The following is a 70,911-nucleotide window of genomic DNA, read 5'->3' on the forward strand; positions in this document are numbered from 1 at the left end:
CGGGATTCTCCTCGAGGCTTGGCAGGGCAATTGGGACGCCTCTCTAGCTGAGGCGGGAGACCAAGGGTCCCTTTCCACGCGCCACAGGAAGCCTGGGACTCCTATCAAGTTTCACGAGGAGTCAGGCATCATCTCCTTTGGAGGCACTGATCTCCACGTACCTCTGGAGTTTTCAAAGAATGTGAGGCCTACTGTCGCGATGAGGTGGGGAACTAGGTCTTTCTCTGTGGTCTCCACAAGGGATTCAGACATCCTTTCGTCTTGGGAGATGCAAGACGAGCCTGCATTCAAGTCACTGCAGGCATATCCGGCCTTATTTCGAGTCAGGGCATCGCGGTGTCCATTCCACTTGAGGCCACAAACTCAGGGTCCCTCTCACATACCTAGAGCTGAGAGAAGCCTCCGCCTGAAGTTCTTGTGGTAAGGTGGTGTTCCTCTGGAGTCGAAGCCAGGTACTAACCTCTCATCTCGAGATGATTCTTGGTCCACGGAGCTCTTTCATGTTGCTGCAGTGACCTCAGGATCCCTCTAGCCTTGAAACAGTGTTCTTGGGGTTTCTCTGGAGTGCCATCAAGGAAATCAAGGCTCCTTTCATGTGTGATGTGCAACACGGAATTGCTCTGCACGCAGTGCAGGGGAATCGGGCCTCATCTCGAGGCGAGGGGGAAGTCTCTTGGTTTTTCTCGAGTTGCGACGGAAACCTGGGGTATATTCTCGAGTTACGACGGGGATAGCCCTTCCACACACGTGTTTGTTCAGCGACGACAGGACTCCTGCCTAGTTGCGAGGGACAACTCGGGATTCTCCTTGAGGCTTGGCAGGGCAATTGGGACGCCTCTCCAGCTGAGGCGGGAGACCAAGGGTCCCTTTCCACGTGCCACAGGAATCCTGGGACTCCTATCATGTTTCACGAGGAGTCAGGCATCGTCTCCTTTGGAGGCACTGATCTCCACGTACCTGTGGAATTTTCAAAGGATGTGATGCCTCCGGTCGCGATGAGGTGGGGAACTATGTCTTTCTCTCTGGTCTCCACAGGGGATTCAGACATCCTTTCGTCTTGGGAGATGCAAGACGAGCCTGCATTCAAGTCACTGCATTGATATCCGGCCTTATTTCGAGTCAGGGCATCGCGGCGTCCATTCCACTTGAGGCCGCAAACTCAGGGTACCTCTCACATACTTAGAGCTGAGAGAAGCCTCCTCTTGAGGTGCTTTTGGTAAGGTGGTATTCCTCTGGAGTCGAAGCCAGGGACTAACCTCTCATTTCGAGTTGATTCTTGGTCCACAGAGCTCTTTCGTGTTGCTCCAGTGACCTCAGGATCCCTCTAGACTTGAAACAGTGTTCTTGGGGTTTCTCTGGAGTGCCATCAAGGAAATCAAGACTCCTTTCATGTGTGATGTGCAACACGGAATTGCTCTGCAAGCAGTGCAGGGGAATCGGGCCTCATCTCCCGGTGAGGGGAAAGTCTCATGGTTTTTCTCGAGTTGCGGCGGGAACCTGGGGTATATTCTCGAGTTACGACGGGGATGGCCCTTCCACACACGTGTTTGTTGAGCGACGTCAGGACTCCTGCCTAGTTGCGAGGGACAACTCGGGATTCTCCTCGAGGCTTGGCAGGGCAATTGGGACGCCTCTCCAGTTGAGGCGGGAGACCAAGGGTCCCTTTCCACGTGCCACAGGAATCCTGGGACTCCTATCAAATTTCACGAGTAGTCAGGCATCGTCTCCTTTGGAAGCATTGATCTCCGCATACCTATGGAGTTTTCAAAGGATGTGAGGCCTCCGGTCGCGATAAGGTGGGCAACTAGGTCTTTCTCTGTGGTCTCCACAGGGGATTCAGACATCCTTTCGTCTTGGGAGATGCAAGACGAGCCTGCATTCAAGTCACTGCAGGGATATTCAGCCTTATTTCCAGTCAGGGCATCGCGGTATCCATTCGACTTGAGGCCGCATACTCAGGGTCCCTCTCCCATACCTAGAGCTGAGAGAAGCCTCCTCTTGAGGTGCTTGTGGTAAGGTGGTATTCCTCTGGAGTCGAAGCCAGGGACTAACCTCTCATCTCGAGTTGATTTTTGGTCCACGGAGCTCTTTCGTGTTGCTACAGTGACCTCAGGATCCCTCTAGCCTTGAAACAGTGTCCTTGGGGTTTCTCTGGAGTGCCATCCAGGAAATCAAGGCTCCTTTCATGTGTGATGTGCACCAAGGAATTGCTCTGCACGCAGTGCTGGGGAATCGGGCCTCATCCGGCGGCGAGGGGGAAGTCTCATGGTTTTTCGCGAGTTGCGGCAGGAACCTGGGGTATATTCTCGAGTTACGACGGGGATGGCCCTTCCACACACGTGTTTGTTCAGCGACGTCAGGACTCCTGCCTAGTTGCGAGGGACAACTCGGGATTCTCCTCGAGGCTTGGCAGGGAAATTGGGATGCCTCTCCAGCTGAGGAGGGAGACCAAGGGTCCCTTTCCACGTGCCACAGGATTCCTGGGACTCCTATCAAGTTTCACGAGGAGTCAGGCATCGTCTCCTTCGAAGGCACTGATCTCGGCGTTCCTCTGGAATTTTCAAAGGATGTGAGGCCTCCGGTCGCGATGAGGTGAGGAACTAGGTCTTTCTCTGTGGTCTCCACAGGGGATTCAGACATCCCTTCGTCTTGGGAGATGCAAGACAAGCCTGCATTCAAGTCACTGCAGCGATATCCAGCCTTATTTCGAGTCAGGGCATCGCGGTGTCCAATCCACTTGAGGCCGCAAACTCAGGGTCCCTCTCACATACCTAGAGCTGAGAGAAGCCTCCTCTTGAGGTGCTTACGGTTATTTGGTATTCCTCTGGAGTCGAAGCAAGGGAATAACCTCTCATCTCGAGTTGATTTTTGGTCCACAGAGCTCTTTCATGTTGCTACAGTGACCTCAGGACCCTCTATCCTTGAAACAGTGTTCTTGGGGTTTCTCTGGAGTGCCATCAAGTAAATCAATCCTCCTTTCATGTGTGATTTGCAACACGGCATTGCTCTGCACGCAGTGCAGGGGAATCGGGCCTCATCTCGCGGCGAGGGGGAAGTCTCATGGATTTTTTCGAGTTGCGGCGGGAACCTGGGGTATATTCTCGAGTTACGACGGGGATGGCCCGTCCACACACGTGTTTGTTCAGCGACGTCAGGACTCCTGCCTAGTTGCGAGGGTCAACTCGGGATTCTCCTCGAGGCTTGGCAGGGCAATTGGGACTCCTCTCCAGCTGAGGCGGGAGACCAAGGGTCCCTTTCCACGTGCCACAGCGTTCCTGGGACTCCTATCAAGTTTCACGAGGAGTCAGGCATCGTCTCCTTTGGAGGCACTGATCGCCGCGTACCTCTGGAGTTTTCAAAGGATGTGAGGCCTCCGGTCACGATGAGGTGGGGAGCTAGGTCTTTGTGGTCTCCACAGGGGATTCAGACATCCTTTCTTCTTGGGAGATGCAAGACGAGCCTGCATTCAAGTCACTGCAGGGATACCCGGCCTTATTTCGAGTCAGGGCATCGCGGTGTGCATTCCACTTGAGGCCGCAAACTCAGGGTCCCTCTCACATACCTAGAGCTGAGAGAAGCCTCCTCTTGAGGTGCTTGTGGTAAGGTGGTATTCCTCTGGAGTCGAAGCCAGGGAATAACCTCTCATCTCGAGTTGATTCTTGGTCCACGGAGCTCTTTCGTGTTGCTACAGTGACCTCAGGATCCCTCTAGCCTTGAAACAGTGTTCTTGTGGTTTCTCTGAAGTGCCATCAAGGAAATCAAGGCTCCTTTCATGTGTGATGTGCAACACGGAATTCCTCTGCATGCAGTGCAGGGGAATCGGGCCTCGTCTCGCGGCGAGTGGGAAGTCTCATGGTTGTTCTCGAGTGGCGGCGGGAACCTGGGGTATATTTTCGAGTTAAGGCGGGGATGGCCCTTCCACACACGTGTTTGTTCAGCGACGTCAGGACTCCTGCCTAGTTGCGAGGGACAACTCGGGATTTTCCTCGAGGCTTGGCAGCGCAATTGGGACACCTCTCCAGATGAGGCGGGGGATCAAGGGTCCCTTTCCACGTGCCACAGGAATCCTGGGACTCCTATCATGTTTCACGAGGAGTCAGGCATCGTCTCCTTTGGAGGCACTGATCTCCGCGTACCTCTGGAGTTTTCTAAGAATGTCAGGCCTCCGGTCGTGATGAGGTGGGGATCTAGGTCTTTCTCTGTGGTCTCCACAGGGGATTCAGACATCCTTTCGTCTTGGGAGATGCAAGACGAGCCTTCATTCAAGTCACTGCAGGGATATCCGGCCTTATATCGAGTCAGGTCATCGCGATGTCCATTTCACTTGAGGCCGCAAACTCAGGGTCCCTCTCACATACCTAGAGCTGAGAGAAGCCTCCTCTTGAGGTGCTTGTGGTAAGGTGGTATTCCTCTGGAGTCGAAGCCAGGGACTAACCTCTCATCTCGAGTTGATTCTTGGTCCATGGAGCTCTTTCGTGTTGCTACAGTGACCTCAGGATCCCTCTAGTCTTCAAACAGTGTTCTTGGGGTTTCTCTGGAGTGCCATCAAGGAAATCAAGGCTCCTTTCATGTGTGATGTGCAACACGGAATTGCTCTGCACGCAGTGCAGGGGAATCGGGCTTCATCTCGCGGCGAGGGGGAAGTCTCATGGTTTTTCTCGAGTTGCGGCGGGAACCTGCGGTATATTCTCGAGTTACGACGGGGATGGCCCTTCCACACACTTGTTTGTTCAGCGACGTCAGGACATCTGCCTAGTTGCGATGGACAACTCGGGATTCTCCTCGAGGCTTGGCAGAGCAATTGGGACGCCTCGCCAGCTCAGGCGGGAGACCAAGTGTCCCTTTCCACGTGCCACAGGAATCCTGGGACTCCTATCAAGTTTCACGAGGAGTCAGGCATCGTCTCCTTTGGAGGCACTGATCTCCGCGTACCTCTGGAGTTTTCAAAGGATGTGAGGCGTCCAGCCGCGATGAGGTGGGGAACTAGGTCTTTCTCCGTGGTCTCCAAAGGGGATTCAGACGTCCTTTCGACTTGGGCGATGCAAGACGAGCCTGCATTCAAGTCACTGCAGGGATATCCGGCCTTATTTCGAGTCAGGGCATCGCGGTGTCCATTCCACTTGAGGCTGCTAACTCAGGGTCCCGCTCACATACCTAGAGCTGAGAGTAGCCTCCTCTTGAGGTGCTTTTGGGAAGGTGGTATTCCTCTGGAGTCGAAGCCAGGGACTAACCTCTCATCTCGAGTTGATTTTTTGTCCACGGAGCTCTTTCATGTTGCTACAGTGACCTCAGGATCCCTCTAGCCTTGAAACAGTGTTTTTGGCGTTTCTCTGGAGTGCCATCAAGGAAATCAAGGCTCCTTTCATGTGTGATGTGCAACACGGAATTGCTCTGCACGCAGTGCAGGGGAATCGGGCCTCATCTCGCTGCGAGGGGAAAGTCTCATGGTTTTTCTCGAGTTGCGGCGGGAACCTGGGGTATATTTTCGAGTTACGACGGGGATGGCCCTTCCACACACGTGTTTGTTCAGCGACGTGAGGACTCCTGCCTAGTTGCGAGGGACAACTCGGGATTCTCCTCGAGGCTTGGCAGGGCAATTGGGACGCCCCTCCAGCTGAGGCGGGAGACCAAGGGTCCCTTTCCACGTGCCACAGGAAGCCTGGGACTCCTATGAAGTTTCACGAGGAGTCAGGCATCATCTCCTTTGGAGGCACTGATCTCCACGGACCTCTGGAGTTTTCAAAGGATGTGAGGCCTCCAGTCGCGATGAAGTGTGGAACTAGGTCTTTCTCTGTGGTCTCCACAGGGGTTTCAGATATCCTTTCGTCTTGGGAGATGCAAGAGGAGCCTGCATTCAAGTCACTGGACGGATATCCGGCCTTATTTCGTTTCAGGGAAACGCGGTGTCCATTCCACTTGAGGCCACAAACTCAGGGTCCCTCTCACATACCTAGAGCTGAGAGAAGCCTCCTCTTGACGTGCTTGTGGTAAGGTGGTATTCCTCTGGAGTCGAAGCCAGGGCCTAACCTCTCATCTAGAGTTGATTTTTGGTCCACGGAGCTCTTTCATGTTGCTACAGTGACCTCAGGATCCCTCTAGCCTTGAAACAGTGTCCTTGGGGTTTCTCTGGTGTGCCATCAAGGAAATCAAGGCTCCTTTCATGTGTGATGTGCAACACGGAATTGCTCTGCACGCAGTGCAGGGGATTCGGGCCTCATCTCGTGGCGAGGGGGAAGTCTCATGGTTTTTCTCGAGTTGCGGCGGGAACCTGGGGTATATTCTCGAGTTACGACGGGGATAGCCCTTCCACACACGTGTTTGTTCAGCGACGTCAGGACTCCTGCCTAGTTGCGAGGGACAACTCGGGATTCTCCGCGAGGCTTGGCAGGGCAATTGGGACGCCTCTCCAGCTGAGGCGGGAGACCAAGGGTCCCTTTCCACGTGCCAGAGGAATCCTGGGACTCCTATCAAGTTTCACGAGGAGTCAGGCATCGTCTCATTTAGAGGCACTGATCTCCACGTACCTCTGGAGTCTTCAAAGGATGTGAGGCCTCCGGTCGCGATGAGGTGGGGATCTAGTTCTTTCTCTGTGGTCTCCACAGGGGATTCAGACATCGTTTCGTCTTGGGAGATGCAAGACGAGCCTGCATTCAAGTCACTGCAGGGATATCCGGCCTTATTTCGAGTCAGGGCATCGCGCTGTCCATTCCACGTGAGGCCGTAAACTGAGGGTCCCTCTCACATACCTACAGCTGAGAGAAGCTTCCCCTTGAGGTGCTTGTGGTAAGGTGGTATTCCTCTGGAGTCGAAGCCAGGAACTAACCTCTCATCTCGAGTTGATTTTTGGTCCACGGAGTTCTTTCGTGTTGCTACAGTGACCTCAGGATCCCTCTAGCCTTGCAACAGTGTTCTTGGGGTTTCTCTGGAGTGCCATCAAGTAAATCAATCCTCCTTTCATGTGTGATTTGCAACACGGCATTGCTCTGCACGCAGTGCAGGGGAATCGGGCCTCATCTCGCGGCGAGGGGGAAGTCTCATGGATTTTTTCGAGTTGAGGCGGGAACCTGGGGTATATTCTCGAGTTACGACGGGGATGGCCCGTCCACACACGTGTTTGTTCAGCGACGTCAGGACTCCTGCCTAGTTGCGAGGGTCAACTCGGGATTCTCCTCGAGGCTTGGCAGGGCAATTGGGACTCCTCTCCAGCTGAGGCGGGAGACCAAAGGTCCCTTTCCACGTGCCACAGCGTTCCTGGGACTCCTATCAAGTTTCACGAGGAGTCAGGCATCGTCTCCTTTGGAGGCACTGATCGCCGCGTACCTCTGGAGTTTTCAAAGGATGTGAGGCCTCCGGTCACGATGAGGTGGGGAGCTAGGTCTTTGTGGTCTCCACAGGGGATTCAGACATCCTTTCTTCTTGGGAGATGCAAGACGAGCCTGCATTCAAGTCACTGCAGGGATACCCGGCCTTATTTCGAGTCAGGGCATCGCGGTGTGCATTCCACTTGAGGCCGCAAACTCAGGGTCCCTCTCACATACCTAGAGCTGAGAGAAGCCTCCTCTTGAGGTGCTTGTGGTAAGGTGGTATTCCTCTGGAGTCGAAGCCAGGGAATAACCTCTCATCTCGAGTTGATTCTTGGTCCACGGAGCTCTTTCGTGTTGCTACAGTGACCTCAGGATCCCTCTAGCCTTGAAACAGTGTTCTTGTGGTTTCTCTGAAGTGCCATCAAGGAAATCAAGGCTCCTTTCATGTGTGATGTGCAACACGGAATTCCTCTGCATGGAGTGCAGGGGAATCGGGCCTCGTCTCGCGGCGAGTGGGAAGTCTCATGGTTGTTCTCGAGTGGCGGCGGGAACCTGGGGTATATTTTCGAGTTAAGGCGGGGATGGCCCTTCCACACACGTGTTTGTTCAGCGACGTCAGGACTCCTGCCTAGTTGCGAGGGACAACTCGGGATTTTCCTCGAGGCTTGGCAGCGCAATTGGGACACCTCTCCAGATGAGGCGGGGGATCAAGGGTCCCTTTCCACGTGCCACAGGAATCCTGGGACTCCTATCATGTTTCACGAGGAGTCAGGCATCGTCTCCTTTGGAGGCACTGATCTCCGCGTACCTCTGGAGTTTTCTAAGAATGTCAGGCCTCCGGTCGTGATGAGGTGGGGATCTAGGTCTTTCTCTGTGGTCTCCACAGGGGATTCAGACATCCTTTCGTCTTGGGAGATGCAAGACGAGCCTTCATTCAAGTCACTGCAGGGATATCCGGCCTTATATCGAGTCAGGTCATCGCGATGTCCATTTCACTTGAGGCCGCAAACTCAGGGTCCCTCTCACATACCTAGAGCTGAGAGAAGCCTCCTCTTGAGGTGCTTGTGGTAAGGTGGTATTCCTCTGGAGTCGAAGCCAGGGACTAACCTCTCATCTCGAGTTGATTCTTGGTCCATGGAGCTCTTTCGTGTTGCTACAGTGACCTCAGGATCCCTCTAGTCTTCAAACAGTGTTCTTGGGGTTTCTCTGGAGTGCCATCAAGGAAATCAAGGCTCCTTTCATGTGTGATGTGCAACACGGAATTGCTCTGCACGCAGTGCAGGGGAATCGGGCTTCATCTCGCGGCGAGGGGGAAGTCTCATGGTTTTTCTCGAGTTGCGGCGGGAACATGCGGTATATTCTCGAGTTACGATGGGGATGGCCCTTCCACACACGTGATTGTTCAGCGACGTCAGGACTCCTGCCTAGTTGCGAGGGACAACTCGGGATTCACCTCGAGGCTTGGCAGAGCAATTGGGACACCTCTCCAGATGAGGCGGGGGATCAAGGGTCACTTTCCACGTGCCACAGGAATCCTGGGACTCCTATCATGTTTCACGAGGAGTCAGGCATCGACTCCTTTGGAGGCACTGATCTCCACGTACCTCTGGAGTTTTCTAAGAATGTCAGGCCTCCGGTCGTGATGAGGTGGGGATCTAGGTCTTTCTCTGTGGTCTCCACAGGGGATTCAGACATCCTTTCGTCTTGGGAGATGCAAGACGAGCCTTCATTCAAGTCACTGCAGGGATATCCGGCCTTATATCGAGTCAGGTCATCGCGATGTCCATTTCACTTGAGGCCGCAAACTCAGGGTACCTCTCACATACCAAGAGCTGAGAGAAGCCTCCTCTTGAGGTGCTGTGGTAAGGTGGTATTCCTCTGGAGTCGAAGCCAGGGACTAACCTCTCATCTCGAGTTGATTCTTGGTCCATGGAGCTCTTTCGTGTTGCTACAGTGACCTCAGGATCCCTCTAGTCTTCAAACAGTGTTCTTGGGGTTTCTCTGGAGTGCCATCAAGGAAATCAAGGCTCCTTTCATGTGTGATGTGCAACACGGAATTGCTCTGCACGCAGTGCAGGGGAATCGGGCTTCATCTCGCGGCGAGGGGGAAGTCTCATGGTTTTTCTCGAGTTGCGGCGGGAACCTGGGGTATATTCTCGAGTTACGACGGGGATGGCCCTTCCACACACGTGTTTGTTCAGCGACGTCAGGACATCTGCCTAGTTGCGATGGACAACTCGGGATTCTCCTCGAGGCTTGGCAGAGCAATTGGGACGCCTCTCCAGCTCAGGCGGGAGACCAAGTGTCCCTTTCCACGTGCCACAGGAATCCTGGGACTCCTATCAAGTTTCACGAGGAGTCAGGCATCGTCTCCTTTGGAGGCACTGATCTCCGCGTACCTCTGGAGTTTTCAAAGGATGTGAGGCGTCCAGCCGCGATGAGGTGGGGAACTAGGTCTTTCTCCGTGGTCTCCAAAGGGGATTCAGACGTCCTTTCGACTTGGGCGATGCAAGACGAGCCTGCATTCAAGTCACTGCAGGGATATCCGGCCTTATTTTGAGTCAGGGCATCGCGGTGTCCATTCCACTTGAGGCTGCTAACTCAGGGTCCCGCTCACATACCTAGAGCTGAGAGTAGCCTCCTCTTGAGGTGCTTTTGGGAAGGTGGTATTCCTCTGGAGTCGAAGCCAGGGACTAACCTCTCATCTCGAGTTGATTTTTTGTCCACGGAGCTCTTTCATGTTGCTACAGTGACCTCAGGATCCCTCTAGCCTTGAAACAGTGTTTTTGGCGTTTCTCTGGAGTGCCATCAAGGAAATCAAGGCTCCTTTCATGTGTGATGTGCAACACGGAATTGCTCTGCACGCAGTGCAGGGGAATCGGGCCTCATCTCCCGGCGAGGGGAAAGTCTCATGGTTTTTCTCGAGTTGCGGCGGGAACCTGGGGTATATTTTCGAGTTACGACGGGGATGGCCCTTCCACACACGTGTTTGTTCAGCGACGTGAGGACTCCTGCCTAGTTGCGAGGGACAACTCGGGATTCTCCTCGAGGCTTGGCAGGGCAATTGGGACGCCCCTCCAGCTGAGGCGGGAGACCAAGGGTCCCTTTCCACGTGCCACAGGAAGCCTGGGACTCCTATGAAGTTTCACGAGGAGTCAGGCATCATCTCCTTTGGAGGCACTGATCTCCACGGACCTCTGGAGTTTTCAAAGGATGTGAGGCCTCCAGTCGCGATGAGGTGGGGAACTAGGTCTTTCTCTGTGGTCTCCACAGGGGTTTCAGATATCCTTTCGTCTTGGGAGATGCAAGAGGAGCCTGCATTCAAGTCACTGGACGGATATCCGGCCTTATTTCGTTTCAGGGAAACGCGGTGTCCATTCCACTTGAGGCCACAAACTCAGGGTCCCTCTCACATACCTAGAGCTGAGAGAAGCCTCCTCTTGACGTGCTTGTGGTAAGGTGGTATTCCTCTGGAGTCGAAGCCAGGGCCTAACCTCTCATCTAGAGTTGATTTTTGGTCCACGGAGCTCTTTCATGTTGCTACAGTGACCTCAGGATCCCTCTAGCCTTGAAACAGTGTCCTTGGGGTTTCTCTGGTGTGCCATCAAGGAAATCAAGGCTCCTTTCATGTGTGATGTGCAACACGGAATTGCTCTGCACGCAGTGCAGGGGATTCGGGCCTCATCTCGTGGCGAGGGGGAAGTCTCATGGTTTTTCTCGAGTTGCGGCGGGAACCTGGGGTATATTCTCGAGTTACGACGGGGATAGCCCTTCCACACACGTGTTTGTTCAGCGACGTCAGGACTCCTGCCTAGTTGCGAGGGACAACTCGGGATTCTCCGCGAGGCTTGGCAGGGCAATTGGGACGCCTCTCCAGCTGAGGCGGGAGACCAAGGGTCCCTTTCCACGTGCCAGAGGAATCCTGGGACTCTTATCAAGTTTCACGAGGAGTCAGGCATCGTCTCATTTAGAGGCACTGATCTCCACGTACCTCTGGAGTCTTCAAAGGATGTGAGGCCTCCGGTCGCGATGAGGTGGGGATCTAGTTCTTTCTCTGTGGTCTCCACAGGGGATTCAGACATCGTTTCGTCTTGGGAGATGCAAGACGAGCCTGCATTCAAGTCACTGCAGGGATATCCGGCCTTATTTCGAGTCAGGGCATCGCGCTGTCCATTCCACGTGAGGCCGTAAACTGAGGGTCCCTCTCACATACCTACAGCTGAGAGAAGCTTCCCCTTGAGGTGCTTGTGGTAAGGTGGTATTCCTCTGGAGTCGAAGCCAGGAACTAACCTCTCATCTCGAGTTGATTTTTGGTCCACGGAGTTCTTTCGTGTTGCTACAGTGACCTCAGGATCCCTCTAGCCTTGAAACAGTGTCCTTGGGGTTTCTCTGGAGTGCCATCAAGGAAATCAAGGCTCCTTTCATGTGTGATGTGCAACACGGAATTGCTCTGCACGCAGTGCAGGGGAATCGGGCCTCATCTCCCGGCGAGTGGAAAGTCTCATGTTTTTTCTCGAGTTGCGGCGGAAACCTGGGGTATATTTTCGAGTTACGACTGGGATGGCCCTTCCACACACGTGTTTGTTCAGCGACGTCAGGACTCCTGCCTAGTTGCGAGGGACAACTCGGGATTCTCCTCGAGGCTTGGCAGGGCAATTGGGACGCCTCTCCAGCTGAGGCGGGAGACCAAGGGTCCCTTTCCACGTGCCAGAGGAATCCTGGGACTCCTATCAAGTTTCACGAGGAGTCAGGCATCGTCTCCTTTAGAGGCACTGATCTCCACGTACCTCTGGAGTCTTCAAAGGATGTGAGGCCTCCGGTCACGATGAGGTGGGGATCTAGGTCTTTCTCTGTGGTCTCCACAGGGGATTCAGACATCCTTTCGTCTTGGGAGATGCAAGACGAGCCTGCATTCAAGTCACTGCAGGGATATCCGGCCTTATTTCGAGTCAGGGTATCGCGCTGTCCATTCCACGTGAGGCCGTAAACTGAGGGTCCCTCTCACATACCTACAGCTGAGAGAAGCCTCCCCTTGAGGTGCTTGTGGTAAGGTGGTATTCCTCTGGAGTCGAAGCCAGGGACTAACCTCTCATCTCGAGTTGATTTTTGGTCCACGGAGTTCTTTCGTGTTGCTACAGTGACCTCAGGATCCCTCTAGCCTTGAAACAGTGTCCTTGGGGTTTCTCTGGAGTGCCATCCAGGAAATCAAGGCTCCTTTCATGTGTGATGTGCAACAAGGAATTGCTCTGAACGCAATGCTGGGGAATCGGGCCTCATCTCGCGGCGAGGGGGAAGTCTCATGGTTTTTCGCGAGTTGCGGCGGGAACCTGGGGTATATTCTCGAGTTACGACGGGGATGGCCCTTCCACACACGTGTTTGTTCAGCGACGTCAGGACTCCTGCCTAGTTGCGAGGGACAACTCGGGATTCTCCTCGAGGCTTGGCAGGGCAATTGGGACGCCTCTCCAGCTGAGGCAGGAGACCAAGGGTCCCTTTCCACGTGCCAGAGGAATCCTGGGACTCCTATCAAGTTTCACGAGGAGTCAGGCATCGTCTCTTTGGAGGCACTGATCTCCACGTACCTCTGGAGTCTTCAAAGGATGTGAGGCCTCCGGTCGGGTTGAGGTGGGGTTCTAGGTCTTTCTCTGTGGTCTCCACAGGGGACTCAGACATCCTTTTCCCTTGGGAGACGCAAGACGAGCCTGCATTCAAGTCACTGCAGGGATATCCGGCCTTATTTCGAGTCAGAGCATCGCGGTGTCCATTCCACTTTAGGCCGCAAACTCAGGGTCCCTCTCACATACCTAGAGCTGAGAGAAGCCTCCTCTTGAGGTGCTTGTGGTAAGGTTGTATTACTCTGGAGTCGAAGCCAGGGACTAACCTCTCATTTCGAGTTGATTTTTCATCCACGGAGCTCTTTCGTGTTGCTACAGTGACCTCAGGATCCCTCTATCCTTGAAATAGTGACCTTGGGGTTTCTCTGGAGTGCCATCCACGAAATCAAGGCTCCTTTCATGTGTGATGTGCAACACGGAATTGCTCTGCACGCAGTGCAGGGGCATCGGGGCTCATCTCGCGGCGAGGGGGAAGTCTCATGGTTTCTCTCGAGTTGCGGCGGAAACCTGGGGTTTATTCTCGAGTTACGACGGGCATGGCCCTTCCACATATGTGTCTCTTCAGCAACTTCAGGACGCCTGGCTAGTTGCGATGGACAACTCGGGATTCTCCTCGAGGCTTGGCAGGGCAATTGGGACGCCTCTCCAGCTGAGGCAGGAGACCAAGGGTCCCTTTCCACGTGCCAGAGGAATCCTGGGACTCCTATCAAGTTTCACGAGGAGTCAGGCATCGTCTCTTTGGAGGCACTGATCTCCACGTACCTCTGGAGTCTTCAAAGGATGTGAGGCCTCCGGTCGCGATGAGGTGGGGATCTAGGTCTTTCTCTGTGGTCTCCAAAGGGGATTCAGACATCCTTTCGACTTGGGAGATGCAAGACGAGCCTGCATTCAAGTCACTTCAGGGATATCCGGCCTTATTTCGAGTCAGGGCATCGCGGTGTGCATTCCACGTGAGGCCGCAAAATGAGGGTCCCTCTCACATACCTAGAGCTGAGAGAAGCCTCCTCTTGAGGTGCTTGTGGTAAGGTGGTATTCCTCTGGAGTCGAAGCCAGGGACTAACCTCTCATTTCGAGTTGATTTTTGGTCCACGGAGCTCTTTCGTGTTGCTACAGTGACCTCAGGATTCCTCTAGCCTTGAAACAGTGTTCTTGGGGTTTCTCTGGAGTGCCATCAAGGAAATCAAGGCTCCTTTCATGTGTGATGTGCAACACTGAATTGCTCTGCACGCAGTGCAGGGGAATCGGGCCTCATCTCCCGGCGAGTGGAAAATCTCATGGTTTTTCTTGAGTTGCGGCGGAAACCTGGGGTATATTTTCGAGTTACGACGGGGATGGCCCTTCCACACACGTGTTTGTTCAGCGACGTCAGGACTCCTGCCTAGTTGCGAGGGACAACTCGGGATTCTCCTCGAGGCTTGGCAGGGCAATTGGGACGTCTCTCCAGCTGAGGCGGGAGACCAAGTGTTCCTTTCCACGTGCCACAGGAATCCTGGGACTCCTATCAAGTTTCACGAGGAGTCAAGCATCGCCTCCTTTGCAGGCACTGATCTCCGCATACCTCTGGAGTTTTCAAAGGATGTGAGGCGTCCAGCCGCGATGAGGTGGGGAACTAGGTCTTTCTCTGTGGTCTCCAAAGGGGATTCAGACGTCCTTTCGACTTGGGAGATGCAAGACGAGCCTGCATTCAAGTCACTGCAGGGATATCCGGCCTTGTTTCGAGTCAGGGCATCGCGGTATCCATTCCACTTGAGGCTGCCAACTCAGGGTCCCTCTCACATACCTAGAGCTGAGAGAAGCCTCCTCTTGAGGTGCTTTTGGGAAGGTGGTATTCCTCTGGAGTCGAAGCCAGGGACTAACCTCTCATATCGAGTTGATTTTTTGTCCACGGAGCTCTTTCATGTTGCTACAGTGACCTCAGGATCCCTCTAGCCTTGAAACAGTGTTTTTGGCGTTTCTCTGGAGTGCCATCAAGGAAATCAAGGCTCCTTTCATGTGTGATGTGCAACACGGAATTGCTCTGCACGCAGTGCAGGGGAATCGGGCCTCATCTCCCGGCGAGGGGAAAGTCTCATGGTTTTTCTCGAGTTTCGGCGGGAACCTGGGGTATATTTTCGAGTTACGACGGGGATGGCCCTTCCACACACGTGTTTGTTCAGCGACGTCAGGACTCCTGCCTAGTTGCGAGGGACAACTCGGGATTCTCCTCGAGGCTTGGCAGGGCAATTGGGACGCATCTCCAGCTGAGGCGGGAGACCAAGGGTCCCTTTCCACGTGCCACAGGAAGCCTGGGACTCCTATCAAGTTTCACGAGGAGTCAGGCATCATCTCCTTTGGAGGCACTGATCTCCACGTACCTCTGGAGTTTTCAAAGAATGTGAGGCCTCCAGTCGCGATGAGGTGGGGATCTAGGTCTTTCTCTGTGGTCTCCACAAGGGATTCAGACATCCTTTCGTCTTGGGAGATGCAAGACGAGCCTGCATTCAAGTCACTGCAGGCATATCCGGCCTTATTTCGAGTCAGGGCATCGCGGTGTCCATTCCACTTGAGGCCACAAACTCAGGGTCCCTCTCACACACCTAGAGCTGAGAGAAGCCTCCGCCTGAAGTTCTTGTGGTAAGGTGGTGTTCCTCTGGAGTCGAAGCCAGGTACTAACCTCTCATCTCGAGATGATTCTTGGTCCACGGAGCTCTTTCATGTTGCTGCAGTGACCTCAGGATCCCTCTAGCCTTGAAACAGTGTTCTTGGGGTTTCTCTGGAGTGCCATCAAGGAAATCAAGGCTCCTTTCATGTGTGATGTGCAACACAGAATTGCTCTGCACGCAGTGCAGGGGAATCGGGCCTCATCTCGAGGCGAGGGGGAAGTCTCTTGGTTTTTCTCGAGTTGCGGCGGGAACCGGGGTATATTCTCGAGTTACGACGGGGATAGCCCTTCCACACACGTGTTTGTTCAGCGACGACAGGACTCCTGCCTAGTTGCGAGGGACAACTCGGGATTCTCCTCGAGGCTTGGCAGGGCAATTGGGACGCCTCTCCAGCTGAGGCGGGAGACCAAGGTTCCCTTTCCACGTGCCACAGGAATCCTGGGACTCATATCATGTTTCACGAGGAGTCAGGCATCGTCTCCTTTGGAGGCACTGATCTCCACGTACCTGTGGAGTTTTCAAAGGATGTGAGGCCTCCGGTCGCGATGAGGTGGGGAACTATGTCTTTCTCTCTGGTCTCCACAGGGGATTCAGACATCCTTTCGTCTTGGGAGATGCAAGACGAGCCTGCATTCAAGTCACTGCAGGGATATCCGGCCTTATTTCGAGTCAGGGCATCGCGCTGTCCATTCCACGTGAGGCCGTAAACTGAGGGTCCCTCTCACATACCAACAGCTGAGAGAAGCCTCCCCTTGAGGTGCTTGTGGTAAGGTGGTATTCCTCTGGAGTCGAAGCCAGGGACTAACCTCTCATCTTGAGTTGATTTTTGGTCCACGGAGTTCTTTCGTGTTGCTACAGTGACCTCAGGATCCCTCTATCCTTGAAACAGTGTCCTTGGGGTTTCTCTGGAGTGCCATCAAGGAAATCAAGGCTCCTTTCATGTGTGATGTGCAACACGGAATTGCTCTGAACGCAATGCTGGGGAATCGGGCCTCATCTCGCGGCGAGGGGGAAGTCTCATGGTTTTTCGCGAGTTGCGGCGGGAACCTGGGGTATATTCTCGAGTTACGACGGGGATGGCCCTTCCACACACGTGTTTGTTCAGCGACGTCAGGACTCCTGCCTAGTTGCGAGGGACAACTCGGGATTCTCCTCGAGGCTTGGCAGGGCAATTGGGACGCCTCTCCAGCTGAGGCAGGAGACCAAGGTTCCCTTTCCACGTGCCAGAGGAATCCTGGGACTCCTATCAAGTTTCACGAGGAGTCAGGCATCGTCTCTTTGGAGGCACTGATCTCCACGTACCTCTGGAGTCTTCAAAGGATGTGAGGCCTCCGGTCGGGTTGAGGTGGGGTTCTAGGTCTTTCTCTGTGGTCTCCACAGGGGACTCAGACATCCTTTTCCCTTGGGAGATGCAAGACGAGCCTGCATTCAAGTCACTGCAGGGATATCCGGCCTTATTTCGAGTCAGAGCATCGCGGTGTCCATTCCACTTGAGGCCGCAAACTCAGGGTCCCTCTCACATACCTAGAGCTGAGAGAAGCCTCCTCTTGAGGTGCTTGTGGTAAGGTGGTATTCCTCTGGAGTCGAAGCCAGGGACTAACCTCTCATTTCGAGTTGATTTTTGGTCCACGGAGCTCTTTCGTGTTGCTACAGTGACCTCAGGATTCCTCTAGCCTTGAAACAGTGTTCTTGGGGTTTCTCTGGAGTGCCATCAAGGAAATCAAGGCTCCTTTCATGTGTGATGTGCAACACGGAATTGCTCTGCACGCAGTGCAGGGGAATCGGGCCTCATCTCCCGGCGAGTGGAAAGTCTCATGGTTTTTCTCGAGTTGCGGCGGAAACCTGGGGTATATTTTCGAGTTACGACGGGGATGGCCCTTCCACACACGTGTTTGTTCAGCGACGTCAGGACTCCTGCCTAGTTGCGAGGGACAACTCGGGATTCTCCTCGAGGCTTGGCAGGGCAATTGGGACGCCTCTCCAGCTGAGGCGGGAGACCAAGGGTCCCTTTCCACGAGCCACAGGAATCCTGGGACTCCTATCAAGTTTCACGAGGAGTCAGGCATCGTCTCCTTTAGAGGCACTGATCTCCACGTACCTCTGGAGTCTTCAAAGGATGTGAGGCCTCCGGTCGCGATGAGGTGGGGATCTAGGTCTTTCTCTGTGGTCTCCACAGGGGATTCAGACATCCTTTCGTCTTGGGAGATGCAAGACGAGCCTGCATTCAAGTCACTGCAGGGATATCCGGCCTTATTTCGAGTCAGGGCATTGCGCTGTCCATTCCACGTGAGGCCGTAAACTGAGGGTCCCTCTCACATACCTACAGCTGAGAGAAGCCTCCCCTTGAGGTGCTTGTGGTAAGGTGATATTCCTCTGGAGTCGAAGCCAGGGACTAACCTCTCATCTCGAGTTGATTTTTGGTCCACGGAGTTCTTTCGTGTTGCTACAGTGACCTCAGGATCCCTCTATCCTTGAAACAGTGTCCTTGGGGTTTCTCTGGAGTGTCATCCAGGAAATCAAGGCTCCTTTCATGTGTGATGTGCAACACGGAATTGCTCTGAACGCAATGCTGGGGAATCGGGCCCCATCTCGCGGCGAGGGGGAAGTCTCATTGTTTTTCGCGAGTTGCGGCGGGAACCTGGGGTATATTCTCGAGTTACGACGGGGATGGCCCTTCCACACACGTGTTTGTTCAGCGACGTCAGGACTCCTGCCTAGTTGCGAGGGACAACTCGGGATTCTCCTCGAGGCTTGGCAGGGCAATTGGGACGCCTCTCCAGCTGAGGCAGGAGACCAAGGGTCCCTTTCCACGTGCCAGAGGAATCCTGGGACTCCTATCAAGTTTCACGAGGAGTCAGGCATCGTCTCTTTGGAGGCACTGATCTCCACGTACCTCTGGAGTCTTCAAAGGATGTGAGGCCTCCGGTCGGGTTGAGGTGGGGTTCTAGGTCTTTCTCTGTGGTCTCCACAGGGGACTCAGACATCCTTTTCCCTTGGGAGATGCAAGGCGAGCCTGCATTCAAGTCACTGCAGGGATATCCGGCCTTATTTCGAGTCAGAGCATCGCGGTGTCCATTCCACTTGAGGCCGCAAACTCAGGGTCCCTCTCACATACCTAGAGCTGAGAGAAGCCTCCTCTTGAGGTGCTTGTGGTAAGGTGGTATTACTCTGGAGTCGAAGCCAGGGACTAACCTCTCATTTGGAGTTGATTTTTCGTCCACGGAGCTCTTTCGTGTTGCTACAGTGACCTCAGGATCCCTCTATCCTTGAAATAGTGACCTTGGGGTTTCTCTGGAGTGCCATCCACGAAATCAAGGCTCCTTTCATGTGTGATGTGCAACACGGAATTGCTCTACACGCAGTGCAGGGGCATCGGGGCTCATCTCGCCGCGAGGGGGAAGTCTCATGGTTTCTCTCGAGTTGCGGCGGAAACCTGGGGTTTATTCTCGAGTTACGACGGGCATGGCCCTTCCACACATGTGTTTCTTCAGCAACTTCAGGACGCCTGGCTAGTTGCGAGGGACAACTCGGGATTCTCCTCGAGGCTTGGCAGGGCAATTGGGACGCCTCTCCAGCTGAGGCAGGAGACCAAGGGTCCCTTTCCACGTGCCAGAGGAATCCTGGGACTCCTATCAAGTTTCACGAGGAGTCAGGCATCGTCTCTTTGGAGGAACTGATCTCCACGTACCTCTGGAGTCTTCAAAGGATGTGAGGCCTCCGGTCGCGATGAGGTGGGGATCTAGGTCTTTCTCTGTGGTCTCCAAAGGGGATTCAGACATCCTTTCGACTTGGGAGATGCAAGACGAGCCTGCATTCAAGTCACTTCAGGGATATCCGGCCTTATTTCGAGTCAGGGCATCGCGGTGTGCATTCCACGTGAGGCCGCAAAATGAGGGTCCCTCTCACATACCTAGAGCTGAGAGAAGCCTCCTCTTGAGGTGCTTGTGGTAAGGTGGTATTCCTCTGGAGTCGAAGCCAGGGACTAACCTCTCATTTCGAGTTGATTTTTGGTCCACGGAGCTCTTTCGTGTTGCTACAGTGACCTCAGGATTCCTCTAGCCTTGAAACAGTGTTCTTGGGGTTTCTCTGGAGTGCCATCAAGGAAATCAAGGCTCCTTTCATGTGTGATGTGCAACACGGAATTGCTCTGCACGCAGTGCAGGGGAATCGGGCCTCATCTCCCGGCGAGTGGAAAATCTCATGGTTTTTCTTGAGTTGCGGCGGAAATCTGGGGTATAATTTCGAGTTACGACGGGGATGGCCCTTCCACACACGTGTTTGTTCAGCGACGTCAGGACTCCTGCCTAGTTGCGAGGGACAACTCGGGATTCTCCTCGAGGCTTGGCAGGGCAATTGGGACGCCTCTCCAGCTGAGGCGGGAGACCAAGTGTTCCTTTCCACGTGCCACAGGAATCCTGGGACTCCTATCAAGTTTCACGAGGAGTCAAGCATCGCCTCCTTTGGAGGCACTGATCTCCGCGTACCTCTGGAGTTTTCAAAGGATGTGAGGCGTCCAGCCGCGATGAGGTGGGGAACTAGGTCTTTCTCTGTGGTCTCCAAAGGGGATTCAGACGTCCTTTCGACTTGGGAGATGCAAGACGAGCCTGCATTCAAGTCACTGCAGGGATATCCGCCCTTGTTTCGAGTCAGGGCATCGCGGTATCCATTCCACTTGAGGCTGCCAACTCAGGGTCCCTCTCACATACCTAGAGCTGAGAGAAGCCTCCTCTTGAGGTGCTTTTGGGAAGGTGGTATTCCTCTGGAGTCGAAGCCAGGGACTAACCTCTCATATCGAGTTGATTTTTTGTCCACGGAGCTCTTTCATGTTGCTACAGTGACCTCAGGATCCCTCTAGCCTTGAAACAGTGTTTTTGGCGTTTCTCTGGAGTGCCATCAAGGAAATCAAGGCTCCTTTCATGTGTGATGTGCAACACGGAATTGCTCTGCACGCAGTGCAGGGGAATCGGGCCTCATCTCCCGGCGAGGGGAAAGTCTCATGGTTTTTCTCGAGTTGCGGCGGGAACCTGGGGTATATTTTCGAGTTACGACGGGGATGGCCCTTCCACACACGTGTTTGTTCAGCGACGTCAGGACTCCTGCCTAGTTGCGAGGGACAACTCGGGATTCTCCTCGAGGCTTGGCAGGGCAATTGGGACGCCTCTCCAGCTGAGGCGGGAGACCAAGGGTCCCTTTCCACGTGCCACAGGAAGCCTGGGACTCCTATCAAGTTTCACGAGGAGTCAGGCATCATCTCCTTTGGAGGCACTGATCTCCACGTACCTCTGGAGTTTTCAAAGAATGTGAGGCCTCCAGTCGCGATGAGGTGGGGATCTAGGTCTTTCTCTGTGGTCTCCACAAGGGATTCAGACATCCTTTCGTCTTGGGAGATGCAAGACGAGCCTGCATTCAAGTCACTGCAGGCATATCCGGCCTTATTTCGAGTCAGGGCATCGCGGTGTCCATTCCACTTGAGGCCACAAACTCAGGGTCCCTCTCACATACCTAGAGCTGAGAGAAGCCTCCGCCTGAAGTTCTTGTGGTAAGGTGGTGTTCCTCTGGAGTCGAAGCCAGGTACTAACCTCTCATCTCGAGATGATTCTTGGTCCACGGAGCTCTTTCATGTTGCTGCAGTGACCTCAGGATCCCTCTAGCCTTGAAACAGTGTTCTTGGGGTTTCTCTGGAGTGCCATCAAGGAAATCAAGGCTCCTTTCATGTGTGATGTGCAACACGGAATTGCTCTGCACGCAGTGCAGGGGAATCGGGCCTCATCTCGAGGCGAGGGGGAAGTCTCTTGGTTTTTCTCGAGTTGCGGCGGGAACCTGGGGTATATTCTCGAGTTACGACGGGGACAGCCCTTCCACACACGTGTTTGTTCAGCGACGACAGGACTCCTGCCTAGTTGCGAGGGACAACTCGGGATTCTCCTCGAGGCTTGGCAGGGCAATTGGGACGCCTCTCCAGCTGAGGCGGGAGACCAAGGTTCCCTTTCCACGTGCCACAGGAATCCTGGGACTCCTATCAAGTTTCACGAGGAGTCAGGCATCGTCTCCTTTGGAGGCACTGATCTCCACGTACCTGTGGAGTTTTCAAAGGATGTGAGGCCTCCGGTCGCGATGAGGTGGGGAACTATGTCTTACTCTCTGGTCTCCACAGGGGATTCAGACATCCTTTCGTCTTGGGAGATGCAAGACGAGCCTGCATTCAAGTCACTGCAGGGATATCCGGCCTTATTTCGAGTCAGGGCATCGCGCTGTCCATTCCACGTGAGGCCGTAAACTGAGGGTCCCTCTCACATACCTACAGCTGAGAGAAGCCTCCCCTTGAGGTGCTTGTGGTAAGGTGGTATTCCTCTGGAGTCGAAGCCAGGGACTAACCTCTCATCTCGAGTTGATTTTTGGTCCACGGAGTTCTTTCGTGTTGCTACAGTGACCTCAGGATCCCTCTATCCTTGAAACAGTGTCCTTGGGGTTTCTCTGGAGTGCCATCCAGGAAATCAAGGCTCCTTTCATGTGTGATGTGCAACACGGAATTGCTCTGAACGCAATGCTGGGGAATCGGGCCTCATCTCGCGGCGAGGGGGAAGTCTCATGGTTTTTCGCGAGTTGCGGCGGGAACCTGGGGTATATTCTCGAGTTACGACGGGGATGGCCCTTCCACACACGTGTTTGTTCAGCGACGTTAGGACTCCTGCCTAGTTGCGAGGGACAACTCGGGATTCTCCTCGAGGCTTGGCAGGGCAATTGGGACGCCTCTCCAGCTGAGGCAGGAGACCAAGGGTCCCTTTCCACGTGCCAGAGGAATCCTGGGACTCCTATCAAGTTTCACGAGGAGTCAGGCATCGTCTCTTTGGAGGCACTGATCTCCACGTACCTCTGGAGTCTTCAAAGGATGTGAGGCCTCCGGTCGGGTTGAGGTGGGGTTCTAGGTCTTTCTCTGTGGTCTCCACAGGGGACTCAGACATCCTTTTCCCTTGGGAGATGCAAGACGAGCCTGCATTCAAGTCACTGCAGGGATATCCGGCCTTATTTCGAGTCAGAGCATCGCGGTGTCCATTCCACTTGAGGCCGCAAACTCAGGGTCCCTCTCACATACCTAGAGCTGAGAGAAGCCTCCTCTTGAGGTGCTTGTGGTAAGGTGGTATTCCTCTGGAGTCGAAGCCAGGGACTAACCTCTCATTTCGAGTTGATTTTTCGTCCACGGAGCTCTTTCGTGTTGCTACAGTGACCTCAGGATCCCTCTATCCTTGAAATAGTGACCTTGGGGTTTCTCTGGAGTGCCATCCACGAAATCAAGGCTCCTTTCATGTGTGATGTGCAACACGGAATTGCTCTGCACGCAGTGCAGGGGCATCGGGGCTCATCTCGCGGCGAGGGGGAAGTCTCATGGTTTCTCTCGAGTTGCGGCGGAAACCTGGGGTTTATTCTCGAGTTACGACGGGCATGGCCCTTCCACACATGTGTTTCTTCAGCAACTTCAGGACGCCTGGCTAGTTGCGAGGGACAACTCGGGATTCTCCTCGAGGCTTGGCAGGGCAATTGGGACGCCTCTCCAGCTGAGGCAGGAGACCAAGGGTCCCTTTCCACGTGCCAGAGGAATCCTGGGACTCCTATCAAGTTTCACGAGGAGTCAGGCATCGTCTCTTTGGAGGCACTGATCTCCACGTACCTCTGGAGTCTTCAAAGGATGTGAGGCCTCCGGTCGCGATGAGGTGGGGATCTAGGTCTTTCTCTGTGGTCTCCAAAGGGGATTCAGACATCCTTTCGACTTGGGAGATGCAAGACGAGCCTGCATTCAAGTCACTTCAGGGATATCCGGCCTTATTTCGAGTCAGGGCATCGCGGTGTGCATTCCACGTGAGGCCGCAAAATGAGGGTCCCTCTCACATACCTAGAGCTGAGAGAAGCCTCCTCTTGAGGTGCTTGTGGTAAGGTGGTATTCCTCTGGAGTCGAAGCCAGGGACTAACCTCTCATTTCGAGTTAATTTTTGGTCCACGGAGCTCTTTCGTGTTGCTACAGTGACCTCAGGATTCCTCTAGCCTTGAAACAGTGTTCTTGGGGTTTCTCTGGAGTGCCATCAAGGAAATCAAGGCTCCTTTCATGTGTGATGTGCAACACGGAATTGCTCTGCACGCAGTGCAGGGGAATCGGGCCTCATCTCCCGGCGAGTGGAAAATCTCATGGTTTTTCTTGAGTTGCGGCGGAAACCTGGGGTATATTTTCGAGTTACGACGGGGATGGCCCTTCCACACACGTGTTTGTTCAGCGACGTCAGGACTCCTGCCTAGTTGCGAGGGACAACTCGGGATTCTCCTCGAGGCTTGGCAGGGCAATTGGGACGCCTCTCCAGCTGAGGCGGGAGACCAAGTGTTCCTTTCCACGTGCCACAGGAATCCTGGGACTCCTATCAAGTTTCACGAGGAGTCAAGCATCGCCTCCTTTGGAGGCACTGATCTCCGCGTACCTCTGGAGTTTTCAAAGGATGTGAGGCGTCCAGCCGCGATGAGGTGGGGAACTAGGTCTTTCTCTGTGGTCTCCAAAGGGGATTCAGACGTCCTTTCGACTTGGGAGATGCAAGACGAGCCTGCATTCAAGTCACTGCAGGGATATCCGGCCTTGTTTCGAGTCAGGGCATCGCGGTATCCATTCCACTTGAGGCTGCCAACTCAGGGTCCCTCTCACATACCTAGAGCTGAGAGAAGCCTCCTCTTGAGGTGCTTTTGGGAAGGTGGTATTCCTCTGGAGTCGAAGCCAGGGACTAACCTCTCATATCGAGTTGATTTTTTGTCCACAGAGCTCTTTCATGTTGCTACAGTGACCTCAGGATCCCTCTAGCCTTGAAACAGTGTTTTTGGCGTTTCTCTGGAGTGCCATCAAGGAAATCAAGGCTCCTTTCATGTGTGATGTGCAACACGGAATTGCTCTGCACGCAGTGCAGGGGAATCGGGCCTCATCTCCCGGCGAGGGGAAAGTCTCATGGTTTTTCTCGAGTTGCGGCGGGAACCTGGGGTATATTTTCGAGTTACGACGGGGATGGCCCTTCCACACACGTGTTTGTTCAGCGACGTCAGGACTCCTGCCTAGTTGCGAGGGACAACTCGGGATTCTCCTCGAGGCTTGGCAGGGCAATTGGGACGCCTCTCCAGCTGAGGCGGGAGACCAAGGGTCCCTTTCCACGTGCCACAGGAAGCCTGGGACTCCTATCAAGTTTCACGAGGAGTCAGGCATCATCTCCTTTGGAGGCACTGATCTCCACGTACCTCTGGAGTTTTCAAAGAATGTGAGGCCTCCAGTCGCGATGAGGTGGGGATCTAGGTCTTTCTCTGTGGTCTCCACAAGGGATTCAGACATCCTTTCGTCTTGGGAGATGCAAGACGAGCCTGCATTCAAGTCACTGCAGGCATATCCGGCCTTATTTCGAGTCAGGGCATCGCGGTGTCCATTCCACTTGAGGCCACAAACTCAGGGTCCCTCTCACATACCTAGAGCTGAGAGAAGCCTCCGCCTGAAGTTCTTGTGGTAAGGTGGTGTTCCTCTGGAGTCGAAGCCAGGTACTAACCTCTCATCTCGAGATGATTCTTGGTCCACGGAGCTCTTTCATGTTGCTGCAGTGACCTCAGGATCCCTCTAGCCTTGAAACAGTGTTCTTGGGGTTTCTCTGGAGTGCCATCAAGGAAATCAAGGCTCCTTTCATGTGTGATGTGCAACACGGAATTGCTCTGCACGCAGTGCAGGGGAATCGGGCCTCATCTCGAGGCGAGGGGGAAGTCTCTTGGTTTTTCTCGAGTTGCGGCGGGAACCTGGGGTATATTCTCGAGTTACGACGGGGATAGCCCTTCCACACACGTGTTTGTTCAGCGACGACAGGACTCCTGCCTAGTTGCGAGGGACAACTCGGGATTCTCCTCGAGGCTTGGCAGGGCAATTGGGACGCCTCTCCAGCTGAGGCGGGAGACCAAGGTTCCCTTTCCACGTGCCACAGGAATCCTGGGACTCATATCATGTTTCACGAGGAGTCAGGCATCGTCTCCTTTGGAGGCACTGATCTCCACGTACCTGTGGAGTTTTCAAAGGATGTGAGGCCTCCGGTCGCGATGAGGTGGGGAACTATGTCTTTCTCTCTGGTCTCCACAGGGGATTCAGACATCCTTTCGTCTTGGGAGATGCAAGACGAGCCTGCATTCAAGTCACTGCAGGGATATTCGGCCTTATTTCGAGTCAGGGCATCGCGGCGTCCATTCCACTTGAGGCCGCAAACTCAGGGTACCTCTCACATACTTAGAGCTGAGAGAAGCCTCCTCTTGAGGTGCTTTTGGTAAGGTGGTATTCCTCTGGAGTCGAAGCCAGGGACTAACCTCTCATCTCGAGTTGATTCTTGGTCCACAGAGCTCTTTCGTGTTGCTCCAGTGACCTCAGGATCCCTCTAGACTTGAAACAGTGTTCTTGGGGTTTCTCTGGAGTGCCAACAAGGAAATCAAGGCTCCTTTCATGTGTGATGTGCAACACGAAATTACTGTGCACGCAGTGCAGGGGAATTGGGCCTCAACTCGCGGCGAGGAGGAAGTCTCATGGTTTTTCTCGAGTTGCGGCGGGAACCTGGGGTATATTCTCGAGTTACGACGGGGATGGCCCTTCCACACACGTGTTTGTTCAGCGACGTCAGGACTCCTGCCTAGTTGCGAGGGACAACCCGGGATTCTCCTCGAGGCTTGGCTGGGCAATTGGGACGCCTCTCCAGCTGAGGCGGGAGACGAAGGGTCCCTTTCCACGTGCCACAGGAATCCTGGGACTCCTATCAAATTTCACGAGTAGTCAGACATCGTCTCCTTTGGAGGCATTGATCACCGCGTACCTCTGGAGTTTTCAAGGGATGTGAGGCCTCCGGTCGCGATAAGGTGGGCAACTAGGTCTTTCTCTGTGGTCTCCACAGGGGATTCAGACATCCTTTCGTCTTGGGAGATGCAAGACGAGCCTGCATTCAAGTCACTGCAGGGATATTCAGCCTTATTTCGAGTCAGGGCATCGCGGTGTCCATTCGACTTGAGGCCGCATACTCAGGGTCCCTCTCCCATACCTAGAGCTGAGAGAAGCCTCCTCTTGAGGTGCTTGTGGTAAGGTGGTATTCCTCTGGAGTCGAAGCCAGGGACTAACCTCTCATCTCGAGTTGATTCTTCGTCCACGGAGCTCTTTCGTGTTGCTCCAGTGACCTCAGGATCCCTCTAGCCTTGAAACAGTGTTCTTGGGGTTTCTCTGGAGTGCCATCAAGGAAATCAAGGCTCCTTTCATGTGTGATGTGCAACACGGAATTGCTCTGCACGCAGTGCCCGGGAATCGGGCCTCATCTCGCGGCGAGGGGGAAGTCTCATGGTTTTTCTCGAGTTGCGGCGAAAACCTGGGGTATATTCTCGAGTTACGACGGGGATGGCCCTTCCACACACGTGTTTGTTCAGCGACGTCAGGACTCCTGCCTAGTTGCGAGGGACAACTCGGGATTCTCCTCGAGGCTTGGCAGGGCAATTGGGACGCCTCTCCAGCTGAGGCAGGAAACCAAGTGTCCCTTTCCAAGTGCCACAGGAATCCCGGAACTCCTATCAAGTTTCCCAAGGAGTCAGGCATCGTCTCCTTTGGAGGCACTCATCTCCACGAACCTCTGGAGTTCTCAAAGGATGTGAGGCCTCCGGTCGCGATGAGGTGGGGAATTAGTTCTTTCTCTCTGGCCTCCACAGTGGATTCAGACATCCTTTCGCCTTGGTAGATGCAAGACGAGCCTGCATTCAAGTCACTGCAGGGATATCCGGCCTTATTTCGAGTCAGGGCATCGCGGTATCCATTCCACGTGAGGGCGCAAACTCAGGGTCCCTCTCACATACCTAGAGCTGAGAGAAGCCTCCTCTTGAGGTGATTGTGATAAGGTGGTATTCCTCTGGAGTCGAAGCCTGGGACTAACCTCCAATTTCGAGTTGATTTTTGGTCCACGGAGCTCTTTCGTGTTGCTACAGTGACCTCAGGATCCCTCTAGCATTGAAACAGTGTCCTTGGGGTTTCTCTGGAGTGCCATCCACGAAATCAAGGCTCCTTTCATGTGTGATGTGCAACAAGGAATTGCTCTGCACGCAGTGCAGGGGAATCGGGGCTCATCTCGCGGCGAGGGGAAGTCTCATGATTTTTCTCGAGTTGCGGCGGGAACCTGGGGTATATTTTCGAGTTACGACGGGGATGGCCCTTCCACACACGTGTTTGTTCAGCGACGTCAGGACTCCTGCCTAGTTGCGAGGGACAACCCGGGATTCTCCTCGAGGCTTGGCTGGGCAATTGGGACGCCTCTCCAGCTGAGGCGGGAGACGAAGGGTCCCTTTCCACGTGCCACAGGAATCCTGGGACTCCTATCAAATTTCACGAGTAGTCAGACATCGTCTCCTTTGGAGGCATTGATCACCGCGTACCTCTGGAGTTTTGAAGGGATGTGAGGCCTCCGGTCGCGATAAGGTGGGCAACTAGGTCTTTCTCTGTGGTCTCCACAGGGGATTCAGACATCCTTTCGTCTTGGGAGATGCAAGACGAGCCTGCATTCAAGTCACTGCAGGGATATTCAGCCTTATTTCGAGTCAGGGCATCGCGGTGTCCATTCGTCTTGAGGCCGCATACTCAGGGTCCCTCTCCCATACCTAGAGCTGAGAGAAGCCTCCTCTTGAGGTGCTTGTGGTAAGGTGGTATTCCTCTGGAGTCGAAGCCAGGGACTAACCTCTCATCTCGAGTTGATTCTTCGTCCACGGAGCTCTTTCGTGTTGCTCCAGTGACCTCAGGATCCCTCTAGCCTTGAAACAGTGTTCTTGGGGTTTCTCTGGAGTGCCATCAAGGAAATCAAGGCTCCTTTCATGTGTGATGTGCAACACGGAATTGCTCTGCACGCAGTGCCCGGGAATCGGGCCTCATCTCGCGGCGAGGGGGAAGTCTCATGGTTTTTCTCGAGTTGCGGCGAAAACCTGGGGTATATTCTCGAGTTACGACGGGGATGGCCCTTCCACACACGTGTTTGTTCAGCGACGTCAGGACTCCTGCCTAGTTGCGAGGGACAACTCGGGATTCTCCTCGAGGCTTGGCAGGGCAATTGGGACGCCTCTCCAGCTGAGGCAGGAAACCAAGTGTCCCTTTCCAAGTGCCACAGGAATCCCGGAACTCCTATCAAGTTTCCCAAGGAGTCAGGCATCGTCTCCTTTGGAGGCACTCATCTCCACGAACCTCTGGAGTTCTCAAAGGATGTGAGGCCTCCGGTCGCGATGAGGTGGGGAATTAGTTCTTTCTCTCTGGCCTCCACAGTGGATTCAGACATCCTTTCGCCTTGGTAGATGCAAGACGAGCCTGCATTCAAGTCACTGCAGGGATATCCGGCCTTATTTCGAGTCAGGGCATCGCGGTATCCATTCCACGTGAGGGCGCAAACTCAGGGTCCCTCTCACATACCTAGAGCTGAGAGAAGCCTCCTCTTGAGGTGCTTGTGGTAAGGTGGTATTCCTCTGGAGTCGAAGCCTGGGACTAACCTCTCATTTCGAGTTGATTTTTGGTCCACGGAGCTCTTTCGTGTTGCTACAGTGACCTCAGGATCCCTCTAGCATTGAAACAGTGTCCTTGGGGTTTCTCTGGAGTGCCATCCACGAAATCAAGGCTCCTTTCATGTGTGATATGCAACACGGAATTGCTCTGCACGCAGTGCAGGGGAAACGGGCCTCATCTCGCGGCGAGGGGGAAGTCTCATGGTTTCTCTCGAGTTGCGGCGGTAACCTGGGGTTTATTCTCGAGTTACGACGGGCATGGCCCTTCCACACACGTGTTTGTTCAGCAACGTCAGGACTCCTGCCTAGTTGCGAGGGACAACTCGGGATACTCCTCGAGGCTTGGCAGGGCAATTGGGACGCCTCTCCAGCTGAGGTAGGAGACCAAGGGTCCCTTTCCACGTGCACAGGAATCCTGGGACTCCTATCAAGTTTCACGAGGAGTCAGGCATCGTCTCCTTTAGAGGCACTGATCTCCGCGTACCTCTGGAGTCTTCAAAGGATGTGAGGCCTCCGGTCGCGATGAGGAGGGGATCTAGGTCTTTCTCTGTGGTCTCCACAGGGGATTCAGACATCCTTTCGTCTTGGGAGATGCAAGACGAGCCTGCATTCAAGTCACTTCAGGGATATCCGGCCTTATTTCGAGTCAGGGCATCGCGGTGTGCATTCCACGTGAGGCCGCAAACTGAGGGTCCCTCTCACATACCTAGAGCTGAGAGAAGCCTCCTCTTGAGGTGCTTGTGGTAAGGTGGTATTCCTCTGGAGTCGAAGCCAGGGACTAACCTCTCATTTCGAGTTGATTTTTGGTCCACGGAGCTCTTTCGTGTTGCTACAGTGACCTCAGGATTCCTCTAGCCTTGAAACAGTGTTCTTGGAGTTTCTCTGGAGTGCCATCAAGGAAATCAAGTCTCCTTTCATGTGTGATGTGCAACACGGAATTGCTCTGCACGCAGTGCAGGGGAATCGGGCCTCATCTCCCGGCGAGTGGAAAATCTCATGGTTTTTCTCGAGTTGCGGCGGAAACCTGGGGTATATTTTCGAGTTACGACGGGGATGGCCCTTCCACACACGTGTTTGTTCAGCGACATCAGGACTCCTGCCTAGTTGCGAGGGACAACTCGGGATTCTCCTCGAGGCTTGGCAGGGCAATTGGGACGCCTCTCCAGCTGAGGCGGGAGACCAAGTGTTCCTTTCCACGTGCCACAGGAATCCTGGGACTCCTATCAAGTTTCACGAGGAGTCAAGCATCGCCTCCTTTGGAGGCACTGATCTCCGCGTACCTCTGGAGTTTTCAAAGGATGTGAGGCGTCCAGCCGCGATGAGGTGGGGAACTAGGTCTTTCTCTGTGGTCTCCAATGGGGATTCAGACGTCCTTTCGACTTGGGAGATGCAAGACGAGCCTGCATTCAAGTCACTGCAGGGATATCCGGCCTTGTTTCGAGTCAGGGCATCGCGGTATCCATTCCACTTGAGGCTGCCAACTCAGGGTCCCTCTCACATACCTAGAGCTGAGAGAAGCCTCCTCTTGAGGTGCTTTTGGGAAGGTGGTATTCCTCTGGAGTCGAAGCCAGGGACTAACCTCTCATATCGAGTTGATTTTTTGTCCACGGAGCTCTTTCATGTTGCTACAGTGACCTCAGGATCCCTCTAGCCTTGAAACAGTGTTTTTGGCGTTTCTCTGGAGTGCCATCAAGGAAATCAAGGCTCCTTTCATGTGTGATGTGCAACACGGAATTGCTCTGCACGCAGTGCAGGGGAATCGGGGCTCATCTCGCGGCGAGGGGAAGTCTCATGATTTTTCTCGAGTTGCCGCGGGAACCTGGGGTATATTCCCGAGTTACGTCGGGGATGGCCCTTCCACACACGTGTTTCTTCAGCAACGTCAGGACTCCTGCCTAGTTGCGAGGGACAACTCGGGATTCTCCTCGAGGCTTGGCAGGGTAATTCGACGCCTCTCCAGCTGAGGCGGGAGACCAAGAGTCCCTTTCCAGGTGCCACAGGAATCCGGGGACTCCTATCAAGTTTCACGAGGAGTCAGGCATCGTCTCATTTGGAGGCACTGATCTCCGCATGCGTCTGGAGTTTTCAAATGATGTGAGGCCTCCGGTCGCAATGAGGTGGGGAACTAGGTCTTTCTCTGTGGTCTCCACAGGGGATTCAGACAACCTTTCTTCTTGGGAGATGCAAGACGAGCCTGCATTCAAGTCACTGCAGGGATATCCGGCCTTATTTCGAGACAGGGCATCGCGGTGTCCATTCCACTTGAGGCCGCAAACTCAGGGTCCCTCTCACATACCTAGAGCTGAGAGAAGCCTCCTCTTGAGGTGCTTGTGGTAAGATGGTATTCCTCTGGAGTCGAAGCCAGGGACTAACCTCTCATCTCGAGTTGATTTTTGGTCCACGGAGCTCTTTCGTGTGGCTACAGTGACCTCAGGATCCCTCTAGCCTTGAAACAGTGTTCTTGGGGTTTCTCTGGAGTGCCATCAAGGAAATCAAGTCTCCTTTCATGTGTGATGTGCAACACGGAATTGCTCTGCACGCAGTGCAGGGCAATCGGGCCTCATCTCGTGGCGAGTGGGAAGTCTCATGGTTTTTCTCGAGTTGCGGCGGGAGCCTGGGGTATATTCTCGAGTTACGACGGGGATGGCCCTTCCACGCACCTGTTTGTTCAGTGACGTCAGTACTCCTGCCTAGTTGCGAGGGACAACTCGGCATTCTCCTCGAGGCTTGGCAGGGCAATTGGGACGCCTCTCCAGCTGAGGCCGGAGACCAAGGGTCCCTTTCCACGTGCCACAGGAATCCTGGGACTCCTATCAAGTTTCACGAGGAGTCAGGCATCGTCTCCTTTGGGGGCACTGATCTCCGCCTACCTCTGGAATTTTCAAAGGATCTGAGGCCTCCGGTCGCGATGAGGTGGGTAACTATGTCTATTTCTGTGGTCTCCACAGGGGATTCAGACATCCTTTCGTCTTGGGAAATGCAAGACGAGCCTGCATTCAAGTCACTGCAGGGATATCCGGCCTTATTTCGAGTCAGGCATCGCGGTGTCCAGTCCACTTGAGGCCGCAAACTTAGGGTCCCTCTCACATACCTAGAGCTGAGAGAAGCCTCCTCTTGAGGTGCTTGTGGTAAGGTGGTATTCCTCTGGAGTCGAAGCCAGGGACTAACCTCTCATCTCGAGTTGATTTTTGGTCCACGGAGCTCTTTCGTGTGGCTACAATGACCTCAGGATCCCTCTAGCCTTGAAACAGTGTTCTTGGGGATTCTCTGGAGTGCCATCAAGGAAATCAAGGCTCCTTTCATGTGTGATGTGCAACACGGAATTGCTCTGCACGCAGTGCAGGGGAATAAGGCCTCATTTCGTGGCGAGGGGGAAGACTCATGGTTTTTCTCGAGTTGCGGTGGGAACTTGGGGTATATTCTCGAGTTACGACGGGGACGGCCCTTCCACACACGTGTTTGTTCAGCGACGTCAGGACTCCAGCCTAGATACGAGGGACAACTCGGGATTCTCCTCGAGGCTTGGCAGGACAATTGGGACGCCTCTCCAGCTGAGGTGGGAGACCAAGGGTCCCTTTCCACGTGCCCCAGGAATCCTGGGACTCCTATCAAGTTTCACGAAGAGTCAGGCATCGTCTCCTTTGGAGGCACTGATCTCCGCGTACCTCTGGAGTTTACAAAGGATGTGAGGTCTCCGGTCGCGATGAGGTGGAGAATTCGGTCTTTCTCTGTGGTCTCCACAGGGGATTCAGACATCCTTTCGTCTTGGGAGATGCAAGACGAGCCTGCATTCAAGTCACTGCAGGGATATCCGGCCTTATTTCGAGTCAGGGCATCGTGGTGTACATTCCACTTGAGGCCGCATACTCAGGGTCCCTCTCACATACCTAGAGCTGAGAGAAGCCTCCTCTTGAGGTGCTTGTGGTAAGGTGGTATTCCTCTGGAGTCGAAGCCAGTGACTAACCTCTCATCTCGAGTTGATTTTTGGTCCACGGATCTCTTTCGTGTTGCTACAGTGACCTCAGGATCCCTCTAGCCTTGAAACAGTGTTCTTGGGGTTTCTCTGGAGTGCCATCAAGGAAATCAAGGCTCCTTTCATGTGTGATGTGCAACACGGAATTGCTCTGCACGCAGTGCAGGGGAATCGGGCCTCATTTCGCGGCGAGGGGGAAGTCTCATGGTTTTTCTCGAGTTGCGGCGGGAACCTGGTGTATATTCTCGAGTTACGACGGGATGGACCTTCCACCCACGTGTTTGTTCAGCGACGTCAGGACTCCTGCCTAGTTGCGAGGGACAACTCGCGATTCTCCTCGAGGTTTGGCAGGGCAATTGGGACGCCTCTCCAGCTGAGGCGGGAGACCAAGGGTCCCTTTCCACGTGCCACAGGAATCGTGGGACTCCTATCAAGTGTCATGAGGAGTCAGGCATTGTCTCCTTTGGAGGCATTGATCTCCGCGTACCTCTGGAGTTTTCAAAGGATGTGAGGCCTCCGGTCGCGATGAGCTGGGAAACTAGGTCTTTCTCTGTGGTCTCCACAGGGGATTCAGACATCCTTTTCTCTTGGGAGATGCAAGACGAGCCTGCATTCAAGTCACTGCAGGGATATCCGGCCTTATTTCGAGTCAGGGCATCGCGGTCTCCATTCCACGTGAGGCTGCAAACTCAGGGTCCCTCTCACATACCTAGAGCTGAGAGAAGCCTCCTCTTGAGGTGCTTGTGGTAAGGTGGTATTCCTCTGGAGTCGAAGCCAGGGACTAACCTCTCATCTTGAGTTGATTCTTGCTCCACAGAGCTCTTTCGTGTTGCTACAGTAACTTCAGGATCCCTCTAGCCTTGAAACAGTGTTCTTGGGGTTTCTCTGGAGTGCCATCAAGGAAATCAAGGCTCCTTTCATGTGTGATGTGCAATACGGAATTGCTCTGCACGCAGTGCAGGGGAATCGGGTCTCATCTCGCAGCGATGGGGAAGTCTCATGGTTTTTCTCGAGTTGCGGCAGGAACCTGGGGTATATTCTCGAGTTACGACAGGGAAAGCCCTTCCACCCACGTGTTTGTTCAGCGACGTCAGGACTCCTGCCTAGTTGCGAGGGACAACTAGGTATTCTGCTCGAGGCTTGGCAGGGCAATTGGGATGCCTCTCCATCTGAGGCGGGAGACCAAGTGTCCCTTTCCACGTGCCACAGGAATCCCGGGACTCCTATCAAGTTTCACGAGGAGTCAGGCATTTCTCCTTTGGAGGCTCTGATCTACGCGTACCTCTGGAGTTTTCAAAGCATATGAGGCCTCGGGTCGAGATGAGGTGGGGAACTAGTTCTTACTCTGTTGTCTCCACAGGGGATTCAGACATCCTTTCGTCTTGGAGATGGAAAACGAGCCTGCATTCAAGTCTCTGCAGCGATATCCGACGTTATTTCGAATCAGTGCATCGCGGAGTCCATTCCACTTGAGGCCGCAAACTCAGGGTCCCTCTCACATACCTAGAGCTGAGAGAAGCCTCCTCTTGAGGTACTTGTGGTTAGGTGGTATTCCTCTGGAGTCGAAGCCAGGGACTATCCTCTCAACTTGAGTTGATTTTTGGTCCACCTAGCTTTTTCGTGTTGCTACAGTGACCTCAGGATCCCTCTAGCCTTGAAACAGTATTCTTGGGATTTCTCTGGAGTGCCATCAAGGAAATCAAGGCTCCTTTCATGTGTGATGTGCAACACGGAATTGCTCTGCACGCAATGCACGGGAATCGGGCTTCATCTCGCGGCGAGGGGGAAGTATCATGGTTTTTCTCGAGTTGCGGTGGGAACCTGGGGTATATTCTCGAGTTACGACGGGGATGGCCCTTCCACACACGTGTTTGTTCAGCGACGTCAGGACTCCTGCCTAGTTGCAAGGGACAACTCGGGATTCTCCTCGAGGCTTGGCAGGGCAATTTGGACGCCTCTCCAGCTGAGGCGGGAGAATAAGTGTCCCTTTAAACGTGCCACAGGAATCCTGGGACTCCTATCAAGTTTCACGAGGAGTCAGGAATCGTCTCCTTTGGAGGCACTTATCTCCGCGTACCTCTGGAGTTTTCAAAGGATGTGAGGCCTCCGGTCGCGATGAGGTGGGGGACTAGGTCTTTCTCTGTGGTCTCCCCAGGGGATTCAGACTTCCTTTCATCTTGGGAGATGCAAGACGAGCCTGCATTCACGTCACTGCAGGGATATCCGGCCTTATTTCGAGTCAGGGCATCGCGGTGTCCATTCCACTTGAGGCCGCAAACTCAGAGTCCCTCTCACATACCTAGAGCTGAGAGAAGCCTCCCCTTGAGGTGCTTGTGGTAAGGTGGTATTCCTCTGGAGTCGAAACCAGGGACTAACCTCTCATCTCCAGTTGATTTTTGGTCCACGGAGTTCTTTCGTGTTGCTACAGTGACCTCAGGATCCCTCTAGCCTTGCAACAGTGTTCTTGGGGTTTCTCTGGAGTGCCATCAAGGAAATCAAGGCTCCTTTCATGTGTGATGTGCAACACGGAATTGCTCTGCACGCAGTGTAGGGGAATCGGGCCTCATCTCGCGGCAAGGGGGAAGTCTCATGGTTTTTCTCGAGTTGCGGCGGGAACCTGGGGTATATTCTCGAGTTACGACGGGGATGGCCCTTCCACACACGTGTTTGTTCAGCGACGTCAGTACTCCTACCTAGTTGTGAGGGACGACTCGGGATTCTCCTCGAGGCTTGGCAGGGCAATTGGGACACCTCTCCAGCTGAGGCGGGAGACTAAAGGTCCCTTTCCACGTGCCACAGGAATCCTGGGACTCCTATCAAGTTTCACGAGGAGTCAGGCATCGTCTCCTTTGGAGGGACTGATCTCCGCGTACCTCTGGAGTTTTCAAAGGATTTGAGGCCTCCGGTCGCGATGAGGTGGGGAACTAGGTCTTTCTCTGTGGTCTCCACAGGGGATTCAGACATCCTTTCGTCTTGGGAGATGCAAGACGAGCCTGCATTCAAGTCACTGCAGGGATATCCGGCCTTATTTCGGGTCAGGGCATCCCCGTGTCCATTCCACTTGAGGCCGCAAACTCAGGGTCCCTCTCACATACCTAGAGCTGAGAGAAGCCTCCTCTTGAGGTGCTTGTGGTAAGGTGGTATTCCTCTGGAGTCGAAGCCAGGGACTAACCTCTCATCTCGAGTTGATTTTTGGTCCACGGAGCTCTTTCTTGTTGCTCCAGTGACCTCAGGATCCCTCTAGCCTTGAAACAGTGTTCTTGGCGTTTCTCTGGAGTGCCATCAAGGAAATCAATTCTCCTTTCCTGTGTGATGTGCAACACGAAATTGCTGTGCACGCAGTGCAAGGAAATCGGGCCTCATCTCGCGCCGAGGGGGAAGCCTCATGGTTTTTCTCGAGTTGCGGCGGGAACCTGGGGTATATTCTCGAGTTACGACGGGGATGGCCCTTCCACACACGTGTTTGATCAGCGACGTCAGGACTCCTGCCTAGTTGTGACGGACAACTCGGGATTCTCCTCGAGGCTTGGCAGGGCAATTGGGACGCCTCTCCAGCTGAGGCGGGAGACCAAGTGTCCCTTTCCACGTGCCACAGGAATCCTGGGACTCCTATCAAGTTTCACGAGGAGTCAGGCATCGTCTCCTTTAGAGGCACTGATTTCCGCGTCCCTCTGGAGTTTTCAAAGGATGTGAGGTCTCCGGTCGGGATGAGGTGGGGAACTAGGTCTTTCTCTGTGGTCTCCACAGGGGATTCAGACATCCTTTCGTCTTGGGAGATGCAAGACGAGCCTGCATTCAACTCACTGCAGGGATATCCGGCCTTATTTCGAGTCAGGGCATCGCGGTGTCCATTCCACTTGAGGCTGCAAACTCAGGCTCCCTCTCACATACTTAGAAATGAGAGAAGCCTCCTGTTGAGGTGCTTGTGGTAAGCTGGTATACCTCTGGAGTCGAAGCCAGGGACTAACCTCTCATCTCAAGTTGATTTTTGGTCCACGGAGCTCTTTAGTGTAGCTACAGTGACCTCAGGATCCCTCTAGCCTTGAAACACTGTTCTTGGGGTTTCTCTGGAGTGCCATCAAGGAAATCAAAGCTCCTTTCATGCGTGATGTGCAACACGGAATTGCTCTGCACGCAGTGCAGGGGAATCGGGACTCATCTCGCGGCGAGGGTGAAGTCTCATGGTTTTTCTTGAGTTGCGGCGGGAACCTGGGGTACATTCTCGAGTTTTGATGGGGATGGCCCTTCCACCCACGTGTTTGTTCAGCCTCGTCAGGACTCCAGCCTAGATGCGAGGGACAACTCGGGATTCTCCGCGAGGCTTGGCAGGACAATTGGGATGCCTCTCCAGCTGAGGTGGGAGACCAAGGGTCCCTTTCCACGTGCCACAGGAATCCTGGGACTCATATCATGTTTCACGAGGAGTCAGGCATCGTCTCCTTTGGAGGCACTGATCTCCACGTACCTGTGGAGTTTTCAAAGGATGTGAGGCCTCCGGTCGCGATGAGGTGGGGAACTATGTCTTTCTCTCTGGTCTCCACAGGGGATTCAGACATCCTTTCGTCTTGGGAGATGCAAGACGAGCCTGCATTCAAGTCACTGCATTGATATCCGGCCTTATTTCGAGTCAGGGCATCGCGGCGTCCATTCCACTTGAGGCCGCAAACTCAGGGTACCTCTCACATACTTAGAGCTGAGAGAAGCCTCCTCTTGAGGTGCTTTTGGTAAGGTGGTATTCCTCTGGAGTCGAAGCCAGGGACTAACCTCTCATCTCGAGTTGATTCTTGGTCCACAGAGCTCTTTCGTGTTGCTCCAGTGACCTCAGGATCCCTCTAGCCTTGAAACAGTGTTCTTGGGGTTTCTCTGGAGTGCCAACAAGGAAATCAAGGCTCCTTTCATGTGTGATGTGCAACACGAAATTACTGTGCACGCAGTGCAGGGGAATTGGGCCTCAACTCGCGGCGAGGAGGAAGTCTCATGGTTTTTCTCGAGTTGCGGCGGGAACCTGGGGTATATTCTCGAGTTACGACGGGGATGGCCCTTCCACACACGTGTTTGTTCAGCGACGTCAGGACTCCTGCCTAGTTGCGAGGGACAACCCGGGATTCTCCTCGAGGCTTGGCTGGGCAATTGGGACGCCTCTCCAGCTGAGGCGGGAGACGAAGGGTCCCTTTCCACGTGCCACAGGAATCCTGGGACTCCTATCAAATTTCACGAGTAGTCAGACATCGTCTCCTTTGGAGGCATTGATCACCGCGTACCTCTGGAGTTTTCAAGGGATGTGAGGCCTCCGGTCGCGATAAGGTGGGCAACTAGGTCTTTCTCTGTGGTCTCCACAGGGGATTCAGACATCCTTTCGTCTTGGGAGATGCAAGACGAGCCTGCATTCAAGTCACTGCAGGGATATTCAGCCTTATTTCGAGTCAGGGCATCGCGGTGTCCATTCGACTTGAGGCCGCATACTCAGGGTCCCTCTCCCATACCTAGAGCTGAGAGAAGCCTCCTCTTGAGGTGCTTGTGGTAAGGTGGTATTCCTCTGGAGTCGAAGCCAGGGACTAACCTCTCATCTCGAGTTGATTCTTCGTCCACGGAGCTCTTTCGTGTTGCTCCAGTGACCTCAGGATCCCTCTAGCCTTGAAACAGTGTTCTTGGGGTTTCTCTGGAGTGCCATCAAGGAAATCAAGGCTCCTTTCATGTGTGATGTGCAACACGGAATTGCTCTGCACGCAGTGCCCGGGAATCGGGCCTCATCTCGCGGCGAGGGGGAAGTCTCATGGTTTTTCTCGAGTTGCGGCGAAAACCTGGGGTATATTCTCGAGTTACGACGGGGATGGCCCTTCCACACACGTGTTTGTTCAGCGACGTCAGGACTCCTGCCTAGTTGCGAGGGACAACTCGGGATTCTCCTCGAGGCTTGGCAGGGCAATTGGGACGCCTCTCCAGCTGAGGCAGGAAACCAAGTGTCCCTTTCCAAGTGCCACAGGAATCCCGGAACTCCTATCAAGTTTCCCAAGGAGTCAGGCATCGTCTCCTTTGGAGGCACTCATCTCCACGAACCTCTGGAGTTCTCAAAGGATGTGAGGCCTCCGGTCGCGATGAGGTGGGGAATTAGTTCTTTCTCTCTGGCCTCCACAGTGGATTCAGACATCCTTTCGCCTTGGTAGATGCAAGACGAGCCTGCATTCAAGTCACTGCAGGGATATCCGGCCTTATTTCGAGTCAGGGCATCGCGGTATCCATTCCACGTGAGGGCGCAAACTCAGGGTCCCTCTCACATACCTAGAGCTGAGAGAAGCCTCCTCTTGAGGTGATTGTGATAAGGTGGTATTCCTCTGGAGTCGAAGCCTGGGACTAACCTCTCATTTCGAGTTGATTTTTGGTCCACGGAGCTCTTTCGTGTTGCTACAGTGACCTCAGGATCCCTCTAGCATTGAAACAGTGTCCTTGGGGTTTCTCTGGAGTGCCATCCACGAAATCAAGGCTCCTTTCATGTGTGATGTGCAACAAGGAATTGCTCTGCACGCAGTGCAGGGGAATCGGGGCTCATCTCGCGGCGAGGGGAAGTCTCATGATTTTTCTCGAGTTGCGGCGGGAACCTGGGGTATATTTTCGAGTTACGACGGGGATGGCCCTTCCACACACGTGTTTGTTCAGCGACGTCAGGACTCCTGCCTAGTTGCGAGGGACAACCCGGGATTCTCCTCGAGGCTTGGCTGGGCAATTGGGACGCCTCTCCAGCTGAGGCGGGAGACGAAGGGTCCCTTTCCACGTGCCACAGGAATCCTGGGACTCCTATCAAATTTCACGAGTAGTCAGACATCGTCTCCTTTGGAGGCATTGATCACCGCGTACCTCTGGAGTTTTCAAGGGATGTGAGGCCTCCGGTCGCGATAAGGTGGGCAACTAGGTCTTTCTCTGTGGTCTCCACAGGGGATTCAGACATCCTTTCGTCTTGGGAGATGCAAGACGAGCCTGCATTCAAGTCACTGCAGGGATATTCAGCCTTATTTCGAGTCAGGGCATCGCGGTGTCCATTCGACTTGAGGCCGCATACTCAGGGTCCCTCTCCCATACCTAGAGCTGAGAGAAGCCTCCTCTTGAGGTGCTTGTGGTAAGGTGGTATTCCTCTGGAGTCGAAGCCAGGGACTAACCTCTCATCTCGAGTTGATTCTTCGTCCACGGAGCTCTTTCGTGTTGCTCCAGTGACCTCAGGATCCCTCTAGCCTTGAAACAGTGTTCTTGGGGTTTCTCTGGAGTGCCATCAAGGAAATCAAGGCTCCTTTCATGTGTGATGTGCAACACGGAATTGCTCTGCACGCAGTGCCCGGGAATCGGGCCTCATCTCGCGGCGAGGGGGAAGTCTCATGGTTTTTCTCGAGTTGCGGCGAAAACCTGGGGTATATTCTCGAGTTACGACGGGGATGGCCCTTCCACACACGTGTTTGTTCAGCGACGTGAGGACTCCTGCCTAGTTGCGAGGGACAACTCGGGATTCTCCTCGAGGCTTGGCAGGGCAATTGGGACGCCTCTCCAGCTGAGGCAGGAAACCAAGTGTCCCTTTCCAAGTGCCACAGGAATCCCGGAACTCCTATCAAGTTTCCCAAGGAGTCAGGCATCGTCTCCTTTGGAGGCACTCATCTCCACGAACCTCTGGAGTTCTCAAAGGATGTGAGGCCTCCGGTCGCGATGAGGTGGGGAATTAGTTCTTTCTCTCTGGCCTCCACAGTGGATTCAGACATCCTTTCGCCTTGGTAGATGCAAGACGAGCCTGCATTCAAGTCACTGCAGGGATATCCGGCCTTATTTCGAGTCAGGGCATCGCGGTATCCATTCCACGTGAGGGCGCAAACTGAGGGTCCCTCTCACATACCTAGAGCTGAGAGAAGCCTCCTCTTGAGGTGCTTGTGGTAAGGTGGTATTCCTCTGGAGTCGAAGCCTGGGACTAACCTCTCATTTCGAGTTGATTTTTGGTCCACGGAGCTCTTTCGTGTTGCTACAGTGACCTCAGGATCCCTCTAGCATTGAAACAGTGTCCTTGGGGTTTCTCTGGAGTGCCATCCACGAAATCAAGGCTCCTTTCATGTGTGATATGCAACACGGAATTGCTCTGCACGCAGTGCAGGGGAAACGGGCCTCATCTCGCGGCGAGGGGGAAGTCTCATGGTTTCTCTCGAGTTGCGGCGGTAACCTGGGGTTTATTCTCGAGTTACGACGGGCATGGCCCTTCCACACACGTGTTTGTTCAGCAACGTCAGGACTCCTGCCTAGTTGCGAGGGACAACTCGGGATACTCCTCGAGGCTTGGCAGGGCAATTGGGACGCCTCTCCAGCTGAGGTAGGAGACCAAGGGTCCCTTTCCACGTGCACAGGAATCCTGGGACTCCTATCAAGTTTCACGAGGAGTCAGGCATCGTCTCCTTTAGAGGCACTGATCTCCGCGTACCTCTGGAGTCTTCAAAGGATGTGAGGCCTCCGGTTGCGATGAGGAGGGGATCTAGGTCTTTCTCTGTGGTCTGCACAGGGGATTCAGACATCCTTTCGTCTTGGGAGATGCAAGACGAGCCTGCATTCAAGTCACTTCAGGGATATCCGGCCTTATTTCGAGTCAGGGCATCGCGGTGTGCATTCCACGTGAGGCCGCAAACTGAGGGTCCCTCTCACATACCTAGAGCTGAGAGAAGCCTCCTCTTGAGGTGCTTGTGGTAAGGTGGTATTCCTCTGGAGTCGAAGCCAGGGACTAACCTCTCATTTCGAGTTGATTTTTGGTCCACGGAGCTCTTTCGTGTTGCTACAGTGACCTCAGGATTCCTCTAGCCTTGAAACAGTGTTCTTGGGGTTTCTCTGGAGTGCCATCAAGGAAATCAAGTTTCCTTTCATGTGTGATGTGCAACACGGAATTGCTCTGCACGCAGTGCAGGGGAATCGGGCCTCATCTCCCGGCGAGTGGAAAATCTCATGGTTTTTCTCGAGTTGCGGCGGAAACCTGGGGTATATTTTCGAGTTACGACGGGGATGGCCCTTCCACACACGTGTTTGTTCAGCGACATCAGGACTCCTGCCTAGTTGCGAGGGACAACTCGGGATTCTCCTCGAGGCTTGGCAGGGCAATTGGGACGCCTCTCCAGCTGAGGCGGGAGACCAAGTGTTCCTTTCCACGTGCCACAGGAATCCTGGGACTCCTATCAAGTTTCACGAGGAGTCAAGCATCGCCTCCTTTGGAGGCACTGATCTCCGCGTACCTCTGGAGTTTTCAAAGGATGTGAGGCGTCCAGCCGCGATGAGGTGGGGAACTAGGTCTTTCTCTGTGGTCTCCAATGGGGATTCAGACGTCCTTTCGACTTGGGAGATGCAAGACGAGCCTGCATTCAAGTCACTGCAGGGATATCCGGCCTTGTTTCGAGTCAGGGCATCGCGGTATCCATTCCACTTGAGGCTGCCAACTCAGGGTCCCTCTCACATACCTAGAGCTGAGAGAAGCCTCCTCTTGAGGTGCTTTTGGGAAGGTGGTATTCCTCTGGAGTCGAAGCCAGGGACTAACCTCTCATATCGAGTTGATTTTTTGTCCACGGAGCTCTTTCATGTTGCTACAGTGACCTCAGGATCCCTCTAGCCTTGAAACAGTGTTTTTGGCGTTTCTCTGGAGTGCCATCAAGGAAATCAAGGCTCCTTTCATGTGTGATGTGCAACACGGAATTGCTCTGCACGCAGTGCAGGGGAATCGGGGCTCATCTCGCGGCGAGGGGAAGTCTCATGATTTTTCTCGAGTTGCCGCGGGAACCTGGGGTATATTCCCGAGTTACGACGGGGATGGCCCTTCCACACACGTGTTTCTTCAGCAACGTCAGGAATCCTGCCTAGTTGCGAGGGACAACTCGGGATTCTCCTCGAGGCTTGGCAGGGTAATTCGACGCCTCTCCAGCTGAGGCGGGAGACCAAGAGTCCCTTTCCAGGTGCCACAGGAATCCGGGGACTCCTATCAAGTTTCACGAGGAGTCAGGCATCGTCTCATTTGGAGGCACTGATCTCCGCATGCCTCTGGAGTTTTCAAATGATGTGAGGCCTCCGGTCGCGATGAGGTGGGGAACTAGGTCTTTCTCTGTGGTCTCCACAGGGGATTCAGACAACCTTTCTTCTTGGGAGATGCAAGACGAGCCTGCATTCAAGTCACTGCAGGGATATCCGGCCTTATTTCGAGACAGGGCATCGCGGTGTCCATTCCACTTGAGGCCGCAAACTCAGGGTCCCTCTCACATACCTAGAGCTGAGAGAAGCCTCCTCTTGAGGTGCTTGTGGTAAGATGGTATTCCTCTGGAGTCGAAGCCAGGGACTAACCTCTCATCTCGAGTTGATTTTTGGTCCACGGAGCTCTTTCGTGTGGCTACAGTGACCTCAGGATCCCTCTAGCCTTGAAACAGTGTTCTTGGGGTTTCTCTGGAGTGCCATCAAGGAAATCAAGTCTCCTTTCATGTGTGATGTGCAACACGGAATTGCTCTGCACGCAGTGCAGGGCAATCGGGCCTCATCTCGTGGCGAGTGGGAAGTCTCATGGTTTTTCTCGAGTTGCGGCGGGAGCCTGGGGTATATTCTCGAGTTACGACGGGGATGGCCCTTCCACGCACCTGTTTGTTCAGTGACGTCAGTACTCCTGCCTAGTTGCGAGGGACAACTCGGCATTCTCCTCGAGGCTTGGCAGGGCAATTGGGACGCCTCTCCAGCTGAGGCCGGAGACCAAGGGTCCCTTTCCACGTGCCACAGGAATCCTGGGACTCCTATCAAGTTTCACGAGGAGTCAGGCATCGTCTCCTTTGGGGGCACTGATCTCCGCCTACCTCTGGAATTTTCAAAGGATCTGAGGCCTCCGGTCGCGATGAGGTGGGTAACTATGTCTATTTCTGTGGTCTCCACAGGGGATTCAGACATCCTTTCGTCTTGGGAAATGCAAGACGAGCCTGCATTCAAGTCACTGCAGGGATATCCGGCCTTATTTCGAGTCAGGCATCGCGGTGTCCAGTCCACTTGAGGCCGCAAACTTAGGGTCCCTCTCACATACCTAGAGCTGAGAGAAGCCTCCTCTTGAGGTGCTTGTGGTAAGGTGGTATTCCTCTGGAGTCGAAGCCAGGGACTAACCTCTCATCTTGAGTTGATTTTTGGTCCACGGAGCTCTTTCGTGTGGCTACAATGACCTCAGGATCCCTCTAGCCTTGAAACAGTGTTCTTGGGGATTCTCTGGAGTGCCATCAAGGAAATCAAGGCTCCTTTCATGTGTGATGTGCAACACGGAATTGCTCTGCACGCAGTGCAGGGGAATAAGGCCTCATTTCGTGGCGAGGGGGAAGACTCATGGTTTTTCTCGAGTTGCGGTGGGAACTTGGGGTATATTCTCGAGTTACGACGGGGACGGCCCTTCCACACACGTGTTTGTTCAGCGACGTCAGGACTCCAGCCTAGATACGAGGGACAACTCGGGATTCTCCTCGAGGCTTGGCAGGACAATTGGGACGCCTCTCCAGCTGAGGTGGGAGACCAAGGGTCCCTTTCCACGTGCCCCAGGAATCCTGGGACTCCTATCAAGTTTCACGAAGAGTCAGGCATCGTCTCCTTTGGAGGCACTGATCTCCGCGTACCTCTGGAGTTTACAAAGGATGTGAGGTCTCCGGTCGCGATGAGGTGGAGAATTCGGTCTTTCTCTGTGGTCTCCACAGGGGATTCAGACATCCTTTCGTCTTGGGAGATGCAAGACGAGCCTGCATTCAAGTCACTGCAGGGATATCCGGCCTTATTTCGAGTCAGGGCATCGTGGTGTACATTCCACTTGAGGCCGCATACTCAGGGTCCCTCTCACATACCTAGAGCTGAGAGAAGCCTCCTCTTGAGGTGCTTGTGGTAAGGTGGTATTCCTCTGGAGTCGAAGCCAGTGACTAACCTCTCATCTCGAGTTGATTTTTGGTCCACGGATCTCTTTCGTGTTGCTACAGTGACCTCAGGATCCCTCTAGCCTTGAAACAGTGTTCTTGGGGTTTCTCTGGAGTGCCATCAAGGAAATCAAGGCTCCTTTCATGTGTGATGTGCAACACGGAATTGCTCTGCACGCAGTGCAGGGGAATCGGGCCTCATTTCGCGGCGAGGGGGAAGTCTCATGGTTTTTCTCGAGTTGCGGCGGGAACCTGGTGTATATTCTCGAGTTACGACGGGATGGACCTTCCACCCACGTGTTTGTTCAGCGACGTCAGGACTCCTGCCTAGTTGCGAGGGACAACTCGGGATTCTCCTCGAGGCTTGGCAGGGCAATTGGGACGCCTCTCCAGCTGAGGCGGGAGACCAAGGGTCCCTTTCCACGTGCCACAGGAATCGTGGGACTCCTATCAAGTGTCATGAGGAGTCAGGCATTGTCTCCTTTGGAGGCATTGATCTCCGCGTACCTCTGGAGTTTTCAAAGGATGTGAGGCCTCCGGTCGCGATGAGCTGGGAAACTAGGTCTTTCTCTGTGGTCTCCACAGGGGATTCAGACATCCTTTTCTCTTGGGAGATGCAAGACGAGCCTGCATTCAAGTTACTGCAGGGATATCCGGCCTTATTTCGAGTCAGGGCATCGCGGTCTCCATTCCACGTGAGGCTGCAAACTCAGGGTCCCTCTCACATACCTAGAGCTGAGAGAAGCCTCCTCTTGAGGTGCTTGTGGTAAGGTGGTATTCCTCTGGAGTCGAAGCCAGGGACTAACCTCTCATCTTGAGTTGATTCTTGCTCCACAGAGCTCTTTCGTGTTGCTACAGTAACTTCAGGATCCCTCTAGCCTTGAAACAGTGTTCTTGGGGTTTCTCTGGAGTGCCATCAAGGAAATCAAGGCTCCTTTCATGTGTGATGTGCAATACGGAATTGCTCTGCACGCAGTGCAGGGGAATCGGGTCTCATCTCGCAGCGATGGGGAAGTCTCATGGTTTTTCTCGAGTTGCGGCAGGAACCTGGGGTATATTCTCGAGTTACGACAGGGAAAGCCCTTCCACCCACGTGTTTGTTCAGCGACGTCAGGACTCCTGCCTAGTTGCGAGGGACAACTAGGTATTCTGCTCGAGGCTTGGCAGGGCAATTGGGATGCCTCTCCATCTGAGGCGGGAGACCAAGTGTCCCTTTCCACGTGCCACAGGAATCCCGGGACTCCTATCAAGTTTCACGAGGAGTCAGGCATTTCTCCTTTGGAGGCTCTGATCTACGCGTACCTCTGGAGTTTTCAAAGCATATGAGGCCTCGGGTCGAGATGAGGTGGGGAACTAGTTCTTACTCTGTTGTCTCCACAGGGGATTCAGACATCCTTTCGTCTTGGAGATGGAAAACGAGCCTGCATTCAAGTCTCTGCAGCGATATCCGACGTTATTTCGAATCAGTGCATCGCGGAGTCCATTCCACTTGAGGCCGCAAACTCAGGGTCCCTCTCACATACCTAGAGCTGAGAGAAGCCTCCTCTTGAGGTACTTGTGTTTAGGTGGTAATCCTCTGGAGTCGAAGCCAGGGACTATCCTCTCAACTTGAGTTGATTTTTGGTCCACCTAGCTTTTTCGTGTTGCTACAGTGACCTCAGGATCCCTCTAGCCTTGAAACAGTATTCTTGGGATTTCTCTGGAGTGCCATCAAGGAAATCAAGGCTCCTTTCATGTGTGATGTGCAACACGGAATTGCTCTGCACGCAATGCACGGGAATCGGGCTTCATCTCGCGGCGAGGGGGAAGTATCATGGTTTTTCTCGAGTTGCGGTGGGAACCTGGGGTATATTCTCGAGTTACGACGGGGATGGCCCTTCCACACACGTGTTTGTTCAGCGACGTCAGGACTCCTGCCTAGTTGCAAGGGACAACTCGGGATTCTCCTCGAGGCTTGGCAGGGCAATTTGGACGCCTCTCCAGCTGAGGCGGGAGAATAAGTGTCCCTTTAAACGTGCCACAGGAATCCTGGGACTCCTATCAAGTTTCACGAGGAGTCAGGAATCGTCTCCTTTGGAGGCACTTATCTCCGCGTACCTCTGGAGTTTTCAAAGGATGTGAGGCCTCCGGTCGCGATGAGGTGGGGGACTAGGTCTTTCTCTGTGGTCTCCCCAGGGGATTCAGACTTCCTTTCATCTTGGGAGATGCAAGACGAGCCTGCATTCACGTCACTGCAGGGATATCCGGCCTTATTTCGAGTCAGGGCATCGCGGTGTCCATTCCACTTGAGGCCGCAAACTCAGAGTCCCTCTCACATACCTAGAGCTGAGAGAAGCCTCCCCTTGAGGTGCTTGTGGTAAGGTGGTATTCCTCTGGAGTCGAAACCAGGGACTAACCTCTCATCTCCAGTTGATTTTTGGTCCACGGAGTTCTTTCGTGTTGCTACAGTGACCTCAGGATCCCTCTAGCCTTGCAACAGTGTTCTTGGGGTTTCTCTGGAGTGCCATCAAGGAAATCAAGGCTCCTTTCATGTGTGATGTGCAACACGGAATTGCTCTGCACGCAGTGTAGGGGAATCGGGCCTCATCTCGCGGCAAGGGGGAAGTCTCATGGTTTTTCTCGAGTTGCGGCGGGAACCTGGGGTATATTCTCGAGTTACGACGGGGATGGCCCTTTCACACACGTGTTTGTTCAGCGACGTCAGTACTCCTACCTAGTTGTGAGGGACGACTCGGGATTCTCCTCGAGGCTTGGCAGGGCAATTGGGACACCTCTCCAGCTGAGGCGGGAGACTAAAGGTCCCTTTCCACGTGCCACAGGAATCCTGGGACTCCTATCAAGTTTCACGAGGAGTCAGGCATCGTCTCCTTTGGAGGGACTGATCTCCGCGTACCTCTGGAGTTTTCAAAGGATGTGAGGTCTCCGGTCGGGATGAGGTGGGGAACTAGGTCTTTCTCTGTGGTCTCCACAGGGGATTCAGACATCCTTTCGTCTTGGGAGATGCAAGACGAGCCTGCATTCAACTCACTGCAGGGATATCCGGCCTTATTTCGAGTCAGGGCATCGCGGTGTCCATTCCACTTGAGGCTGCAAACTCAGGCTCCCTCTCACATACTTAGAAATGAGAGAAGCCTCCTGTTGAGGTGCTTGTGGTAAGCTGGTATACCTCTGGAGTCGAAGCCAGGGACTAACCTCTCATCTCAAGTTGATTTTTGGTCCACGGAGCTCTTTAGTGTAGCTACAGTGACCTCAGGATCCCTCTAGCCTTGAAACACTGTTCTTGGGGTTTCTCTGGAGTGCCATCAAGGAAATCAAAGCTCCTTTCATGCGTGATGTGCAACACGGAATTGCTCTGCACGCAGTGCAGGGGAATCGGGACTCATCTCGCGGCGAGGGTGAAGTCTCATGGTTTTTCTTGAGTTGCGGCGGGAACCTGGGGTACATTCTCGAGTTTTGATGGGGATGGCCCTTCCACCCACGTGTTTGTTCAGCCTCGTCAGGACTCCAGCCTAGATGCGAGGGACAACTCGGGATTCTCCGCGAGGCTTGGCAGGACAATTGGGATGCCTCTCCAGCTGAGGTGGGAGACCAAGGGTCCCTTTCCACGTGCCACAGGAAACCTGGGACTCCTATCAAGCTTCACGAAGAGTCAGGCATCGTCTCCTTTGGAGGCACTGATCTCCGCGTACCTCTGGAGTTTTCAAAGGATGTGAGGCCTCCGGTCGCGATGAGATGGGGAACTAGGTCTTTTTCTGTGGTCTCCACAGGGGATTCAGACATCCTTTCGACTTGGGAGATGCAAGACGAGCCTGCATTCAAGTCACTGCAGGGATATCCGGCCTTATTTCGAGTCAGGGCATCGTGGTGTACATTCCACTTGAGGCCGCAAACTCAGGGTCCCTCTCACATACCTAGAGCTGAGACAAGCCTCCTCTTGAGGTGCTTGTGGTAAGGTGGTATTCCCCTGGAGTCGAAGCCAGGGACTAACCTCTCATCTCGAGTAGATTTTTGGTCCACGGAGCTCTTTCGTGTGGCTACAGTGACCTCATGATCCCTCTAGCCTTGAAACAGTGTTCTTGGGGTTTCTCTGGAGTGCCATCAAGGAAATCAAGTCTCCTTTCATGTGTGATGTGCAACACGGAATTGCTCTGCACGCAGTGCAGGGCAATCGAGCCTCATCTCGTGGCGAGTGTGAAGTCTCATGGTTTTTCTCGAGTTGCGGCGGGAGCCTGGGGCATATTCTCGAGTTACGACGGGGATGGCCCTTCCACCCACGTGTTTGTTCAGCGACGTCAGGACTCCTGCCTAGTTGCGAGGGACAATTCGGTATTCTCTTCGAGGCTGGCCAGGGCAATTGGGACGCCTCTCCAGCTGAGGCGGAAGACCAAGGGTCCCTTTCCACGTGCCACAGGAATCCTGGGACTCCTATCAAGTTTCACGAGGCGTCAGGCATCGTCAATTTTTGAGGCACTGATCTCTGCGTACCTCTGGAGTTTTCAAAGGATTTGAGGTCTCCGGTCCCGATGAGGTGGGGAACTAGGTCTTTCTCTGTGGTCTCCACAGGGGATTCAGACATCCTTTCGTCTTGGGAGATGCAAGACGAGCCTGCATTCAAGTCACTGCAGGGATATCCGGCCTTATTTCGAGTCAGGGCATCGCGGTGTCCATTCCACTTGAGGCCGCAAACTCAGGGTCCCTCTCACATAGCTAGAGCTGAGAGAAGCCTCCTCCAGAGGTGCTTGTGGTAAGATGGTATTCCTCTGGAGTCGAAGCCAAGGACTAACCTCTCATCTCGAGTTGATTCTTGGTCCACGGAGCTCTTTCCTGTGGCTATAGTGACCTCAGGATCCCTCTAGCCTTGAAACAATGTTCTTGGGGTTACTCTGGAGTGCCATCAAGGAAATCAAGGCTCCTTTCATGTGTGATGTGCAACACGGAATTGCTCTGCACGCAGTGCAGGGGAATCGAGCCTCATCTCGCGGCGAGGGGGAAGTCTCATGGTTTTTCTCGAGTTGCGGCGGGAACCTGGGGTATATTCTCGAGTTACGACGGGGATGGCCCTTCCACACACGTGTTTGTTCAGCGACGTCAGGACTCCTGCCTAGTTGCGAGGGACAACTCGGGATTCTCCTCGAGGCTTGGCAGGGCAATTGTGATGTCTCTCCAGCTGAGGCGGGAGACCAAGGGTCCCTTTCCACGTGCCACAGGAATCCTGGGACTCCTATCAAGTTTCACGAGGAGTCAGGCATCGTTTCCTTTCGAGGCACTGATCTCCGCATACCTCTGGAGTTTTCAAAGGATGTGAGGTCTCCGGTCGCGATGATGTGGGTAACTAGGTCTTTTTTGTGGTCTCCACAGGGGATTCAGACATCCTTTCATCTTGGGAGATGCAAGACGAGTCTGCATTCAAGTCACTGCAGGGATATCCGGCCTTATTTCGAGTCAGGGCATCGCGGTGTCCATTCCACTTGAGGCCGCAAACTCAGGGTCCCTCTCACATACCTAGAGCTGAGAGAAGCCTCATCTTGAGGTACTTGTGGTAAGGTGGTATTCCTCTGGAGTCGAAGCCATGGACTAACCTCTCATCTCGAGTTGTTTTTTGGTCCACGGAGCTCTTTCTTGTTGCTACAGTGATCTCAGGATCCCTCTAGCCTTGAAACAGTGTTCTTGGGGTTTCTCTGGAGTGCCATCAAGGAAATCAAGGCTCCTTTCATGTGTGATGTGCAACAGGGAATTGCTCTGCACGCAGTGCAGGGGAATCGGGCCTCATCTAGCGGCGAGGGGGAAGTCTCATGGTTTTTCTCGAGTTGCGGCGGGAACCTGGGGTATATTCTCGAGTTATGATGGGGATGGTCCTTCCACCCACGTGTTTGTTCAGAGACGTCTGGACTCCTGCCTAGTTGCGAGGGACAACTCGGGAATCTCCTCGAGGCTTGGCAGGGCAATTGGGACGCCTCTCCAGCTGAGGCGGGAGACCAAGGGTCCCTTTCCACATGCCACAGGAATCCTGGGACTCCTATCAAGTTTCAGGAGGAGTCAGGCATCGTCTCCTTTGGAGGCACTGATTTCCGCATACCTCTGGAGTTTTCAAAGGATGTGATTCCTCCGGTCGCGATGACGTGGGGAACTAGGTCTTTCTCTGTGGTCTCCACAGGGGATTCAGACATCCTTTCGTCTTGGGAGATGCAAGACGAACCTGCATTCAAGTCACTGCAGGGATATCCGGCCTTATTTCGAGTCAGGGCATCGCGGTGTCCATTCCACTTGAGGCCACAAACTCAGGGTCCCTCTCACATACCTAGAGCTGAGAGAAACCTCCTCTTGAGGTGCTTGTGGTAAGGTGGTATTCCTCTGGAGTCAAAGCCAGGGACTAACCTCTCATCTCGATTTGATTCTTGGTCCATGGAGCACTTTCGTGTTGCTACAGTGACCTCAGGCTCCCTCTAGCCTGGAAACAGGGTTCTTGGGGTTTCTCTGGAGTGCCATCAAGGAAAACAAGGCTTCTTTCATGTGTGATGTGCAACACAGAATTGCTCTGCACGCAGTGCAGGGGAATCGGGCCTCATCTCGCGGCGAGGGGGAAGTCTCATGGTTTTTCTCGACTTGCGGCGGGAACATGAGGTATATTCTCGAGTTACGGCGGGGAAGGCCCTTCCACACACGTGTTTGTTCAGCGACGGCCGGGTTCCTGCCTTGTTCCGAGAGACAACTCGGGATTCTCCTCGAGGCTTGGCAGGGCAATTGGGACGCCTCTCCAGCTGAGGGGGGAGACCAAGGGTCCCTTTCCACGTGCCACAGGAATCCTGGGACTCCTATCAAGATTCACGAGGAGTCAGGCTTCGTCTCCTTTGGAGGCACTGATCTCCGCGTACCTCTGGAGTTTTCAAAGGATGTGAGGCCTCCGGTCGCGATGAGGTGGGGAACTTGGTCTTTCTCTGTGGTCTCCACAGGGGATTCAGACATCCTTTCGTCTTGGGAGATGCAAGACGAGCCTGCATTCAAGTCACTGCAGGGATATCCGGCCTTATTTTGTGTCAGGGCATCGCAGTGTCCATTCCACGTGAGGAGGCAAACTCAGGGTCCCTCTCACATACCTAGAGCTGAGAGAAGCCTCCTCTTGAGGTGCTTGTGGTAAGGTGGTATTCCTCTGGAGTCGAAGCCAGGGACTAACCTCTCATCTCGAGTTGATTTTTGGTCCACGGAGCTCTTTCATTTTGCTACAGTGACCTCAGGTTCCCTCTAGCCTTGAAACAGTGTTCTTGGGGTTTCTCTGGAGTGCCATCAAGGAAATCAAGGCTCCTTTCATGTGTGATGTGCAACACGGAATTGCTATGCTCGCAGTGCAGGGGAATCGGGCCTGAACTCGCGCGAGGGGGAAGTCTCATGGTTTTTCTCGAGTTGCGGCGGGAACCTGGGGTATATTCTCGAGTTACGACTGGGATGGCCCTTCCACCCACGTGTTTGTTCACGGACGTCAGGACTCCTGTCTAGTTGCGAGGGACCACTCGGGATTCTCCTCGAGGCTTGGCAGGGCAATTGGGACGCCTCTCCAGCTGAGGCGGGAGACCAAGTGTCCCTTTCCACGTGCCACAGGAATCCTGGGACTCCTATCAAGTTTCACGAGGAGTCAGGCATCGTCTCCTTTGGAGGCACTGATCTCCACGAACCTCTGGGGTTTTCAAAGGATGTGAGGCCTCTGGTCGCGAGGAGGTGGGGAACTAGGTCTTTTTCTGTGGTCTCCACAGGGGATTCAGACATCCTTTCGTCTTGGGAGATGCAAGACGAGCCTGCATTCAAGTCACTGCAGGGATATCCGGCCTTATTTCGAGTCAGGGCATCGCGGTGTCCATTCCACTTGAGGCCGCAATCTCAGGGTCCCTCTCACATACCTAGAGCTGAGAGAAGCTTCCTCTTGAGGTACTTGTGGTAAGGTGGTATTCCTCTGGAGTCGAAGCCAGGGACTAACCTCTCATCTCGAGTAGATTTTTGGTCCACGGAGCTCTTTAGTGTGGCTACAGTGACCTCAGGATCCCTCTAGCCTTGAAACAGTGTTCCTGGGGTTTCTCTGGAGTGCCGTCAAGGAAATCAAGGCTCCTTTCATGTGTGATGTGCAACACGAAATTACTCTGCACGCAGTGCAGGGGAATCGAGCCTCATCTCGTGACGAGGGGGAAGTCTCATGGTTTTTCTCGAGTTGCGGCGGAACCTGGGGTATATTCTCGAGTTATGACGGGGATGGTCCTTCCACCCACGTGTTTGTTCAGCGACGTCAGGACTCCTGCCTAGTTGCGAGGGACAACTCGGGATTCTCCTCGAGGCTTGGCAGGGCAACTGGGACGCCTCTCCAGCTGAGGCGGGAGACCAAGTGTCCCTTTCCACGTGCCACAGGAATCCTGGGACTCCTATCAAGTTTCACGAGGAGTCAGGCCTTGTCTCCTTTGGAGGCACTGATCTCCGCATACCTCTGGAGTTTTCAAAGGATGTGAGGCCTCCGGTCGCGATGAGGTGGGGAACTAGGTCTTTCTCTGTGGTCTCCACAGGGGATTCAGACATCCTTTCGTCTTGGGAGATGCAAGACGAGCCTGCATTGAAGTCACTGCAGGGATATCCGGCCTTATTTCGAGTCAGGCCATCGCGGTGTCCATTCCACTTGAGGCCGCAAACTCAGGGTCCCTCTCACATACCTAGAGCTGAGAGAAGCCTCCTCTTGAGGTACTTGTGGTAAGGTGGTATTCCTCTGGAGTCGAAGCCAGGGACTAACCTCTCATCTCGAGTTGATTTTTGGTCCACTGAGCTCTTTAGTGTGGCTACAGTGACCTCAGGATCCCTCTAGCCTTGAAACAGTGTTCTTGGGGTTTCTCTGGAGTGCCATCAAGGAAATCAAGGCTCCTTTCATGTGTGACGTGCAACACGGAATTGCTCTGCACGCAGTGCAGGGGAATCGGGCCTCATCTCGCAGCGAGGGGGAAGTCTCAAGGTTTTTCTCGAGTTGCGGCGGGAACCTGGGCTATATTCTCGAGTTACGACGGGGATGGCCCTTCCACCCACGTGTTTGTTCAGCGACGTCAGGACTCCTGCCTAGTTGTGAGGAACAACTCGGGATTCTCCTCGAGGCTTGGCAGGGCAATTGGGACGCCTCTCAAGCTGAGGCGGGAGACCAAGAGTCCCTTTCCACGTGCCACAGGAATCCTGGGACTCCTATCAAGTTTCACGAGGAGTCAGGCATCGTCTCCTTTGGAGGCACTGATCTCCGCATACCTCTGGAGTTTTCAAAGGATGTGAGGCCTCCGGTCGCGATGAGGTGGGGAACTAGGTCTTTCTCTGTCGTCTCCACAGGGGATTCAGACATCCTTTCGTCTTGGGAGATGCAAGACGAGCCTGCATTCAAGGAACTGCAGGGATATCCGGCCTTATTTCGAGTCAGGGCATCGCGGTGTCCATTCCACTTGAGGCCGCAAACTCAGGGTCCCTCTCACATACCTAGAGCTGAGAGAAGCCTCCTCTTGAGGTGCTTGTGGTTAGGTGGTATTCCTCTGGAGTTGAAGCCAGGGACTAACCTCTCATCTCGAGTTGTTTTTTGGTCCACGGAGCTCTTTCGTGTTGCTACAGTGACCTCAGGATCCCTCTAGCCTTGAAACAGTGTTCTTGGGGTTCCTCTGGAGTGCCATCAAGGAAATCAAGGCTCCTTTCATGTGTGATGTGCAACACGGAATTGCTCTGCACGCAGTGCAGGGGAATCGGGCCTCATCTCGCGGCGAGGGGGAAGTCTAATGGTTTTTCTCGAGTTGCGGCGGGAACCTGGGGTATATTCTCGAGTTATGATGGGGATGGTCCTTCCACCCACGTGTTTGTTCAGAGACGTCTGGACTCCTGCCTACTTGCGAGGAACAACTCAGGATTCTCCTCGAGGCTTGTCAGGGCAACTGGGACGCCTCTCCAGCTGAGGCGGGAGACCAAGGGTCCCTTTCCACATGCCACAGGAATCCTGGGACTCCTATCAAGTTTCACGAGGAGTCAGGCATCATCTCCTTTGGAGGCACTGATTTCTGCATACCTCTGGAGTTTTCAAAGGATGTGAGGCCTCCGGTCGCGATGACGTGGGGAAGTAGTTCTTTCTCTGTGGTCTCCACAGGGGATTCAGACATCCTTTCGTCTTGGGAGATGCAAGACGAGCCTGCATTCAAGTCACTGCAGGGATATCCAGCCTTATTTCGAGTCAGGGCATCGCGGTGTCCATTCCACTTGAGGCCACAAACTCAGGGTCCCTCTCACATACCTAGAGCTGAGAGAAACCTCCTCTTGAGGTACTTGTGGTAAGGTGGTATTCCTCTGGAGTCGAAGCCAGGTACTAATCTCTCATTTCGAGTTGTTTTTTGGTCCACGGAGCTCTTTGGTGTTGCTACAGTGACCTCAGGATCCCTCTAGCCTTGAAACAGTGTTCTTGGGGTTTCTCTGGAGTGCCATCAAGGAAAACAAGGCTCCTTTCATGTGTGATGTGCAACACAGAATTTCTCTGCACGCAGTGCAGGGGAATCAGGCCTCATCTCGCGGCGAGGGGGAAGTCTCATGGCTTTTCTCGACTTGCGGCGGGAACATGAGGTATATTCTCAAGTTACGACGGGGAAGGCCCTTCCACACACGTGTTTGTTCAGCGCCGGCCGGATTCCTGCCTAGTTGCGAGAGACAACTCGGGATTCTCCTCGAGGCTTGGCAGGGCAATTGGGACGCCTCTCCAGCTGAGTGGGGAGACCAAGGGTCCCTTTCCACGTGCCACAGGAATCCTGGGACTCCTATCAAGATTCACGAGGAGTCAGGCTTCGTCTCCTTTGGGGCACTGATCTCCGCGTACCTCTGGAGTTTTCAAAGGATGTGAGGCCTCCGGTCGCGATGAGGTGGGGAACTATGTCTTTCTCTGTGGTCTCCACAGGGGATTCAGACATCCTTTCGTCTTGGGAGATGCAAGACGCGCCTGCATTCAAGTCACTGCAGGGATATCCGGCCTTATTTTGTGTTAGGGCATCGCAGTGTCCATTCCACTTGAGGCCGCAAACACAGGGTCCCTCTCACATACTTAGAGCTGAGAGAAGCCTCCTCTTTAGGTGCTTGTGGTAAGGTGGTATTCCTCTGGAGTCGAAGCCAGGGACTAACCTCTCATCTCGAGTTGATTTTTGGTCCATGGAGCTCTTTCATGTTGCTACAGTGACCTCAGGTTCCCTCTAGCCTTGAAACAGTGTTCTTGGGGTTTCTCTGCAGTGCCATCAAGGAAATCAAGGCTCCTTTCATGTGTGATGTGCAACACGGAATTGCTCTGCATGCAGTGCAGGGGAATCGGGCCTGAACTCGCGCGAGGGGGAAATCTCATGGTTTTTCTCGAGTTGCGGCGGGAACCTGGGGTATATTCTCGAGTTACGACGGGGATGGCCCTTCCACCCACGTGTTTGTTCACCGTCGTCAGGACTCCTGTCTAGTTGCGAGGGACAACTCGGAATTCTCCTCGAGGCTTGGCAGGGCAATTGGGATGCCTCTCCAGCTGAGGCGGGAGACTAAAGGTCCCTTTCCACGTGCCACAGGAATCCTGGGACTTCTATCAAGTTTCACGAGGAGTCAGGCATCGTCTCCTTTGGAGGCACTGATCTCCGCGTACCTCTGGAGTTTTCAAAGGATGTGAGGCCTCCGGTCGCGATGTGGTGGGGAACTAGGTCTTTCTCTGTGGTCTCCACAGGGGATTCAGACATCCTTTCGTCTTGGGAGATGCAAGACGAGCCTGCATTCAAGTCACTGCAGGGATATCCGGCCTTATTTCGAGTCAGGGCATCGCGGTGTCCATTCCACTTGAGGCCGCAAACTCAGGGTCCCTCTCACATACCTAGAGCTGCGAGAAGCCTCCTCTTGAGGTACTTGTGGTAAGGTGGTATTCCTCTGGAGTCGAAGCCAGGGACTAACCTCTCATCTCGAGTTGATTTTTGGTCCACTGAGCTCTTTAATGTGGCTACAGTGACCTCAGCATCCCTCTAGCCTTGAAACAGTGTTCTTGGGGTTTCTCTGGAGTGCCATCAAGGAAATCAAGGGTTCTTTCATGTGTGACGTGCAACACGGAATTGCTCTGCACGCAGTGCAGGGGAATCGGGCCTCATCTCGCAGCGAGGGGGAAGTCTCAAGGTTTTTCTCGAGTTGCGGCGGGAACCTGGGCTATATTCTCGAGTTACGACGGGGATGGCCCTTCCACCCACGTGTTTGTTCAGCGACGTCAGGACTCCTGCCTAGTTGCGAGGGACAACTCGGGATTCTCCTCGAGGCTTGGCAGGGCAATTGGGACGCCTCTCCAGCTGAGGCGGGAGACCAAGGGTCCCTTTCCACGTGCCACAGGAATACTGGGACTCCTATCAAGTTTCACGAGGGGTCAGGCATCGTCTCCTTTGGAGGCACTGATCTCCGCATACCTCTGGAGTTTTCAAAGGATGTGAGGCCTCCGGTCGCGATGAGGTGGGGAACTAGGTCTTTCTCTGTCGTCTCCACAGGGGATTCAGACATCCTTTCGTCTTGGGAGATGCAAGACGAGCCTGCATTCAACTCACTGCAGGGATATCCGGCCTTATTTCGAGTCAGGGCATCGCGGTGTCCATTCCACTTGAGGCCGCAAACTCAGGGTCCCTCTCACATACCTAGAGCTGAAAGAAGCCTCCTCTTGAGGTGCTTGTGGTAAGGTGGTATTCCTCTGGAGTCGAAGCCAAGGACTAACCTCTCATCTGGAGTTGACTGTTGGTCCTCGGAGCTCTTTCGTGTTGCTACAGTGACCTCAGGATCCCTCTAGCCTTGAAACAGTGTTCTTGGGGTTTCTCTGGAGTGCCATCAAGGAAATCAAGGCTCCTTTCATGTGTGATGTGCAACACGGAATTGCTCTGCACGCAGTTCAGGGGAATCGGGCCTCATTTTGCGGCGAGTGTGAAGTCTCATGGTTTTTCTCGAGTTGCGGCGGGAACCTGGGGTATATTCTCGAGTTACGACGGGGATGGCCCTTCCACACACGTGTTTGTTCAGCCACGTCAGGACTCCTGCCTAGTTGCGAGGGACAACTCGGGATTCTCCTCGAGGCTTGGCATGGCAATTGGGACGCCTCTCCAAATGAGGCGGGAGACCAAGGGTCCCTTTCCACGTGCCACAGGAATCCTGGGACTCCTATCAAGTTTCACGAGGAGTCAGGCATCGTCTCCTTTGGAGGCACTGTTCTCCGCGTACCTCTGGAGTTTTCAAAGGATGTGAGGCCTCCGGTCGTGATGAGGTGGGGAACTAGGTCTTTCTCTGTGGTCTCCACAGGGGATTCAGACATCCTTTCGTCTTGGGAGATGCAAGGCGAGCCTGCATTCAAGTCACTGCAGGGATATCCGGCCTTATTTCGAGTCAGGGCATCGCGGTGTCCATTTCACTTGAGGCCGCAAAATCAGGGTCCCTCTCACATACCTAGAGCTGAGAGAAACCTCCTCTTGAGGTACTTGTGGTGAGGTGGTATTTCTCTGGAGTCGAAGCCAGGGACTAACCTCTCATCTCGAGTTGATTTTTGGTCCACGGAGCTCTTTCGTGTTCCTAAAGTGACCTCAGGATGCCTCTAGCCTTGAAACAGTGTTCTTGGGGTTTCTCTGGAGTGCCATCAAGGAAATCAAGGCTCCTTTCATGTGTGATGTGCAACACGGAATTACTCTGCACGCAGTGCAAGGGAATCGGGCCTCATTTTGCGGCGAGGGGGAAGTCTCATGGTTTTTCTCGAGTTGCGGCGGGAACCTGGGGTATATTCTCGAGTTACGACGGGGATGGCCCTTCCACACACGTGTTTGTTCAGCCACGTCAGGACTCCTGCCTAGTTGCGAGGGACAACTCGGGATTCTCCTCGAGGCTTAGCAGGGCAATTGGGACGCCCCTCCAGCTGAGGCGGGAGACCAAGGGTCCCTTTCCACGTGCAACAGGAATCCTGGGACTCCTATCAAGTTTCACGAGGAGTCAGGCATCGTCTCCTTTGGAGGCACTGATCTCCGCATACCTCTGGAGTTTTCAAAGGATGTGAGGCCTCCGGTCGTGATGAGGTGGGGAACTAGGTCTTTCTCTGTGGTCTCCAAAGGGGATTCAGACATCCTATCATCTTGGGAGATGCAACACGAGCCTGCATTGAAGTCACTGCAGGGATATCCGGCCTTATTTCGAGTCAGGGCATCGCGGTGTCCATTCCACTTGAGGCCACAAACTCAGTGTCCCTCTCACATACCTAGAGCCGAGAGAATCCTCCTCTTGAGGTGCTTGTGGTAAGGGGGTATTCCTCTGGAGTCGAAGCCAGGGACTAACCCCTCATCTCGAGTTGATTTTTCGTCCACGGAGCTCTTTTGTGTTGCTACAGTGACCTCAGGATCCCTCTAGCCTTGAAACAGTGCTCTTGGGGTTTCTCTGGAGTGCCATCAAGGAAATCAAGGCTCCTTTCATGTCTGATGTGCAACACGGAATTGTTCTGCACGCAGTGTAGGGGAATCGGGCCTCATCTCGCGGCGAGGGGGAAGTCTCATAGTTTTTCTCGAGTTGCGGCGGGAACCTGCGTTATATTCTCGAGTTACGATGAGAATGGCCCTTCCACCCACGTGTTTGTTCAGCGACGTCAGGGCTCCTGCTTAGTTGCAAGGGACAACTCAGGTTTCTCCTCGAGGCTTGGCAGGGCAATTGGGAGGCCTCTCCACCTGAGGCGGGAAACCAAGGGTCCCTTTCCACGTGCCACAGGAATCCTGGGACGCCTATCAAGTTTCTCGAGGAGTCAGGCATCGTTTCCTTTGGAGGCACTGATCTCCGCGTACCTCTGTAGTTTTCAAAGGATGTGAGGCCTCCGGTCGCGATGAGGTGGGGAACTAGGTCTTTCTCTGTGGTCTCCACAGGGGATTCAGACATCGTTTCGTCTTGGGAGATGCAAGACGAGCCTGCATTCAAATCACTGCAGGGACATCCGGCCTTATTTCGAGTCAGGGCATCACGGTGTCCATTCCACTTGAGGCCGCAAAATCAGGGTCCCTCTCACATACCTAGAGCTGAGAGAAACCTCCTCTTGAGGTACTTGTGGTGAGGTGGTATTTCTCTGGAGTCGACGCCAGGGACTAACCTCTCATCTCGAGTTGATTTTTGGTCCACGGAGCTCTTTCGTGTTGCTACAGTGACCTCAGGATCCCTCTAGACTTGAAACAGTGTTCTTGGCGTTTCTCTGGAGTGCCATCAAGGAAATCAAGGCTCCTTTCCTGTGTGCTGTGCAACACGAAATTGCTGTGCACGCAGTGCAAGGAAATCGGGCCTCATCTCGCGCCGAGGGGGAAGCCTCATGGTTTTCTCGAGTTGCGGCGGGAACCTGGGGTATATTCTCGAGTTACGACGGGGATGGCCCTTCCACCCACGTGTTTGTTCACCGACGTCAGGACTCCTGCCTAGTTGTGACGGACAACTCGGGATTCTCCTCGAGGCTTGGCAGGGCAATTGGGACGCCTCTCCAGCTGAGGCGGGAGACCAAGTGTCCCTTTCCATGTGGCACAGGAATCCTGGGACTCCTATCAAGTTTCACGAGGAGTCAGGCATCGTCTCCTTTGGAGGCACTGATCTCCGCATCCCTCTGGAGTTTTCAAAGGATGTGAGGTCTCCGGTCGCGATGAGGTGGGGAACTAGGTCTTTCTCTGTGGTCTCCACAGGGGATTCAGACATCCTTTCGTCTTGGGAGATGCAAGACGAGCCTGCATTCAAGTCACTGCAGGGATATCCGGCCTTATTTCGAGTCAGGGCATCGCGGTGTCCATTCCACTTGAGGCTGCAAACTCAGGCTCCCTTTCACATACTTAGAGATGAGAGAAGCCTCCTGTTGAGGTGCTTGTGGTTAGCTGGTATACCTCTGGAGTCGAAGCCAGGAACTAACCTCTCATCTCGAGTTGATTTTTGGTCCACGGAGCTCTTTCGTGTGGCTACAGTGACCTCAGGATCCCTCTAGCCTTGAAACAGTGTTCTTGGGTTTTCTCTGGAGTGCCATCAAGGAAATCAAGTCTCCTTTCATGTGTGATGTGCCACACGGAATTGCTCTGCACGCAGTGCAGGGCAATCGGGCCTCATCTCGTGGGGAGTGGGAAGTCTCATGGTTTTTCTCGAGTTGCGGCGGAAGCCTGGGGTATATTCTCGAGTTACGACGGGGATGGCCCTTCTACGCACCTGTTTGTTCAGCGACGTCAGGACTCCTGCCTAGTTGCGAGGGACAACTCGGGATTCTCCACGAGGCTTGGCAGGGCAATTGGGACGCCTCTCCAGCTGAGGCGGGAGACCAAGTGTCCCTTTCCACGTGCCACAGGAATCCTGGGGCTCCTATCAAGGTTCACGAGGACTCAGGCATCGTCTCCTTTGGAGGCACTGATCTCCGCGTACCTCTGGAGTTTTCAAAGCATATGAGGCCTCCGGTCTCGATGAGGTGGGAAACTAGGTCTTTCTCTGTGGTCTCCACAGGGGATTCAGACATCCTTCCATCTTGGGAGATGCAAGACGAGCCTGCATTCAAGTCACTGCAGGGATATCCGGCCTTATTTCGAGTCAGGGCATCGCGGTGTCCATTTCACTTCAGGCCGCAAACTCAGGGTCCCTCTCACATACCTAGAGCTGAGAGAAGCCTCCTCTTGCGGTGCTTGTGGTAAGGTGGTATTCCTCTGGAGTCGAAGCCAGGGACTAACCTCTCATCTCAAGTTGATTTTTGGTCCACGGAGCTCTTTAGTATAGCTACCGTGACCTCAGGATCCCTCTAGCCTTGAAACACTGTTCTTGGGATTTCTCTGGAGTGCCATCAAGGAAATCTAAGCTCCTTTCATGCGTGATGTGCAACACGGAATTGCTCTGCACGCAGTGCAGGGGAATCGGGCCTCATCTCGCGGCGAGGGGGAAGTCTCATGGTTTTTCTTGAGTTGCGGCGGGAACCTGGGGTACATTCTCGAGTTATGATGGGGATGGCCCTTCCACCCACGTGTTTGTTCAGCGACGTCAGGACTCCTGCCTAGTTGCGATGGACAACTTGGGAATCTCCTCGAGGCTTGGCAGGGCAATTGGGTCGCCTCTCCAGGTAAGGCGGGAGACCAAGGGTCCCTTTCCACGTGCCACAGGAATCCTGGGACTCTTATCAAATATCTCGAGGAGTCAGGCATTGTCTCCTTTGGAGGCACTGATCTCCGCATACCTCTGGAGTTTTCAAAGGATGTGAGGCCTCCGGTCGCGATGAGCAGGGGAACTAGGTCTTTCTCTGTGGTCTCCACAGGGGACTCAGACATCCTTTCATCTTGGGAGATGCAAGACGAGCCTGCATTCAAGTCACTGCAGGGATATCCGGCCTTATTTCGAGTCAGGGCATCGTGGTGTACATTCCACTTGAGGCCGCAAACTCAGGGTCCCTCTCACATACCTAGAGCTGAGACAAGCCTCCTCTTGAGGTGCTTGTGGTAAGGTGGTATTCCCCTGGGGTCGAAGCCAGGCACTAACCTCTCATCTCGAGTAGATTTTTGGTCCACGGAGCTCTTTCGTGTGGCTGCAGTGACCTCAGGATCCCTCTAGCCTTGAAACAGTGTTCTTGGGGTTTCTCTGGAGTGCCATCAAGGAAATCAAGTCTCCTTTCATGTGTGATGTGCAACACGGAATTGCTCTGCACGCAGTGCAGGGCAATCGGGCCTCATCTCGTGGCGAGTGGGAAGTCTCATAGTTTTTCTCGAGTTGCGGCGGGAGCCTGGGGTATATTCTCGAGTTACGACGGTGATGGCCCTTCCACGCACCTGTATGTTCAGCGACGTCAGGACTCCTGCCTAGTTGCGAGGGACAACTCGGGATTCTCCTCGAGGCTTGGCAGGGCAATTGGGACGCCTCTCCAGCTGAGGCGGGAGACCAAGTGTCCCTTTCCACGTGCCACAGTAATCCTGGGACTCCTATAAAGTTTCACGAGGAGTCAGGCATCGTCTCCTTTGTAGGCACTGATCTCCACGTACCCCTGGAGTTTTCAAAGTATGTGAGGCCTCCGGTCGCGATGAGGTGGGGAACTAGGTCTTTCTCTGTGATCTCCACAGGGGATTCAGACATCCTTTCGTCTTGGGAGATGCAAGACGAACCTGCATTCAAGTCACTGCAGGGATATCCGGCCTTATGTCAAGTCAGGGCATTGCGGTGTCCATTCCACTTGAGGCCAAAAAATCAGGGTCCCTCTCACATACCTAGAGCTGAGAGAAGCCTCCTCTTGAGGTGCTTGTGGTAAGGTGGTATTGCTCTGGAGTCGAAACCAGGGACTAACCTCTCATCTCGAGTTGATTTTTGGTCCACGGAGCTCTTTCATGTTGCTACAGTGACCTCAGGATCCCTCTAGCCTTGAAACAGTGTTCTTGGGGTTTCTCTGGAGTGCCATCAAGGAAATCAAGGCGCCTTTCATGTGTGATGTGCGACACGGAATTGCTCTGCACGCAGTGCAGGGGAATCGGGCCTCATCTCGCGGCGAGGGGGAAGTCTCATGGTTTTTCTCGAGTTGCGGTGGGAACCTGGGGTATATTCTCGAGTTATGACGGGGATGGCCCTTCCACACACTTGTTTTTTCAGCGAGGTCAGGACCCCTGCCTAGTTGCGCGGGACAACTCGGGATTCTCCTCGAGGCTTGGTTGGGCAATTGTGATGCCTCTCCAGCTGAGGCGGGAGACCAAGGGTCCCTTTCCACGTGCCACAGGAATCCTGGGACTCCTATCAAGTTTCAGGAGGAGTCAGCCATCGTCTCCTTTGGAGGCACTGATCTCCGCGTACCTCTGGAATTTTCAAAGGATGTGAGGCCTCCAGTCGCGATGAGGTGGGGAACTAGGTCTTTCTCTGTGGTTTCCACAGGGGATTCAGACATCCTTTCATCTTGGGAGATGCAAGACGAGCCTGCATTCAAGTCACTGCAGGGATATCCGGCCTTATTTCGAGTCAGGGCATCGCGGTGTCCATTCCACTTGAGGCCGCAAAATCAGGGTCCCTCTCCCATACCTAGAGCTGAGAGAAGCCTCCTCTTGTGGTGCTTGTGGTAAGGTGGTATTCCTCTGGAGTCGAAGCCAGAGACTAACCTCTCATCTCGAGTTGATTTTTGGTCCACGGAGCTCTTTCGTGTTGCTACAGTGACCTCAGGATCCCTCTAGCCTTGAAACAGTGTTCTTGGGGTTTCTCTGGAGTGCCATCAAGGAAAGCAAGGCTCCTTTCCTGTGTGATGTGCAACACGGAATTGCTCTGCAAGCAGTGCAGGGGAATCGGGCCTGATCTCGCGGCGAGGGGGAAGTCTCATGGTTTTTCTCGAGTTGCGGCGGGAACCTGGGGTATATCCTCGAGTTACGACGGGGATGGCCCCTCCACGCAACTGTTTGTTCAGCGACGTCAGGACTCCTGCCTAGTTGCGAGGGACAATTCGGTATTCTCCTCGAGGCTGGCCAGGGCAATTGGGACGCCTCTCCAGCTGAGGCGGAAGACCAAGGGTCCCTTTCCACGTGCCACAGGAATCCTGGGACTCCTATCAAGTTTCACGAGGCGTCAGGCATCGTCCATTTTTGAGGCATGATCTCTGCGTACCTCTGGAGTTTTCAAAGGATTTGAGGTCTCCGGTCCCGATGAGGTGGGGAACTAGGTGTTTCTCTGTGGTCTCCACAGGGGATTCAGACATCCTTTCGTCTTGGGAGATGCAAGACGAGCCTGCATTCAAGTCACTGCAGGGATATACGGCCTTATTTCGAGTCAGGGCATCGCGGTGTCCATTCCACTTGAGGCCGCAAACTCAGGGTCCCTCTCACATAGCTAGAGCTGAGAGAAGCCTCCTCTTGAGGTGCTTGTGGTAAGATGGTATTCCTCTGGAGTCGACAAGGGACTAACCTCTCATCTCGAGTTGATTCTTGGTCCATGGAGCTCTTTCGTGTTGCTACAGTGACCTCAGGATCCCTCTAGCCTTGAAACAGTGTTCTTGGGGTTTCTCTGGAGTGCCATCAAGGAAAACAAGGCTTCTTTCATGTGTGATGTGCAACACAGAATTGCTCTGCACGCAGTGCAGGGGAATCGGGCCTCATCTCGCGGCGAGGGGGAAGTCTCATGGTTTTTCTCGAGTTGCGGCGGGAACCTGGGGTATATTCTCGAGTTACGACGGGGATGGCCCTTCCACCCACGTGTTTGTTCACCGACGTCAGGCCTCCTGTCTAGTTGCGAGGGACAACTCGGGATTCTCCTCGAGGCTTGGCAGGGCAATTGGGACGCCTCTCCAGCTGAGGCGGGAGACTAAGGGTCCCTTTCCACGTGCCACAGGAATCCTGGGACTCCTATCAAGTTTCACGAGGAGTCAGGCATCGTCTCCTTTGGAGGCACTGATCTCCGAGTACCTCTGGAGTTTTCAAAGGATGTGAGGCCTCTGGTCGCGAGGAGGTGGGGAACTAGGTCTTTTTCTGTGGTCTCCACAGGGGATTCAGACATCCTTTCGTCTTGGGAGATGCAAGACGAGCCTGCATTCAAGTCACTGCAGGGATATCCGGCCTTATTTCGAGTCAGGGCATCGCGGTGTCCATTCCACTTGAGGCCGCAAACTCAGGGTCCCTCTCACATACCTAGAGCTGAGAGAAGCTTCCTCTTGAGGTACTTGTGGTAAGGTGGTATTCCTCTGGAGTCGAAGCCAGGGACTAACCTCTCATCTCGAGTAGATTTTTGGTCCACGGAGCTCTTTAGTGTGGCTACAGTGACCTCAGGATCCCTCTAGCCTTGAAACAGTGTTCCTGGGGTTTCTCTGGAGTGCCATCAAGGAAATCAAGGCTCCTTTCATGTGTGATGTGCAACACGAAATTGCTCTGCACGCAGTGCAGGGGAATCGAGCCTCATCTCGTGACGAGGGGGAAGTCTCATGGTTTTTCTCGAGTTGCGGCGGGAACCTGGGGTATATTCTCGAGTTATGACGGGGATGGTCCTTCCACCCACGTGTTTGTTCAGCGACGAATGGACTCCTGCCTAGTTGCGAGGAGCAACTCGGGATTCTCCTCGAGGCTTGACAGGGCAACTGGGACGCCTCTCCAGCTGAGGCGGGAGACCAAGTGTCCCTTTCCACGTGCCACAGGAATCCTGGGACTCCTATCAAGTTTCACGAGGAGTCAGGCCTTGTCTCCTTTGGAGGCACTGATCTCCGCGTACCTCTGGAGTTTTCAAAGGATGTGAGGCCTCCGGTCGCGATGAGGTGGGGAACTAGGTCTTTCTCTGTGGTCTCCACAGGGGATTCAGACATCCTTTCGTCTTGGGAGATGCAAGACGAGCCTGCATTCAAGTCACTGCAGGGATATCCGGCCTTTTTTCGAGTCAGGGCATCCAGGTGTCCATTCGACTAGAGGCTGCAAACTCAGGGTCCCTCTCACATACCTAGAGCTGAGAGAAGGCTCCTCTTGAGGTGCTTGTGGTAAGGTCGTATTCCTCTGGAGTCGAAGCCAGGGACTAACCTCTCATCTCGAGTTGATTGTTGGTCCACGGAGCTCTTTTGTGTTGCTACAGTGACCTCAGGATCCCTCTAGCCTTGAAACAGTGTTCTTCGGGTTTTTCGGGAGTGCCATCAAGGAAATCAAGGCTCCTTTCTTGTTTGATGTGCAACACGGAATTGCTCTGCATGCAGTGCAGGGGAATCGGGCCTCAACTCGCGCGAGGGGGAAGTCTCATGGTTTTTCTCGAGTTGTGGCGGGAACCTGGGGTATATTCTCGAGTTACGACGGGGATGGCCCTTTCACACACGTGTTTGTTCAGGAACGTCAGGACTCCTGCCTAGTTGCGAGGGACAACTCGGAATTCTCCTCGAGGCTTGGCAGGGCAATTGGGATGCCTCTCCAGCTGAGGCGGGAGACCAAAGGTCCCTTTCCACGTGCCACAGGAATCCTGGGACTCCTATCAAGTTTCACGAGGAGTCAGGCATCGTCTCCTTTGGAGGCACTGATCTCCGCGTACCTCTGGAGTTTTCAAAGGATGTGAGGCCTCCGGTCGCGATGAGGTGGGGAACTAGGTCTTTTTCTGTGGTCTCCACAGGGGATTCAGACATCCTTTCGTCTTGGGAGATGCAAGACGAGCCTGCATTCAAGTCACTGCAAGGATATCCGGCCTTATTTCGAGTCAGGCCATCGCGGTGTCCATTCCACTTGAGGCCGCAAACTCAGGGTCCCTCTCACATACCTAGAGCTGAGAGAAGCCTCCTCTTGAGGTACTTGTGGTAAGGTGGTATTCCTCTGGAGTCGAAGCCAGGGACTAACCTCTCATCTCGAGTTGATTTTTGGTCCACTGAGCTCTTTAGTGTGGCTACAGTGACCTCAGGATCCCTCTAGCCTTGAAACAGTGTTGTTGGGGTTTCTCTGGAGTGCCATCAAGGAAATCAAGGGTTCTTTCATGTGTGACGTGCAACACGGAATTGCTCTGCACGCAGTGCAGGGGAATCGGGCCTCATCTCGCAGCGAGGGGGAAGTCTCAAGGTTTTTCTCGAGTTGCGGCGGGAACCTGGGCTATATTCTCGAGTTACGACGGGGATGGCCCTTCCACCCACGTGTTTGTTCAGCGACGTCAGGACTCCTGCCTAGTTGTGAGGAACAACTCGGGATTCTCCTCGAGGCTTGGCAGGGCAATTGGGACGCCTCTCCAGCTGAGGCGGGAGACAAAGGGTCCCTTTCCACGTGCCACAGGAATCCTGGGACTCCTATCAAGTTTCACGAGGAGTCAGGCATCGTCTCCTTTGGAGTCACTGATCTCCGCATACCTCTGGAGTTTTCAAAGGATGTGAGGCCTCCGGTCGCGATGAGGTGGGGAACTAGGTCTTTCTCTGTCGTCTCCACAGGGGATTCAGACATCCTTTCGTCTTGGGAGATGCAAGACGAGCCTGCATTCAACTCACTGCAGGGATATCCGGCCTTATTTCGAGTCAGGGCATCGCGGTGTCCATTCCACTTGAGGCCGCAAACTCAGGGTCCCTCTCACATACCTAGAGCTGAGAGAAGCCTCCTCTTGAGGTGCTTGTGGTTAGGTGGTATTCCTCTGGAGTCGAAGCCATGGACTAACCTCTCATCTCGAGTTGTTTTTTGGTCCACGGAGCTCTTTCGTGTTGCTACAGTGACCTCAGGATCCCTCTAGCCTTGAAACAGTGTTCTTGGGGTTTCTCTGGAGTACCATCAAGGAAATCAAGGCTCCTTTCATGTGTGATGTGCAACACGGAATTGCTCTGCACGCAGTGCAGGGGAATCGGGCCTCATCTCGTGGCGAGGGGGAAGTCTAATGGTTTTTCTCGAGTTGCGGCGGGAACCTGGGGTATATTCTCGAGTTATGATGGGGATGGTCCTTCCACCCACGTGTTTGTTCAGAGACGTCTGGACTCCTGCCTACTTGCGAGGAACAACTCAGGATTCTCCTCGAGGCTTGTCAGGGCAACTGGGACGCCTCTCCAGCTGAGGCGGGAGACCAAGGGTCCCTTTCCACATGCCACAGGAATCCTGGGACTCCTATCAAGTTTCACGAGGAGTCAGGCATCATCTCCTTTGGAGGCACTGATCTCTGCATACCTCTGGAGTTTTCAAAGGATGTGAGGCCTCCGGTCGCGATAACGTGGGGAACTAGGTCTTTCTCTGTGGTCTCCACAGGGGATTCAGACATCCTTTCGTCTTGGGAGATGCAAGACGAGCCTGCATTCAAGTCACTGCAGGGATATCCGGCCTTATTTCGAGTCAGGGCATCGCGGTGTCCATTCCACTTGAGGCCACAAACTCAGGGTCCCTCTCACATACCTAGAGCTGAGAGAAACCTCCTCTTGAGGTGCTTGTGGTAACGTGGTATTCCTCTGGAGTCGAAGCCAGGTACTAATCTCTCATCTCGAATTGTTTTTTGGTCCACGGAGCTCTTTCGTGTTGCTACAGTGACCTCAGGATCCCTCTAGCCTTGAAACAGTGTTCTTGGGGTTTCTCTGGAGTGCCATCAAGGAAAACAAGGCTCCTTTCATGTGTGATGTGCAACACAGAATTGCTCTGCACGCAGTGCAGGGGAATCGGGCCTCATCTCGCGGCGAGGGGGAAGTCTCATGGCTTTTCTCGACTTGCGGCGGGAACATGAGGTATATTCTCAAGTTACGACGGGGAAGGCCCTTCCACACACGTGTTTGTTCATCGGCGGCCGGATTCCTGCCTAGTTGCGAGAGACAACTCGGGATTCTCCTCGAGGCTTGGCAGGGCAATTGGGACGCCTCTCCAGCTGAGTGGGGAGACCAAGGGTCCCTTTCCACGTGCCACAGGAATCCTGGGACTCCTATCAAGATTCACGAGGAGTCAGGCTTCGTCTCCTTTGGAGGCACTGATCTCCGCGTACCTCTGGAGTTTTCAAAGGATGTGAGGCCTAAGGTCGCGATGAGGTGGGGAACTAGATCTTTCTCTGTGGTCTCCACAGGGGATTCAGACATCGTTTCGTCTTGGGAGATGCAAGACGAGCCTGCATTCAAGTCACTGCAGGGATATCCGGCCTTTTTTCGAGTCAGGGCATCCAGGTGTCCATTCGACTAGAGGCTGCAAACTCAGGGTCCCTCTCACATACCTAGAGCTGAGAGAAGGCTCCTCTTGAGGGGCTTGTGGTAAGGTCGTATTCCTCTGGAGTCGAAGCCAGGGACTAACCTCTCATCTCGAGTTGATTGTTGGTCCACGGAGCTCTTTTGTGTTGCTACAGTGACCTCAGGATCCCTCTAGCCTTGAAACAGTGTTCTTCGGGTTTTTCGGGAGTGCCATCAAGGAAATCAAGGCTCCTTTCTTGTTTGATGTGCAACACGGAATTGCTCTGCATGCAGTGCAGGGGAATCGGGCCTCAACTCGCGCGAGGGGGAAGTCTCATGGTTTTTCTCGAGTTGTGGCGGGAACCTGGGGTATATTCTCGAGTTACGACGGGGATGGCCCTTTCACACACGTGTTTGTTCAGGAACGTCAGGACTCCTGCCTAGTTGCGAGGGACAACTCGGAATTCTCCTCGAGGCTTGGCAGGGCAATTGGGATGCCTCTCCAGCTGAGGCGGGAGACCAAAGGTCCCTTTCCACGTGCCACAGGAATCCTGGGACTCCTATCAAGTTTCACGAGAAGTCAGGCATCGTCTCCTTTGGAGGCACTGATCTCCGCGTACCTCTGGAGTTTTCAAAGGATGTGAGGCCTCCGGTCGCGATGAGGTGGGGAACTAGGTCTTTTTCTGTGGTCTCCACAGGGGATTCAGACATCCTTTCGTCTTGGGAGATGCAAGACGAGCCTGCATTCAAGTCACTGCAGGGATATCCGGCCTTATTTCGAGTCAGGGCATCGCGGTGTCCATTCCACTTGAGGCCGAAAACTCAGGGTCCCTCTCACATACCTAGAGCTGAGAGAAGCCTCCTCTTGAGGTACTTGTGGTAAGGTGGTATTCCTCTGGAGTCGAAGCCAGGGACTAACCTCTCATCTCGAGTTGATTTTTGGTCCACTGAGCTCTTTAGTGTGGCTACAGTGACCTCAGGATCCCTCTAGCCTTGAAACAGTGTTCTTGGGGTTTCTCTGGAGTGCCATCAAGGAAATCAAGGGTTCTTTCATGTGTGACGTGCAACACGGAATTGCTCTGCACGCAGTGCAGGGGAATCGGGCCTCATCTCGCAGCGAGGGGGAAGTCTCAATGTTTTTCTCGAGTTGCGGCGGGAACCTGGGCTATATTCTCGAGTTACGACGGGGATGGCCCTTCCACCCACGTGTTTGTTCAGCGACATCAGGACTCCTGCCTAGTTGTGAGGAACAACTCGGGATTCTCCTCGAGGCTTGGCAGGGCAATTGGGACGCCTCTCCAGCTGAGGCGGGAGACCAAGGGTCCCTTTCCACGTGCCACAGGAATCCTGGGACTCCTATCAAGTTT

The sequence above is a fragment of the Cervus elaphus genome, chromosome 1 (genome assembly GCF_910594005.1).
Source record: "Cervus elaphus chromosome 1, mCerEla1.1, whole genome shotgun sequence".
NCBI classification, from domain to species: Eukaryota; Metazoa; Chordata; class Mammalia; order Artiodactyla; family Cervidae; genus Cervus; species Cervus elaphus.